The sequence below is a fragment of the Archocentrus centrarchus genome, chromosome 16, assembly GCF_007364275.1.
Source record: "Archocentrus centrarchus isolate MPI-CPG fArcCen1 chromosome 16, fArcCen1, whole genome shotgun sequence".
Classification (NCBI taxonomy): Eukaryota; Metazoa; Chordata; class Actinopteri; order Cichliformes; family Cichlidae; genus Archocentrus; species Archocentrus centrarchus.
In genome coordinates, this window is record NC_044361.1 from 7,649,544 (window position 1) to 7,718,148 (window position 68,605).

General features: G+C 40.5%; 3 protein-coding genes and 2 pseudogenes across 3 annotated transcripts; 1 reads left to right on the forward strand and 4 right to left on the reverse strand.

The window, feature by feature from the left end:
* LOC115795005 (B-cell receptor CD22-like) overlaps positions 1-1,224 on the forward strand; it is an 8,186-nt pseudogene extending 6,962 nt beyond the window's left edge.
* A 419-nt stretch (positions 1,225-1,643) lies between these two features.
* Positions 1,644-7,054, reverse strand: LOC115795006 (myelin-associated glycoprotein-like; annotated as a pseudogene).
* Positions 7,055-9,396: 2,342 nt separating this feature from the next.
* On the reverse strand, positions 9,397-24,011 carry LOC115794657 (pleckstrin homology-like domain family B member 3). The gene is given in 15 exon segments (XM_030750271.1): positions 9,397-10,082; positions 10,925-11,010; positions 11,281-11,491; positions 11,790-11,939; positions 12,304-12,385; positions 13,586-13,787; positions 14,305-14,392; positions 14,582-14,686; positions 18,127-18,199; positions 18,201-18,232; positions 20,581-20,763; positions 22,555-22,683; positions 23,128-23,265; positions 23,598-23,708; positions 23,865-24,011. Coding segments are annotated over 15 exon segments (1,872 nt in total). The 3' UTR covers positions 9,397-9,947.
* Positions 24,012-37,712: 13,701 nt separating this feature from the next.
* Positions 37,713-47,500, reverse strand: LOC115793973 (persulfide dioxygenase ETHE1, mitochondrial-like). The gene is made up of 8 exons (XM_030749196.1): positions 47,485-47,500; positions 46,968-47,017; positions 41,483-41,627; positions 38,824-38,972; positions 38,560-38,689; positions 38,336-38,425; positions 37,913-38,029; positions 37,713-37,759 (listed from the first exon to the last, which is right to left on the reverse strand). The coding sequence occupies exons 1-8, from the start codon at positions 47,498-47,500 to the stop codon at positions 37,713-37,715; spliced, it is 744 nt and encodes a 247-aa protein (XP_030605056.1).
* Positions 47,501-48,952: 1,452 nt separating this feature from the next.
* LOC115794537 (persulfide dioxygenase ETHE1, mitochondrial-like) lies at positions 48,953-52,132 on the reverse strand. Its single transcript, XM_030750098.1, has 7 exons — positions 52,024-52,132; positions 51,068-51,212; positions 50,343-50,491; positions 50,067-50,196; positions 49,847-49,936; positions 49,492-49,608; positions 48,953-49,397 (listed from the first exon to the last, which is right to left on the reverse strand). Exons 1-7 carry the CDS (start codon positions 52,054-52,056, stop codon positions 49,351-49,353), a joined length of 711 nt encoding a protein of 236 aa, XP_030605958.1. The 5' UTR covers positions 52,057-52,132; the 3' UTR covers positions 48,953-49,350.
* Positions 52,133-68,605: the final 16,473 nt, after the last annotated feature.

Sequence of the window (68,605 nt, forward strand, 5' to 3'; positions counted from 1 at the left end):
AAACATGTTTCTGCCTTTTAAATGTTAAATTTAAATTGATTTAAAATAATGTTCTAGTGAATAAATATCCTGTTTTATGTTTTATGGAGTCACTTAACTGTAAATGTATCGTTTGAAGTACTGCTGTTAAACCCTAAAACAAAAAGTAGCAAAATTCTGAACAGTTCAACAAAATTTCTCATTAACTAACTTTCTAATTTTTGTAATTGCCAAAAGACCCGGATTTATTTATTTATTTTTTGCACAGTAGATGCAGAAAGTCAAGAACTATTATGCATTCAAAAACATGTTTCAGGGTTAACATGTTCACATTTTTTAAAGCCATAATTCATACGTTTTATAGAAGCCCTACTGATCCAGCTGTTGTGTGCTGTCCTCACTGTTTATCCTGTCGGTATAGTTCTTGCTCATGCTTCCTTTTAAAGCATGAATGAACTGATTCAGTTGCTCCTGCACATTCATTGGTGTCTCCCGTTTGCATCTGCTCAGGCTGCCTCTGCACAAAAAAACCCAACCAGAGCACATGGTGGGCACATGGAAAATGATTCCCTCAACTACGCGTCTCTGGACTTTGTGAAAAAAAAAAAGTGAGATTTCATATTTTGCATATAAAAAGCACCTAAGCATTATTACATGGCTTATTGTATGACTGTATGCTTTTCCAGGGATCCAGCAGAGGATGCTGAGTACTCTGTGGTGTCAAAGCCAAAGAAGTCAAAAGAGGTCAGAAACTTCAGAATCGCAGTTTACATGTATCACATTCAGTTTATTACCTAATCGCACTGTATTTGTATATCATATGTGTTTACAAATCATTCTTATAACAAGCAACATTAAGTTATGGAAAAGAAAAGAATTAAAATGATCTTTTACACAGATTTTGTTTTGCATGAAATCCAGATACTGTCAGAAATGATGACACAGTTTTGTCACTCTTTATCCTCTAGAACGAACAAGAAAGGCTGCAGGACTATGAGAACATCAGTACAGTAGCAGCCTCCAAACCTCCATATACATATGACTTTGACACAGACACAGATACCAGCGAAGATGACGTTGAGATCAACTATACTCAGGTGAACTTTAAGCCAAAGTCTGGACACCAGAAAGCAAGGAACGACTCCAGCAGCAGCAGCAGCAGCAGCAGCAGCTCTGAAGACAGGACTCAGTACTCTGAGGTCAAAATCTGACTTAAAATAATTTCATCCTACTCAGATATCTCTGCCACTTGCATTAGGCATCCTGAAATATATTTGTCAGGTTAAGTACATTAAACAAGGTTTTTGTCACTCTTTCCTTTTCTCACTCCAAGGATATTATTTTGGCTTTGATTTCTGTGCAGCAAAAAATCCCCAAACCCATATTCTTGACAGATGTAACATTGCTTGGGGTGGACAGATAATAAAATGACATGACTGCAGCGTTGTAAAGCTGTGCTGCCATCCTGCTGTTCAGGCTTCTGATGTGTGTCTGTGTTTTGAAAATAATGTACTTTACTGTATGCATAGTTCCATTTCATAACCTGCTTTAGCATTAGTCGTTGTTCGCCAGCTTGACTGCAGGAACAATTACTTGTGTATTTTATTGTTTATTTTTCTAAATAATAGCAAACACACATATGCATCACAAAGTTATCAATAAAAATAAGTGCTGAACAAATATCAGACTGTACCTGTTTCTTATACTCTGCACAAACTTTTAAAAACTAGAAGAACTCTAAGACAAAGGTTAGTCTTCAAAGATTAAATAGAAGCAGTAGCGTTATAAACATTGTAAGAAGGTTAAAGATTCAGCCTCAGCACCCAGATTTCTTCTGATATCTGTGTCAGGTTACCACCTACTGTGTGTACTTAATTCATGTGATGTATTTCTTTCTGTCATGCAGTTTTTAGTGATAAGACAGGAGAAGAATTGACAGAAGAGATTTACAGAGATGAGGATAAAGATCAGGGTGGGAAACCACAAGCTTGTGGCATTACTACCGGGTAAGATGTTGCCTGCAGGGCAGTTCTTACCTCCGTTACTGAAGGATTTAAGATGTTTTCCTGTTCATCTGCTGACAGCCAAATACTGATGACGTCCAAACTCCTGAGCTTCTTCTAAAGCTAAGCAACCGCTTTTTCATTAACCCCTCCCGTAAGACCTTTAACATCTTTCTCTTTTCCCAAATGAGCATCCGCAAGTATTTCTCCTTCCTTTGCAACTCGTCCATTGCTTGGTGGATCTCGGAGGATCTCAGAATTCATGGCAGTCTTGGAGGCCAGGCCTCTGATCTCACCCTCTCCGAGCTTACCCTCCGATCTGGCCTGGAGTTCAGCAAAGTCCACATTAACGTCTTCCTTGCATTCTCCTGCTTCCTCCTCAAGAATTGCTTTGTTGACATGAATCACATCCACTTTTGAAGGATTAGTCTACAGAGAAACCACAATGGTGTGCTTCAGTAACAGAGTTTTGGGAGAAAAAAATGTTTACCATGCCAGAATTTTTCAAACAAAACCCACCATTACCAGAATCACAATATGTTATTTTTGTTTTTTTGTCATTTACGATTACTTTTATCATGTTTAGCACCACCAACCCATATGTTTTCAAGGACATGAACTCACCTCACTGGTGGCCAAACAATCTGAAGTGTCCACAAGCCCCTGGTGAAGTGAAATATTTCCCTTCCTTTTCCTAAAACCATCACAGAAAGGCTTAGTTAAATGTCTACTCGTTTAGTGTTCTCATTAAAGATGAAACATGCAGACATTTTTTTAAGGAAATTTATTGCCACAAGGTTAAGATTCAGAAAACTTTACTCTCAGAATATGTGTACACTACAGGTTTTAGATTCCACATAGCATGGGTTTCATACTGAATCCTGCTGTGGTGCTCTATCCTTTATATGTTGTTCATTATTTATGGGCGAGACTTCTCTTACATGTGGGTGTGAGATGTGTGTATGATGCTGACACATTTGGGGCCCTGTGATTGGTTAATTTGAAGAGTTCACAATCTCTTGATTCTACCACTGCAGCCTTTTTTTTTAAACTCCAGCTGACATTCACCTCTTCCCCTGCCTAAGTCAACAATGACCCAGCATTTTAGCTTTTATATTGTCTTGAGAGACCAAGACTTTGTCCCCTAAACCAAAGACGCAGCACAAATTCAGGGTTCATCTAGGATTTGAACCCAGGATCTCTTACACTCCAAAGAGGAGTCGTACCCATAGAATAGCTTCTATACTAGTTTTGATTTTGTCATAAATCATGCATTACATGTGCATGTCCAACTTTAAGACATTACATTAGGACGTTGTGTCTTATTAGCAATGATGTGTGGTAGCCATGCTTGCTCAAAATCGGTCAACAAATGTCTCCATCGTGTGCATTTTCTATTCTATATGTTATTTCTAGCCTACTTTGAAAATGTCTGTTACAAGCAGAGTTAGCAACCTTTTCAGTTGTGTTTCCATGTTCTCTCACCTGTAAATGGATATCAGCAGTGGTGCGCACACCAGCAGCATCCCCAGCGCTCCTGCTCCAGAGCCGATCAGCAGAGAAACAGTATGGAGGACTGAAAAACCCCCAGAAAATGCATCAATCAGTAAAAAAAGGCAAATAATGCAACACAAAAGCCAAATATAAAGTGAAGCCTCCTACAGATTTCTCTACCTAGCTGAGTTTCACTAGAAGACACATTGAAAGCCAAATTATCAGAGCCCAGGGAGTTGTTACTGAGGCAGACTAGAGAGGGCATGTCCTGGCCCAGGTGGTACAGAGTGATGACACTCCTCATGATCGTGCTGTCCAGGGTTACTTCCCGGATTGGGATGTCAGCAGAGTGACTGACAGGTTCACCAGCCAGCTTCCAAATCAAGGAGGGAAGCGGGTTCCCCTGAGTGTCGCAGGTACATCGGATCTGGGACAAAATCTTGACGCCGCGTGAAGAAGACAGGATCTCTGGAGGAACTGAGACAAAGAAGGTAATGGGTTCATAGTATAGGGAAACAGGGGCTTCAAAGGAATGAAAAGATGAATAAGTCTTACATGTGACATCAATGCTGGCGGGCAACGAGCATTCAGCTCCATGGACATTCAGAGCTTTACAGTAATATTGATCTTCTGAGAGTTTGGTCACATTGAAGGTGAAGTCTTGCTCAAAGCCGACCGCCTCCTTTTTTTTCCCCGCCACCCCGAAACCATGTGAAGTTCACCGCTGCTGGATTGGCGATGCTCGTGCAAGTCAGAGTCACAGAGCTGCCGTCCAGCACGGGACCAGAAGGATCGACGGACAGCGAAGTGTTTTTAGGAGGATCTGAAAGAAATAATGTCTCCTGTTACTAATGCATCCAAAAATGTCTTTTACTTTTGTGGGAATGCATACTCAGAATTTCAGAAAATATGCAACTTAGGATTCTTCATGGCAAGTTTTAGGACTGAAAATGAATAATAAGTATGCATAATTTTTTTTTTTTGTCATTCTTATTCATTTATTTCATTTTTGATGGGATTAAGGTTTTGTTTTTCGATTTAGGACAGCAAACATGAAGGTAAAAAGGAGCAGTGGTGATTTTCCAAGTAAACTAAGAGGACACAAACAAAACAAAACATCCACTGTACACATGAAGACACTGGCACACATGTGGACACAGTGGAGCTCAGTCATGATGGACCCCTGACACAGAAGGATTTTGAGGTTGTCACGCAATTTGACAATGTGTTACTGTCCATAACTCAGACACTAGTGCTGCCCTGTGAACAAGTCTTGGCCCCAGATCATGTTTGGCTGAGCACAGCTGAATATATAGTAGAGCCATATTCAGGATGTGAGCACACTGGAGACATACAGTTCTGTTTTTTTTCAGTATAAATGTCTTTTCTGTGTTAAATTAACTCACACTCAATGTCCAGCTGAATTGCTTCCGACATTTCCTCTCCCAGATCATTTTTTGCTGTGCAGCAGTAATCACCACTGTGGCTGGTGTCGGCACTGCCTATAACCAAGATTGGTCCGAGCTCTTCATCCACTTCATTGTCTCTGTACCAGGTGTAGTTGCTCGCTGGTGGGTTCGAGCGGCTCTTACAGAGCAGGGAAACAGAGCTGCCTTCCAGAATTGGACCAGAGGGGTCAACGATTACTGTCGTTTCCCTGGGAGAAACTGGAAAAACAAACAAGCGTGGGTTCAGTCTATGCTGTGGCCCAACATGTTACTATGTGTTTATGTTTCAGCGTGACTTACACTGTACGTCTATCTGAGCGATGGAAGAGTTTTGTGTCCCATATCTGTTAGTGACTGCGCAAAAAAACTGACTGTCAACTTCTGAGATTGTGGCTGAAAACCTCTTCTTTGATCCCACCACTGCCACCTGATCTCCATTCACTTTGTACCAGGTGTAAGTGTCCACAGCTGGATTTGCATTGGTGTTGCAAGTCATGGTCACCAAGCTGCCCTCTTTACAGGACCAGAGTAACTGACTGATGTATTATTTGGAGGATCTGAAAGACAAATATGAAAATCTAAATAATAATATGTTTGCATATGTCAGATTTTGTTGGCCACTCATAACCAGTGCAACATATTAAAAAAATATAGGAGGCGTGCCTTGGACCGGTCACCAGGGCTATCACAGAGAGTAAAACTATTCACTCGCTCTCATATTCAGGCTGAAAAAAATGCTAAACAGCAGCTGAGACAAACAAGTAGTAATCATCTGCATGTTAAAGCATGAAAATTCCAGAAAAATACTCACAAAGAACACTTAGAGTCAAACTTTTTTCGTACAGGTCACTCTTCCCAACTTGTCGGTTATAGAAAGCAGTACAAGAAACCTTTTGTCCATTGTGAAGGTAAGACGCTGTGAAGTTCATCACAGAGGTTGCAGGATTAGCTTCCACATCCTCCTCTGTATCACCTATGCTGGGCAACCATGTCAGAAGGGGAGGAAGAACAGGACAGGGAGCAACAGCTGAGCAGGTCAATGTAACGGGAGTCCCTTCTTCTACCTCCAGGCTGGATGGAGTCATTGTAGGTTTAGGCAGTGAAACTGAAAAGTGGAATAATAATAAAATGACAAGAAGAACTAAAATACAGCAAATGCACAGGAGCAAGAGGAGGTGACAAACTTTGAGTGGTGATGAGGACACTTGAAGGAAAGTTAAACTTTAGCTCATTGTCACACTGCAGTCTGAAGTAATAGTTGTCATAATGGCTCGATGGCATGCTGTTGAAGATGGTGGTGCAGTCTTTATCACGCAGGATCCCAGTCAGATTTCCTTGCTGGATGTTTAAGCTTCCACTTGCAGCGGTGAGGCTGGAATCAAACACCTCAGTTCTGCTCCAGCCTCTCTTCCAGATGGCTTTGCAGGAATCATCCAGGAATTTTTCCCATTCTGGGGGCAAGCTGAATCTGCAGCGGATCACCACACAGGATCCACTCAATCCCTCTACTTTCTGAGGCAAGAAGACAGCCCAGTTTTGGCATAGGCTACCTGAGGTGAAACAGTAATCAGCCAAGCTAAGGTCAATATTCTAATAACTGCCAGTGTCAAAGTTCAGCATATGAGGAAGGATTGATAACATGACTGAAATTTAAATAACATACCTTGAAGTAGACAGCATATGAAGAAAACTTTTATAGCACCTGCCATGTTTATCTGATGATCCTAGAGAGGTACTGGATACAGAAAGGACTACAATATGTTTTATTTCATGGTTTATGATCAGACTGAAAAAAGCAATTTAATCACTGGGACAAACTGAGAGTCTCACAATTTCCATTCTGCAAACTATTAATTTTATTGCTGAAGCAAATTAATATTGTATTAAGCTTTTGAGAGCCTTAGCTCATAATTTCGAGCACTTGCTAGTATTTCAAAAATTATTCTCACATAGAGCACTTGAATTCATGTATATACGCGTAAGTTTAAAACTTTAAAACTGAAATAGTTTTTTTTCTAAATATATCAGAGTTATGTTAAAAAAAAAATTACAGCTAGTGGTCATTAAAAAAATTCTTACCTTAAAAGCCAACAGTGGTGTTCAGCATACAGCGTCTCTCCCTTCTGGGGGAAAACAAGTTTAATCGAGATCCCAAATCTGAGATAATTTTAAAGTATACAGTGATAATGTAAATATTAATAAAGTTCAAATTAAAGCTTTGCTGGTGTTAAAGGGTCAGTGGTAATAATCCAACAAGTGAGTCATGTCAGACTGGCAGTGTGTTTGGATGGCACACTCAGCTGCTGTCAGATGTGTGTGGGGAGTGGCACTTAGCACAAGAAGAGGGTTTTTGATACTCTCTATTTCTTGCTGTCTCAACCCCAATGCAGAATTTTATAACAAAATTTAAATCTTAATTAATAATTTTGTGAGAAATATAAAACACCTTACTGAAAAAAAAGCACTGGTGCAGTGTGAAAGAAGCTATTGAACAGGAACTGAGGCTGCAGTTCCACAGGCTCACCAAAATTGGACGACAGAAGATGAAAAAACGTTGCCTGTACTGATGAGTGTCGGTTTCTGCTGCGACATGTGGATGGTAGGGTCAGACTTTGGAGTAGATCTATCCTGCCTTCTATCCCTGGGTCAGGCTGGTGATGGTGCATTGATGTGGGGAATATTTTCCTTGGCATACTTTGGGCCCCTCAGTACCAGCTGAGCATCATTTATATCCTGATTGCTTCCATCAGGAAAGTACCTACAACATCCTGTTGTGTATCAATAAAAGTGTGCATTGAAAGTAGTATATTCCAATAAAGAAATAAAGTCCTGTTACAGCGATGGAAATTATAATGAAATAATAATCTAAATGAGATAAGAGAGAGAGGAGGATGGATAGAAGAAAGTTAAAGAATCATGAAGTGCAGAGGATTAATAAGGAAGAAGTGAGGGCAGCTGTGAAGAGGATGAAGAGTGGAAAGGCAGCTGGTCCAGATGGGACACCTGTGGAGATGTTCAGGAGAGAGGGCAGTGAAGTTTCTGACGAGATTAACACAATCTTGAAGACTGTGAGGAAGCCTGAGGAATGGAGAATAACTGTTACTCATACTGATTTTCAAGAACAAGGGTGATGTACAGAGCTGTAGTAACTACAGAGGGATAAAGCTAATGAGCCATACCATGAAACTACAGGAATACTTGCTAAAGCTAGGTTAAGGAGAGAGGTGATTATCAGTGAGCAGCAGTATGGCTTAATGCTGAGAAAGAGAACTACAAATGTGATGTTTGCTTTGAGAGTGCTGATGGAGAAGAACAGAGAAGTTACACTGTCTTTGTATATCTAGAAAAAGGTCCCAAGAGAGGAACTGTGGTACTACATGAGGAAGGAGTGGCAGAGAAGTATGTGAAAGTGGTGCAGGACCTGTGTGAGGACAGTGAGACAGTGGTGAGATGTGCAGTAGGAGTGACGGATGAGTTCAAGGTGGGGTTGGGAATACAACAGGGATTGTTCCCTTCTTGTTTGCAACAGTGATGGACAGGCTGACAGATGAGGTTAGGCAGGAGTCTCTGTGGACTATGATGCAGATGACATTGTGATCTGGAATGAAACTAGGGAGCACATGGAAAACAGCCTGGAGAGGTGGAGGTATGCTCTGGAGAGAAAGTCAGCAGAAACAAGACAGAAAACATATTTGTAAATGAGAGACAGGTGGAAAGGTGAATATAATAGGAGGTATAGGAATAGGTATATAGGAGGTAGTGAAGGTGGATGAGTTTAAGTATCTAGGGAAAATCATCCCAGGCAACTGACAGTGCACAAGAGAAGTGAAGAAGAGAGTGCAGGTAGGGTGGAGTGGATGGAGATGCATGTCTTGGGTGATTTGCAACAGAAGGATAGCAAGAGTGAAGGGAAGGTTTACAGTATGGTAATGAGGCATACTATGATGTATGGTCTGAGAGGTGGTACTGATGAAAGGGGTGAGCTGAGCTGGAGGTGCCAAGCTGAAAATATTAAGATTTTCATTGGGAAGTGATCAGATGGACAAGAAGTAGAGTGAGTATGTCAGAGGACAGCTCAGGTTGAAGCAAGTTGGAGAGGCAAGGCTCAGATGGTCTGGACACGTGGCAGAGGATATATCTGGACAAAGGATATTGATTATGGAGACCACAGAGAAATTCATGTCGTGAAGAGGACATGCAGAGGCTTGATGTGACAGAGGAGGATGCTAGGGATATGGCGGGAAGGAGGCTATTCTCCCTATGGCGACCCCTACAGGGAGCAGCCAAAAGATGAGTCGGATTAAATCTGTAATTTCCACACTGATCTGACAAAGTTATTTATTATTAAAACTTTTTTTTTCCAATAAAGATTTATGATGAATAAAGGAGAGAAAACTGTAGAATTTTATGAATAAACTTTTAATAGTGCATTCATAACAGTGTATGTCTTCATTTATTGCATATTAAACCCCTATAAATTTCTGAATAAATAATCTTAAAAATGTTATTTACAATGTGTCTTAAATGAAAACAGAGGATGATGTGGCCATATTAATGGGAACACCTGGCAATATAAAGCAATCCAACACAAATTACAGCAGTCACAGTGTTTAACCTCAACAGTCTAATTTAAGTACACTTATTGCTGGGCTGTTACACTGGAATGCATAGTAGTGTAAAGTGTATGTCCACCACCTGTTGTAGTGTATTTTAGCTTAGTGTACATCAGTCTTGTAATGCAGGACTGTGACCAGCAGGGGGAGGTCAAGCTCAGCGAGTATCACCTCCCCAGTAACAGACACCCACAGTGTGCAGGCTGTTTGTGGTTTGCAGCTGGTGACCCTCATCCGCCATCGCTCTGTCAGTAACAGCTTCCACCACTTTATTCACATATTCATGAGTCCAGGTACAGAATGAGCTCCTGAGGCGGATCTGCAGCAAAAACCAGGCCCTTAAGCAGGAGAGAGGGAAAAATAACTCCCGGCACTGCTCGCTCAGTAGCGACGATTTTACAGTCAGAAAGTCAATAACGACTGTGTTCGTCTGTTGCCGTGACAATAACATCCATCCACATCCGCATGGACACTGCACTGGACGCCACCAGAAAGAAAAGACGGTCATACGTCTTCACACAGAAGGTCAGACTGGGCCGAGGAGACTGAAAGAAGGCACACACAGTGATGATGTCATAAACTGTGATGAAGAAGCAGCCTTTTTTTTTTTTTTTTTAGTTATTTTTCATTGAAAAATCGATTTTAGAAACAAACCGCATCATATTTCTTGGTTTAAAAATCAGCTCGTTGTGTAAGCGCAAACTGATAATTACCTGTTTCACACAACTTAGAAAAGTGTGTAATGTTCAGACTGCAAACTATTTCCCTGAAGGAATTTTTGCTGATTTACACCAACATGTTGAATGAAGTCACTTTAAGTGAGAGGCTTGATATTTATTTTAGAAGATGTGATGTCTGTGAGCAGCAATAAACCTTAATGAGTGGTACGAGTGTTATCTGTGACCTACCTTTGATTTCTTTTCTAAGCAAACGTTCCAGACCTATGAGCTGGTTAAAGGACATAAACTGGACAATTTGGAAAAACTTAAAGCAGAAACAAATCGTGTGCCACGTGTAAACACCACATTAGACACACACACAGGGTGCGTGTCTGTAACACTCATCTTAATTCCACTTGAGTTGTGTGTTGTGTTAAATGTCTGTTTCAGGAGAAATTTAACATGCATTTGTGTGTTACTGTAAGATGTTTAATAATGTTGAGAAATATCTGAAATACATTTTGGGATTTATAACTGGGTTACATGTCAAGAGAAGACTTCAAGCTTCAGAACCTATATGATACGATAACGGGTTTGCAGCCTTACGTCTAGTTTAAATTACATTTACAAATTGTTGCCCAGCGGATCCAAAGCCCAGGCTCTGGACTGCATGAAAAACGCCACAGATTTTTTTTTAAAGCCCGGTTGTGTAAAATGTGAGAACTCACAGAGGTGGCTGTTCGTAGATGGTCATAGTAAAATTCCTCTATAGCTTGGAAATAGATGACTCCCTTCAGCTTCCTTTCATCACAGTCTGCAACAAAAGGAGAGATAAGTGAGGAAAAAAAGGACTCATCAGGACTGGAACGCTTAAGTTCTGACATTTTAATCTAAAACATTTAAATCCTCATTCTTTCTACAAACTACAATGATCAGTTAAAAACAAAAAAAAAAAAAAAGTGTTTTGACAACATTGATTTAATCTTGCAACAAGCCTGACCTAGCGTGACACAGAGAAAGGTTCATTCAAACAAAGACAAACATTCAGTCAGTGAGCACATGCCACCCCTCCAACCAGTCTAACTTGTATAGTAGGCCAGTCGTCTGTGGTCCATGTCAAACAGGAACCACCTCCTCTTCCAGGTTTTGACCCTCCCCCCTTGTTTGGTGAGGAAGCCCGCACAGCGTCGAGGCGTCAGCCGCAGATCCGTACAGCCGGTAACCCCGTGACCCAGAGACTCCACGTGGGCCCTCAGGTCAAAGTTTGGAGAGAGGAAGAGGGGCAGGCTACGCCGCTGGAAGACAAACAGACTTTAAAGATGCTTGAAAAAAAGAGCCAGTGCTTATTGGTGTTTATAATGGTTACACTTGCTTTAGGTCAACAAACCCCTATGATCTGATATAAAAATGTAAATGTATGGAATTAAAATACTAGAATTCAGTTATAAGATCTGAAGAGTGAAAGATAATATTGCCTTTTGGTAAAGTCCAAGCAGTATTTTGTATAACTGAGTCTGTTGCATCTGGTTTGATCGTTTTATCACAATAATAAAATGTGTTTTCACTAACTTACAGTTTCAATTTCATTCATACCTCAGAGGAGTTTGGGGAGGAGATGACCCTTTGTTGCTCTTCTGGCTTTGGCTCTGGTCTTTGTGGGGTCTCTGATTCTGGTGGTTCTGCTCTGGAAGAGGTTAGCTCCTTTTGTCTTCTCTCCTCCAACAGCAACCGCTGCCGCTCTTCCTGGGTTCACACAAAACAAATTATTACTCTAACCATTTCCAAGGAAGCACAATCAGATAGACATGATCCCAATTTAACTGAGCATGTACAATAATAAAGGGAGAAAAAAAAAAAAAAAAAGGGAAACTGAAATCGATGTGCACCCCTGAATGCTTCCCTTCCTAGTCTGAAATTCTCATATGGCTGCACATTTTTTAGTCTCTGCGACTGCCAGTGCTACAAACATGCATTACAAAAACCCAAACATCTGCTGTCCACTTTCTTGCAGCTGAGTGGGTGCCAGTAATCAGACAGGCGTAACCAATTCGGTGTGTCGCTGATGATTAGAGGTGTCAGCGAGTGTTTCCCACAGCAGGTGACTCACCCGCTCTCTGAGCAGCCTCTCTCTCTCTGCCTTGGCTTCCCTCAGTTTCTTCTCAATCTCCATGAGATCCAAAAGGCATGGACTACGAGGAAAAAAACAAAAAGCACTATTCATTACATAAGCCTTACACAGTTGGTTTAAATAAAAGAAAAAGGATAATCTGTTAATTACACTGATATTTGTTATTTAGAAAATAAACCCATTAGCTGCTCTTACTTAAATTATGGAAGGAAGTAAGTGGAAAGATTAAGTATAATTAACCAGTTGTGGATGCTAAGAATGAACAGAATGGGCTCATTTGAATGGAAATCCAGACTTAAGCTTGTCATCAGTAAATGTTGAGCTGGTGTTGAGCAGGATGTGATGATGCAAAAGAGGCCAAATCAAACACCATTAATTACTCCTGAGATCCAGCATACAGTATGTCCAATACTGTTCAGTACAAAGAATTATAACCCCAAAACAATTACCTCAACCAACACCTAACCTTATCTTATGCTGCTGTGCCAGCCCCATGTTCATTTGCAAATGTTTTATCATTAACTGACAGCTCGACACCCTGTTTACCCCCAGTAACACAATACAGTGCACCTGCACCTGTTGATACTGCTGTGTGCAGGTCCACAGTCAAAGTCCATTATAAGTTTGTAAGTAGGCCAAAAAAAATAAAAAATACAGGTCATTTTGGCCCAATTTTTGGCCATTATTCCAAATGGTAAAACAGTATTACATTTAAAATAAAACTACTTAACCAGTTACTGAATCTAATATAGAAGGAAAACATAAAACGAACACCATGGGAACACAGTTAATAGCAAATTTGGGTGCTCTCGTTTTCACACACAAAGTGGTTTAGAGTGTTCAAGCAATTGTGGCTGTTTACAGCCTGATTAAGATGGTTTCTCACCAGACTTTGTTGCCACAGTGTGCCTGAAAGTATTCTCATTGTTCAGAAATGATTTTATCTGCTACAGTGAAGTCATAACCAATAGAAACTGTGGTCATGGAGCAACTCGACGCCAAGTGGTTGAGGTGCAAGGCACATGGACCGGAGTGCTTTCTGCAGTAAAAATGTATCTGTAATGTATCTGAAAATATACTTAATTATTTGGTATTGTAAAGAAAAAAAACCCTTCACATGCTACATTTCTCCATTAAGTGGGCCAAGGGGCAAGCAATTAAAATCCATTCTGGCTACATGTAAATATAATTAACAAGTGCATGAACTCTGAAAAGTGCATTAAAAAGCCAAATTTACTTTCTAAAAAGGGAAGCAACTGACCTGGCCGCACGAGAACTTGTTGCACTGTTACATGGAGTGAGGAGCCCACCACCATTGCTAGGTCCAGGTCTGTGCCCACTGTTGTGCCCAGGGCTGTGCCCGTTGCTGTGCCCACTGCTGTGCCCATTGCTCAGTCTATGGGAGAGGACGGGGGATGTGAAAGTCTCTGGGGTCTGGCTGTCAGGATGCATCCTCACCAACCCTGAAAGTGGAAGGAAATTAAAAAAAAAAAAAGACATGTGAGAACAACATGCATCAGTCAGCACAAATAGCTTTATAAGATGTGGTGGGAGAGAAATGTGTCATGTGGTATCAAAATACTAACTTACTCATTTTACATCAAGAAGTTTCAGTTATGACATTCAGAAAATGACTTAGAGGATTAAGGAGAAGGGCAAACACCTGACAAGACATGACACGACCTGGAAGATCCGGCTACTATTTGATGACAGATAGATGGGCATGTGAAAAACAGATACTACTGAAGAGATTTTAGGCTTAAGTATACGGGTGCTTCTCAGGCTCATGTGGTCCGTAATAACGATCTGCTAACTCTACTGACACACCTTTGATTTGACTAAAAAGGGAGGGCACTGAGCAAACAGCCCAGGCAAAATGAGGACATGGGTGCAGAAAGAGCATGTTCATTGTCCTATATCACAAACATCTCAGTTTGAGCAATCAAGAGGACAATGGGAGACAGAAAAAAGTGGACTCACCCTGTGCTGACATTGGCCTGTCGTTCAGTCTGTTGTTGCGATGCGAGCTCCGTCGTCTGGGCAGATTGGCACCTTCTTTGCTTGGATCCTACAAAATAAAAGACAACAGCGTACCTAAAGTACATTCAAACTCAATCGCTGCCATCTCAAATCTAGCTAATTATTAGCTTTCAGCACATGTTTTGGAAATCAATAATCAATTACTGTTAAAAACACTTTATTATAATGAATGCATCTGTTAGCTGCAGCTTAATTTAAACATGTGGTAAACCCTCACAAACCTGGGAGGCTTGTGAACAGTCAGAGGAGAAAGTGACATCATGCAGGGAGCTGAGCCGGTGATGTCTGACCAATCAGTGAGCGACTTCTTCTCTTTGCAAACCTGTTTGAAAACCAGGTTAAATCTTCAAGGTCAGTAAAGCATCTGTTATCAACACTGGCTACAAGGCACATATCTGTTCATGTTCACTAACCGTAGCCATGGGGCAAACACAAATTTTAAAAAAAAGAAAGCCGCTGTTCAACATACCGCATCTGCACGAGAATTAAAACTTCCAACAGGGATGTAATGAGTTAAAAATTATCACAGCCCCACTATTTTCCCCTCTAACCCTCCCTCCCAGCTTGACTCACAACACATGAGCAATTCAGTCACTACATGCAGACCACTGTTTAACCCTTTCCGTCTCTTTCACTACTCAACAACAGCACATGCTATTATTTTTTTTTTTTTAAATACAGCTGTTATGGGTACCTGGGTGTTGTTTTCTCAAAGATTTGACAATTAAATGTGCCTAAAAAGCTTTCTTGACACAACATGATCCAACTACATTCATCCTTATACGACCAAATAAAACCCCACAACCAGCTCTCGGCATTAAAGCTCACTACATATCTGTGAGACGTAAACCACATCCTGTATGCAGTCATATTACAGTCATACACACTTGGTCATGTTGTCTGACACTACAATTCCCTCTCTCCTCCTCTGTACTGCCACTCCCTCCTGCCCTCCCCCTTTTTCAGTCTCCTCTCTTACAAAAGCTGATGAACTAAATGTTAAGTCAGTTTCACGACAGATCAAATCAACTTGAGGGCATTCATTTACTTACCACTCGCTGCAAGGATATGAAACCTCTCCCAGCTTGCCTTCTCTCCCCTCAGACATCCACACATTCACAACCGCAGCACCCTCCCACCATGTTGCTTACTCCCCCCCCCCCCTTTCCCTCCCTCTTCTAGCCTGAGTTAATCTCTCTCTCTCTCTCGCTCTCACTCAGACTCTCGCTTCCTCACTTTTTTCGTCTCATTTTCCTTTTTTACTCATCCAGATCTTGTCTCCTGCTCATTTTACTGGGGCAATCATAACTCCAATTAAATGAAAGCCACTGGCTATGTAAAAAATCACAGCATATTTAAAGGGTCGCTGTGTAAATCACGCACTTACGAGACAGAACGTATTAACAATAAACAGCGTGGACTATACCAAAGCTGGACAGCAGTTTATGAAACTGAACTGAAAAAAGAAAGAAGCAGAGGACACAGTGATGTTCATACTGTCTGAAATCCTTCACTTCTCACTCACCACAAGTGATTTGGAGATACAGATCCTGCTTTATTTTCCACTTTAAGTTGTGCTCATAGATTATTAATATATACGCTGTAGTCTGTGGTTGTGCTTGAGGGACACAGCTGATCCAGGGACTCTAACCAGTAACTGAGCTTGTTTAATTTGCTTCAGGTTTTTTTAATATCTATTTTAATACAAGTTTACATGCCACAGCAATGCCAGCATTTATTTGGAGTCATTCTTCTATCTACCTTTCAAATGTAAATCCAATAATATTGGCTCTTGTGGAAGTTTGCTTTGGTCTTTATCACCTTATGGAGTAAATATTTTTTCTTTAATCGGCTAAATGCCCTACTATGATCATTAACTACCAACTCTCTCTGCTGTTTGGTTCTAAGGAGCTAATCCATAGTTGGATTACCCAGGCTTTATTTTCAAGCCTGCTGTGGCTTGAAATAAGGCTGGAGAGTGGCCCAAAAACTGCCTAAAAAGTGTGGCCTTAGTCTGTAAGCAGTGAAAGCACAACTGTTAAGCTGAATCTGTAGAAACTGCCAGGAGTAGATACGGGTTTGAATTTCTGCCAGTTTTGCAAGTCTGGGAGGTTTGGCAGTTGGCCCATCGGGCCCTGAGTCTAGTAGAGCAGTCGCATGTGAATAACAATGTGGTAACCTATACAAATGCTATACAAATTCAGGATGACAGCGGGACTCCTGCCCAGAGGTTATACCTTTATTCCCAAGAAGATTTTAAAGCCATCTCAAGATATTTCAGATACAGACAAGTATGCTTATAATGAATAACTTTATACACCACCTTCAACTGTGTTCAGTTAAAAATGTTTGTACATGTTTGCAGAAGCTGAAAGACATTAAGGTCCTACTCAGCAATAAAGGGATCTGCAGTGTCATGTGACAGCTTTCTGTGGGTTTGTCACTATGAACTTAGAACTATGTGCACTGTAATTGGCTGCAAAATTGATTTTTTTATGTTGCCATTTATGCAGTTTGTGAACTTTCACACTATTAAAATCTGCAGACTGATTCAGCAGTGCTTTAGAAAAAGTATAACTCATATCTGAAATCACTCCATTGTTTATTTATTACTATCCTTTATTTAACATGTATTTTTGTAAGGTCTTTACAGTAACACAAATACCTAATCAGCCAATCACATGGCAGCAACTCCGTGCTTTGAGGCATTAGGCACCGACATGGTCAAGATGACCTGCTAAAAAGCTGAGCATCAGAATGGGCAAGCAGAGTGATTTAAGTGACGTGAAATGGAAAAGCTGGACTGAATATTTCAGAAACTGTTGATCTCCTGGTATTTTCCCACACAACCATCTCTATTGTTTACAGAGACTGGTCTGAAAAAGAGAAAATATCAGGAGAGCAGCAGTTCTCTGGGCAAAAACGCTCGTCTGAGTCTCGATTTCTACGGTGACAGCTGGATGGTAGGGTCAGAAATCATGGATCCGTCTGCTGCTGGTGGTGTAAATAATGTGGGGGATATTTTCTTGGCATACTTTGGGACCCTTAGTACCAGCTGAGCATTGTTTAAATGCCACAGCCTACCTGAGTATTGCTGCTGGCTATGTCCGTCTCAACCACAGTGTACCCATCTAATGACATAGTGCGTTATGAGAAGGCTAACACGCCATGTCACAAAGCTCAGATCATCTCAAACTGCTGTCTTTAACATGACAATGAGTTCACTTTCCTGAAGTCTCAGCAGATTTCTGGACAAATCACCTTTGGGATGTGGTGGAATGGGAGATTTACGTCATGAATGTGCAGCTGACAATTCTGTAGCAACTATGTGAGACTATCATGTGAATTTGGATCAAAATCCCTGAGGAATGTTTCCAAGACCTCTGAGCCACTGAGAATTAAGGAAGCTCTGAAGGCAGAAGGAGCCCAACCCATGTGCCTAATAAAGTATCCAGTAAGTTTATCTGCGGTAAACTCGCATAATTCTTTTAGGCCAGTAAAGAGCGACTACATTTAATAAAATATTAAAACAGGACGACTGATGTCAAATACAGTCACCATCATTAATAGGAGCTGGTTGCCTACTGTTCCTTAAATAACTAGTCAAATACTACTTACAGCATATGGACAGACAAGAACCAATAAAGTAGAAAACTAATAGAACTAATAATGTGACCATGCCAAGAAAGCTACACAAGTTAAATGAAGAGTAAAATCAAACATAAAATGAGTAAAATCGAGAGTATGACAAATCCAACATACCATTTGACTGTGTATGAGCTCCCTCTTCTCTTTCCTCAGGGCATTCATCCCTCTCTCCTTCTCCTTCTCCATCCCTCAGTTTTTGTGCTAACCGGTGGACTTGCTCCTGAAAGTTCAGACAATTCCCATCAGTGTGGACTGCCATATGGCTTCCTCTCCTCCGAGGAAATGTCACGTGCTGTAGCTGATTCATCTGGCTGGCCTGAGTTTGCTTAATCTTTTCATTATACTGTGTGTAATATTGAATAACTCTCCCAGACGTGATGGTGCATATGTCAGTGTAAATAAAAAATGCAGGTCCCCGAGCTGAGCAGCTCTCTTCAGCCGAGACACAATGCAAATCAATTGGCCATTTTGCAAGTTAATGAGAGGCACGAGAAAGAGAAAGACTGTCATAGGAGAAGGAAGAGAGGAGTAACTCAAATCAGCATATTAGGTCAACACATGTGTCAAAGTAAGAGAGAGTGAGAGATGGAGACTTTAGGGATGAGTTGTCATGTGCAGCTGAGGCAACGAACATCCCTCTCACACAATCCCGGCCTTCATCTCTCAGGCCGCACTCCTCCTCCTACATTCTACAGCTAATTGAGGAACAACTGAACATTATTTTACATTTGTGTTTATGGAATCCTACATGTCGGAGGAAGAGCAGCTTTTTGGAAAAGCCAACATGAGAATATAAGGCAAGACTCCACAAAAACTATGGAGTACCTCTTTGCTCATCTACCTCATCGTTTTAAGGCAGTTAAACTAGTGAGAAATCATTTTCTGCACATTTTTAGTTATCCTAGCATGTATTGTTTGGTTGATTCACTTTGAAATATCTCAGCAATTACTGACATGCAATAATGTGTATTAAATGCTAAATGACTATTCAGACTATAAAGAGCCTCTAACTGGGGTGAAGACAAGTATATTAACTTCAGCCTGCCACAAAATTTGACTCCTTAAGATGACTTTTTAAAATCTGTCATCATTAGGTCATGGCCAAATTTAATTTGTCCAACTCTTTGACTTCTGACTGTTTAAATACCTGCAAAAGTAAAAATCCTCCCCAATAGCCTAAACTGTGCTTTGCTTAGTAACAATTAAACACACAATGCCTGCTAAACATCAGCATGAGATCATTATTAGGGTCTGCACACAGATTTGAACACGTGGCTCAGAATAAGCAGCATCCACCCATGATAGCTTTAGAAAAATGACAGCATAGACTATTGCACCAAGAAAGTAAGGTGAAGTCCAGAATTCTTATCTACCCAAATCTCACGTGCGAGTACAAATGGCAAATAAAGTCTTTTGAATCTTGAGGTCCAGACTTGGTTTCCAAAGCTCAGTTACTGAATCAGAAAATAAAATACTTCATAAATCACAGAGTACACGCTGCCAACATGTCAGTTGCACAGTTGGTGGCTCATTGCCATCATATTGTTCATTTAGGATTTAAATACAACCGCCAACATGTTACAGAGGTTTTGAAATTTCCATGGGAATCCTGATCTGAAGAGTTGTGTTGTTTTAATGTGGCTCAATGGCAGTATAGCTAATCTCCTGAAAAATACCCTCATAAATAAGCATTTGAACCATGATTACTGAACATGATTTTCTTTCAGTCATGATTATGCTACACTTCTTAACATTTTCCTCATCCTTTCATCAGTTTTGTCTCCAAGTCATCTGTCCTATCTATCTTTTGCTTTCTGTGCTGGATGATTTTTCACTATTGTGGCCTAAGTTTTCTGTATAGAGCAGTGTGACAGAATCAGGGGGATGTTTTTGGTAAAGAGTTGTGTCACCAGCTTGTGTCACCATTTCAGGGCCCAAAGGAAGGCGAGCGAGTCTTAAATATGCAATGAGAAGCATGAACTGGAACTCCAACAGAGAGCTTGTGTGTGCGCAGCCGAGCAAGCCATCAGTGTGGTGAATGATTAATTTCACTTTTTAATGCGCAACAGCCCCAAAATACTATCCGAGTCAGATTTATCGCTTTGTTGCTTGATGCCAACAACTCTGTGATTATTGAAGGAGGAGCCCAACTTTGTGGTTCTTCAGTTCACTTTCTGGTCTGCCTTCTCCTCATTTTAGATCTCAAAAAACAGATTTCAGTAAACGCTGGAGGATGGTGCAACAGGTTTCAGAATAAAAAAAAACACCAAGTTGCTTTTTCCTCCAGTCACCAAAAGAAACAAGTTGCTTCAGTTGTGTTGTTCTCTTCACATTAATGAAAATATGGCTGTACTCTGCACAACACTGTTGTATTGGTTTATATTAAAATGCTGGGTGTTCCTGATATTCTATCTACTTAGTCTATGCACAAGTATGACATAGCGTGTCTGGACTAAAGGGGAATTTATGTGAGGGTAAACAATGACACAAAGCACGTGACGTGCTGATAACACTTCAGGGAGCAACTGTTTAACTATCCAAAAAAAAACTCTAAGACACACTGTTTACCTGCGCAGTGTCGACCACAAGCTGCTGGCATGAGATTTCCTTCTCCAGCTCTCCTTCACTCCTTCTCTCCTTACATTCACCCGCCGTGCTTTCATCCTCTTCATCGATGCCAGTCTCTCGCTCCAGAAAACTAAACTCCCAGTCCTCAAAGGCCCGAACAGCTGCCTCCATCACCTCTTTCTCCTGCAATGAAAACAAAAATATAGTGTCGTAAATGTGTTTTATGAGGCGGCAATGATCTTTGACAACTGTCATGCCCCAAAGAAATTTCTGTGATATAGCAATCAAGAACGGATTGATGGAGGGGTGGTACAAAACATAATGCCTCTGGCACTCTAGTACAGCTACTGATTATTAAATAAATTGACTGGTTGATGGAGACGTTACATGGTTCTGTGTTGTGCTGTCAAATTATAGGTTGTCCAACTTAAACACATTTTAATTTTATTGGCCAACAGAACAAAATTTTATCTGCAAAATACTCCAGTAAATCTGCAGCTAAGTATTTATTAGCATCATGATTAAATGCACTAATCAAGACTATACTCTCTTGTATTGTGTTTATAACCTGGGGTATAACATTTAATCCAGGTTTTTTTTGTGTAGATATATTGTGTGATACATTATTGAGTTATCATTATTCTTTTACAGAGGTCTTTTTAACTTTGTGCAAACATTTCTGAAGTTTTGCATGCAGCATTTCATTGTGTTTTTATATGACAATTGACTGATTTCTAGCAACCTCCATCTACAATGCTACACCTTCCTCTGAGAAGTGATTTAACCCTTTTTATTATGCAACCAGCGTTGCTGCCAATTCCCAGCACAACATTTTGTTACTTAAAGACAAAAAGCTAGCTTATTTACAACATAATTCTCCAGTTTATTTTTACTATTAATTTTTATGATCTCATGATCCTTTCAACATCTGTAGCACACAATCAAAAGGCTCAAGTAGTACACACTTATGTACACAAAAGAAAACTGAACCTAAGAGCCTTATTATTCTCAAGGTTTGGCAACCGGAGGCACATTTCCAGTACAAGCACAAAATTCATGCTTCACTGAAACAGTCAACAGTCTCATAACTGGAATACCTGCTCTCTCGCTGCTGTGCAACATGCACTTAAGTCCTGTTTGTGTTTACGCATGCAGCTTTTTCTGTGAAGCACCTTGTGCACAACCTGTTTCTAGAAGCTTTTTCCAAATAAATCTAACAAGTTGCCACAGAAAGGATCCGGCTACCGGACAGCACCAACCCAGTCATTAAACAATGCAATTTAAACAAAGGTTTCTCGTCTTGTTCTGTCACATTCCCAGGAAAAAAAAAAAAACACACATCCTGTGTTGTGTTTAGGTGTGGGTAAACTCCTGAAACATTAGCATTTCAGGTTTAGCAGGTGCTGAACAATCACACAGTGTGTACTTAAGATGGTATTATGTGGAAGAGTCAGCACTGTCAACACACCTCGTATCTTTGACACTGCGATATGTCAAAACAGCACACCGAGTATTAGTTGCAGTCTTGTTTTGTCTGGAAAGCCGCCGTGAAGACAGTAATTAACATGTTTTTAGTATCCTCAATAAAACAGCTGGGATTAGATACTTAAAAACAGGACATCACTTAACTAAAGACTAATGCTTTTTTTTTTTTTGGGGGTGGTACTGGAAATCTTGAGTATGCAGTTTTTAAAATATGATTTAAAACCCACACCCTCTCAAAGTAGGATACAGGCATTTGATTACCACAACTTCAAGGAATCTTATCTGGCTCCGGCCCCACTGGTCAGTTTTGTGTTTGTGTTCAACATATTTTGAGGAACGATCATTGCAGATGTAATGATAATGTAGCTGGCTCTGGTGGTTTTACAGATGTTTTGATAGACAGTTAAAAAAAAAAAAAAAAAAAAACTGAACCCAAATGAGTAACTGTAACTGTCATCCCCCACCCATTACTGAAAATGCTCTACTCGCCTGCTGCAGCTGCAGTGTTAGCTGTTTTTTCTGACTTTCTGGCTGACTGGGGATCAGCTTCTCTTTCTCCTTGCACCTCCTCTTCAGTTCCTCCACCCTGCGTCTCTCACCTTCCAGACTCTCTCGCTCCTGCATTGACAGACAGTTAGAAAAGAGTGACGAAAGAGTAAAATAAAAACAAAAATTCTACTCAAAGAGAAACAAGAGGATGTGAGCAACAGGTCTGAGGACTGGACATATTTATCTTTAAAACAGTATTTGACATCTAACAGTCATTGCATGGTAGCCAACTTATCACAGACATAATCTTGTGTTGACGTTAGTGGGACACTACTGAACCCACTCGGCAGTTTCTAGTGTCGTAAGGCCTACACAAAGACACATTAGTCTTCACTGTCCCCCTAAAAGAAATGCAGCTGGTCATGAACTACGAAGGCATGGCACTGTGTGTGTGTGTGTGTGTGTGAAGCACTGAGAAGAGGGGAAAAAAAAAAAAAAAAAAAATACTAAAAAAACTAAAATACTAAAAAAAGGAAAATACTAAAACTGTATTAGAAAATATGTGTCTTTTACCTTTTGTCTGTCTGTGTGTTTGTGTTTCTCTCTTTGTCTGGCCTCCTGCTGTAGAGCCTGCAGCTTCCGTGTGTGTCTGTGCAGCTTGTCCTTCTCTGTCTGCAGCTCTCCTTGTAGCAGTGCAATCTCCAGCTGCAGCTAAGAGCGGGCAGGAGACACAACTGAGGTGAATCATATTGACCAGATCTTGTGCAAGTCACAGTTACGCATTCCTTTACTGTGACTGTGTTTGGAAATGGCACCGCAATTTAAATGTGCATGCTTCAGCAGAAACATCAACCACTTTTCCAAGTTTTGCAATTGATCTGATAATTGCGTGTCAATTTTCCCCAAACGACTGGAATAACCTTTTAATCGTTTCAGCTCTTCGGTGACTTCATCCAGCACTCTAACAAACTTTTCGCACTAAAAATAACAAAAACGTTTGGCGATGAGATAATGTTTTTGTCCAGATCATGTGACATGCTTACCTCGATCTTAAGTTCTTCCTTCTGCTGGTCAATCTCTGTGATTCGCTGTTGGAGCATGGAAGGTGAAGGCAGGACCCTCAGAGAGCCCACCTCCAGCTTGTTAATACAGGTCTGACAGGAGGAAGAGTAGACGCAGTCACCACATGCAAGCCGTTAAGCAGTGAAGGCTTAAGACCCTGAATCATTGTTTTAAGTGAATGTAAAAATACTCTTAAAAGGCCTGACAAATTTCAACATCACCACTATCAGCAGCTTCATCTCGCTCACCTTTTCACTCTCTGTGCTGCTACTTTCTGTATCTGACTCAGCCCCTGAGGAGGCGGGACTCTGACCTTCAGCAGCTCTGCTGATCCCCGGAGGCCCCAGACCCTGCTGCCACTGGCTCCTGGAGTTTTCCATGTGGTGTTGAGGCATCGCTATAGTCTGAAACAAAGGAGGCAGTTAATGAGAGCTGAAAAGCGTGGGGGGGGGGGGGGGGGGGGGGGGGTCTGGTTGACTTTAGTGAATATTGTAGTAATCTAATCTGCTGCATGGCTGAAGGTGTATGAGGGATCAGGTGACAGTTTGCTGCGGGGTGAGCACAGCTGAGTAAAGCAGCATAAGCAGAGAAACCCCCTCTGGCTTCCAGATAACTGCCTGTGAAAACACCTTGCTTTGAAGAACTGAAGTGAAAGAGAGGAGTTAATATACTGTACATGTGGTGGTTTGTGGTTGGGTTTCAGGGTCTCTCTCTTAGCAAAGGACTGTCAGGGTGTGTGGACACAAGCATGATAAAGAGTAGTTTGTGCTGTTGGAAGCTTTAATGCTCATCAATATGAAAGAAGCAAGATCAGAACCAGCTTTGAAGTACTGTGACATTGTACTTCATTGTTTGGTCTGTCACATTCATGTGGATTCACTAAAGAAAGTATGTATATGTACAGAGTTTACAATGTTCTACATCAAAGTGCTTAGGAACATGCCAACCTAAAGGCCTATAATATCTTAATCTCTTTATTATGTTTTGCCCTTTCACCCTCATCTATGTGGTCTCTCTCTACACAAAAAACATACATACTAGCAGAAACACCCATGTGTGCACAAGCCAAAACCAATTTCTGGGAAAATACTTTTGATTCTTATTGTCCAACCTTTTCCCATCATCTTCTCTCGCCCTCCGTTCCCTCTTCCTTTCCCTCCATGCAGACCTTATTAGGCTACAGGGATTGCAGGCTGAGCAAAAGTAGAAATAAATTTAAGCCAAGATATGAGTGAGGGCTTCCAAATGACGACTGGCACACTGACATCAAGAGGGGGGGTAAAAAGCACAGGGAAGAGACAAAAAGGCACAGAGAGAAGAATTAGAGAACAGCAGGGGGTAGAATCTCTTATTTCTAGTGATAAAACAGATGGCAAAAGGCTGATGTGTCCATGGCTATAGAATACAATAATGTTCACAGATCACACACTTTTCTTCTTAGGGAGAAAAGTGAAATCTGCACCTTTGAAATAAGCACTAGGTAAGTGTTTGAGACTCATCTACCTTTCTGAGAACATCATGTGGTCTGTGACGGAAACAGGAATAAATGTCTTGCAGTGTTATCTTTTGATGAGGGTTGTTTACAGGGTATTTCCCTGCAAACCAAGAAAACGCGAAAACTGAAACTGCACTTTCTGCTTAAGGACTGATATTTTTCCACTTCCGGTATCTGAAGGAGAAACGTCACTGATGTCAAATGAAGTGGGAAGAAGACGATTAATGGGCCGTGATTCTCCCACGCAGCCAGAGTTTACAGTGTGACACTGATATACAGGCTCCCAGTGATAGGAACTAAAAAACATTCAAAAAATACTTTTACATAGATTAGTGTAGAAAGTTAATATTTTGTTATATTATGCCATATACTTTATTACAAACATGGTGTTAACATACATTCAGTTGCTGCTTTATTTAGGCACACCTTTAGAACAGGAAATCCAGAAATTCTACAAAGTTTATAATATTAAATCTTAGGAAAAAATGTTGGGGTTTCCTTTATTCATCTTTTTGTTCACTACTGAAGTCATACATAAAAAGGCAGTAATGCTGCTGTAAGGCATTATCCTGGGAGATGTTTCCAGTTTTTTCCTCACAGGGTTAGAGTACGACAAACACCCAGGGATCCTCCGATATGGCTGCCTGTTTGGCCGACACTGGCAGCATTCACTTAATTTACTTATTTCAGTGGCTGATATTTATCTATTATCGATAGTGAAGAGCTAAAATAATTTAAAACACTTCAGTTATTTGCATTGTTATCTTAAACATCTGTAGTATGCCTACAAACATTTATCACCATAATGCAGTCTAGTGCAACAGCCCATGTAAGACCTGGGTGCTGAAACTTTTATGAATAAAAACCTCTGTTAAAAAAATAAATAAATAAAAATGAACATTAGAGGCACCAGTTGGATCAACAGTACAAGTGTCCACACTCTCTGACCTTCTAATGTCCAGTAAAAGCTGTCAACTGTCAGGGAAAACAAGACAGGGAGAGCTTCACAGTGAGTTACATCATAATCTAAACAAACATCAGTGCAAGTGTTTGACCTCTAACTAAAGTCCAGCTAGATACCCTATCAACGCCAGAGCCGAGGCACACGGGGGTAAAGTCCAGGCCTCCATGTTAAACACAGCACTTTGTACAAATGCAACAAACAAAAAGGCAAAACAAACACTAAAGAGACGGAATAAGACAGTAAGAAGAGAAGCAGCTAACAGATTCAGGAAAAAGATGAAAAAAGAAAAGGGTAAAGTTCAGCCTGAAAGGCAGATTAAAGAACAAAACAGAGTTTTGTGCCCAAAATAACTGGACTTGATTGTGGGGAGGGGAGCGCCTCTGGAGAATAAGATGGCAGAGCGAGAGGGAATGACCGGAGATGCAGTTCAGGATCAAGGCTGATTTGTGTGTGTGTGTGTGTGTGTGTGTGTGTGTGTTATGTAAGGAATCCCTGGAGGGAGCACAAAACGAAACCCTCAGTTCTCAACCTGATCATATAAGACAAAAAGGCCGACTGTATCGGTGCCAATTATCAGCCGCAGATCGGTTATAACCAACATCAGATTCACTACAACACAAACAGTGTGGGGGGGTTATGCCCGTTCAACAACGTAACCAGCAGGGAGGAGAAAAAGGCTAATTATGTCACATTATCTCACACGGCATGTGCTCACTTCAGCAAAGCTTTATCTTGCTCTTTTACTGTGACGTATCACTGAAGCTTTTACTCCTATCAGCTGTGCATTTGACTCCAACTAATCCAAACTGCAGTCAGTCAGTGTGTAGGTTTGTGACCTGCTTCATGAGAACAGTGACTAACCAGTAAATCGTTTTTTTTTTTCCTGGAATATTTCATTTGCTGCCAATTTCTGTCATTTGAAGAACTTGTACCATTTATGCTATTGCTGTGTTCCTGTATGCTAGGAGCAGCTAACATAGCTTTGAGCTGCAAACCTTAAGCAGAGGTAGGATGCCACAGAAATCTGGTGAGCTCACATCTCTCTAACCCTGCACTCCTTCTTCCATCTCAACCATTGCTGACTCATAGGACATTACTTGAAGATATTTAGCAGACTTTGCACAGCTCCCTCTGGAGCCACAAAAGCTTTTATACAGCTTATGTATGCAGAAGCACTCCCAGCAAGCTGTAAAAGGCCTTGATGTGTAAAACTAGTGGAGTTTCACATCAAGTCTGAAGCCTGAGCTGAGATGATGATGTCATAAGTGTTGCTGTTAATCTAACTTTAAATGAGTCACAAATAACATTGCAAAATGTTAAAAATCAACAGCACTCCTTGTGATGTGTAAACTGAAGAGTGAAATGTATGCCTCTGACCCACTGGTGCCACAGCTTAAGGGTAACCATATCTAAAGTTTAACTAATCTGTTCTTCAAACACAAAATGTTTTTCTGTGTTGTGTTCCCTTCAATTCAACCAAGGCAGGAGGCCACCCAGGGTTCTGCTTGAGGTTTCTTCCTGTAAACGTCAAGCAGAACTCCGACTGTCTCCTGGTAATTACTAAAGTCCTGCTAGATGTAAGTGTCCTCAGTCAGGAGCCACATTGAAACAAATCCAGGCTTGAAATAAATTATTAGTATTTTGAGGACCCTGTCTGAGACAAACAACATTAATGGTCAGTCGGACATAACTGCATGCACAGACCAGTCACCAGTCAAATCTAGTTAAATTAAAATAAAAAATAAAAAAAAACTTCAAAGGTTTCAAAGGTTGACTTTGCCCTAAAATCGTGTTTAGAAAGATTTTTTCCCTTTGCAAGTTATACTTCCACCACACATGCACAGAGTTTACACAAAATTACCACTTTATTAAAGACTCAGTGCTGACCTGAACTGGATATCTGCTCACCACACATGAGCACAGAAAATGCAATGCAAACTCACTTCATATATTTAGTGAACAAACATTTTAGAAAGTGCAATACCCTCCATCTTATTGAAACTGGCGGAGATTTGCCTGCAGTAATGAACCTCTACTGTGTTCATGTGTCAGTGCAGCAAAATGACTGAAGTATATTTTTCTATTTCAGCTGTTGAGAATTTTTAGCATTTCTCCTTCTTATTTAATGTCTCTGGTATTTACTCAAACAGGATTGTTGGTTTTGCTCCATAATAATGTACCAAGCCAGCTGAGAGACATAATCTCTCCAGTGTGTCCTGGGTCTGTCTCAGGTCCATCTCCTGGTAGGATATTCCCAAAACACCTCATCTTGGAGGCATCCTAGTCAGATGCCCTGAGTGCCTTAACTGGCTCCTTTTGATGTGGAGGAGTAGGATCTCTACTCTAAACCCTTCCAAATGACCAAGCTCCTCACCCTATCCACGAATCACTACTGTGGTGTGATGGAGGGATTTGTGCACTCACAAGATCCCAGGAGCAATGTTTTCTGGGGCAACCTGGTAGGTTGCAAATTCAGCAAAAAAAAAAAAAAAAACACAATGAGGTAGAAGAAGTCAAGGTAAATGGCAACCTGGCTGGGACAGGGTTACCAGTGCCCCCCCTGGAGCCCTGCAGACCTGGCTCCAGGGTGGGCTGCTTGCAGGAGAGCACCTGGTGGGCAGCCCCTAGCCAGTGGGTCCTGGCCAAAAACAATACATGGGCCCTCCCTTCTGTGGGCACACCATTCACAGGAAGAGCCATAGGAGTTCAGTGCTTTATGGTTGCCAAATCTGGCTTTAGGAAATTGAATACAGTGTGGCTATATTGTAATGCGTAGGTGTAGTTTCAATCTGTCCTCATGTGTTTGTGACAAGTTGACAATTCTTTCTGATATCATGCAAACACTACACAGTAACACTCTGCAATGGCCTTGTCCTCATCCGGACCCCTCATTCGTGAGTGGCTAACGAAAAGTGTGGGGATAACCACTGTGTACACAAAACCATAAAGTCAACACAGAGAACAGCAATATTCCGCAAGCTGTTCGGGACAAGAGACCTATGACCATGGATACCCTGTGTGGGTGTGAATGCTGATTACAGTCTGTCATTGTGTGTTCAATCCAGGAGAGCTATAGGGAAAACTTGTCACATGTGCAGCATGTGATCAAAAGTGACCTGCATGGAGCAGGGTAGCTTACAATGCCAAATTAATCCATGTAGATCAGGCTTAGAGACGAACTCAGTTCACTTGAAATAATAGAACAATGTGGGTCTGAGTGGTTAAAGTGCAATTCATAATTACTTTACAGATACGATTTTAATCTTTTGTGAGAAACTAGGTGCTTTTAAATAGAAAGGGACTAAATTCAGAGTTAATTCAAATAACAAATTCAAACAATTATTGTTTGAATTTGGCACAATGTGAGGATGACTGCACACGTAAAAACAGGTCTTATGTGTCAATTTAATCCTGTACACTTTTGCCCCCCACAGTCTGATTTTCAGCAGGTAATATTTGTCCAGGCAAACGACACCCTTAAAGATTTTATATGATGAAGACAAATGAGAGACCTGTTGGCCACCAACAAATGTTTCACTTATACAGTATGTAACATATAGGACAGAAAGCAATTTAGCTGTAGATCGACCATCACTGAGCTGATACTTACTTTATGTTTTACAAAGTTTGAAAAGGTGTAAAAAAAAAAAAAAAAATGCATTGAAAATCTCCAACATTTTGTAGACCTTTGCCCAGTGAATAATCATACTAGGTTTCAGAAGAATTTGCCAATAAATAAGGAAGGAGTAACATTTGACATTAAATTTTTTCTTTAAAAAATGTTTAAATTTGTGGAGAAAAAAAAGTGAATATTTATGACAAGTTTCAGAAGAATAATACAATAAATAAGGGAAGAGTAGTGACTGAAGTTAAATATAAATGTGTAATAATTCTTGAAAATTTGTTAAAAAAAATTGAAAATCTGTCTGGAATATTCTGTAAACCCTTGCCTAATGAATACTCATACCGAGTTTCAAAAGAGTGAGCCAAGGAATAAGGGAGGTGTAGAAATTAAAGATTAAATATCAGCTTTTTAGAGCAGAAGAACTTCAAAACACATGTTCCAATTAAATATAACGTGCTCTGACTGAAAACAGGTCCTCTTTGCTCATGGTGGCTTTTAAAGGATTAAAATATAAACTGGATAGCTTCATTGTTTCTATTTAAAAGATGAGTAAGTTATGAAATCGGTCCTGCTTTCCAAAACATACATACAACCTTAAATTGCACGGTACTGTCCTCTAAAGTGGCACGACACAAACCAGAGGTACATGTTCAATGCTGATGATGATAAACGGCTTCTTTGGTTACTTACTGTCTCATCTGGTGAACAAATAACACCAAAACCAGCCATTAAGCCTTGTGACCGAGTACGACAAGTCACATTCTTTTTATTGACCACAATTACAGGCAATCCAAATCACCAGGCCTAAAGGTTTCTGCCCAATCGTACGCCTGACATCATCACTATCTTATTCATAAAAGGTTTCCAGACAGCATAAGTAAATTTCCTATTTTATTGTCAGAAAGTCCCACTTTTTACCACTTCCTTACTCTGGCCTTGCTACTCTCTCTCTGGCTCTCACCAAAGGAAAAACAACACATAAAGCCCCAGTTTCATTTTAGAAGAATCAATTTTGGTTGGAAAATTTTTTTGTTCAGTGCTACAGTGCACTAACCAGCTTCAACCAGAGTGTAATAGGCACCGCACGCTAATTTCTCCTCCATGAAGAGTAAAGAGGGAAAAAAGTATTTATGGACATTTGGGTCTTTTAACAGACTGAGTGCTGTGGATGGCTCTGCAGCAATCTCTGGGTCTGCTGGATGTGGCTCCTGCTCGCTCGGCACAGAAAGCTGTCATCGCACTACAAGTTTGTGAGCAGGAAGAGCAGGTGAGAGTAGTCCTGGCTGTTACCCAGCTGTTGGTGTGGAGCGGTCTGTCCCGCCTGACACCTGGGTGGCAACGCATATGACAAAAGCAGTGATGCAGCTAGAAAAGAACAGCAGCAATTATACATTTCACTTACTGAAAACAGGCCAACTAGAAAAGAAAAACAACAACAACAACCTGAAAACACTGAAAAGCTAAAGTTACTGGACATTTTATTCCAGGCCCGTTGTGTTGTTTCTACATTCCAGTGGACAATTTGCTGACCAGCTAACATCAGTTTTAGACATTTTTCAGTGGCTGCGACCTCATCAGTTCAGTTGGCTGTGGCAGGTATCCAAATGTGAGACTCTTCTCCAGAACTCGGCTTACACATCAGGAGAAACTCAAAGCAGAAAAAGCAGATATTCCAGTTTCTGTAGCCAAGCATGGGCATAATTTTAAATGTTTTAATCCAATGCCAACACCATGACGAAATGCTGTGTTTGAGGGATATAAAATATGTATTCATTTTAAAATCATGTCCATATTTCACTTATGTGAAAATCTGTTTAAAAACATGACTGAATCAATCTAATAAGAGAAATAAACAGATAACATTATGACCTTAAATTCAGCGTCTTTAGTCAGATTTAGTCTATATCAGAAAAGGACTGGCACTTCTGAATGACCAGAATCAGACCAACACTTTAATGCAGATACTGATGAAATAGTGAAATAGTCGTTTTACCTTCAGCCAGACCAAAAAGAACAAACTGTCTTTGCAACAACCAAAAGCATACAAAAAAAGAGAGCTGACTTTCTCTAAGCAACACATCCATCTAACTGCTGCCTTAAACAGGACCCACACATTAGAAAATCTCACCAAAGTGTAAAGCAAATTCAGGCATTAAGGTTTACTGTGAGAAAATCTCCCAAGACACTTATGATTTTTCTGCTACTGTGTGTGAGCTCCTGGCATCAGATCAGGTTCAGCTCTGTTCACAGCAATTCCTTTAGCCTGAGTAAACCTGTGGGAACGGTGATGCAAGAAGGAGTTATCCTTTAATGACAACACAGGACACCGAGCTCAGACACAGATTTGTAAGCTGGGCGTCCAAAAGAAGCATGTGTGACTGAGAGAGGGGGGAAAAGCCAAAGGCAGAAGGTCCCCAGACAGCAAATCCTCACAATCTCCCCTCACGATCCTACCTCAGCCCGCACTCCCACCCACCCTGTTTACCCTCCGAGTGCTGATGGAAGGATAAAAGGGGAGGCATCCGTGGGTCGTTGTAAACAACAAGAGGAAATTGATACAAACTTTGAGAAATGTATCTCAGAAGATACTGCTGTGAATATTTGCGAAGATAAGACGTGAGTCAAAGCGTGGGATGAAACATGATAATTTTTTTTATCACAGCCTTTCAAGCAAGAGGACAGATTTGTTTTTTTAAATGCACATCCATCATGAGGAAGCTGTATTAATTCCTCTTTTGTTGTGAGGGGAGAGATCATATACTCTAGAGTAGAAGGACCCCCCTCCCCAAGTTTTCCATGTAGCCAGCACCACAATAATGTCAGGATTTCAGCCCGTTTCTGGGGCGCTTTTTGCCAAGTGCAAACACGAAGTTCTGCGGACTCGTTGGGAAACTATTCAAAATAACGCAAACGGTTCTTACCTGATAAACGTGGTCCTGCTTCAACAAGACATGCGGGTCCTCTGATTCACAGCACAGTGACGAAGCCGTTCAAAGTCAGAGGGGAAAGCACGGACGGAAAAAAAACGAAGCGTCACTTCAGCAAACTTTTTTTTCTTTTTTTTTTTTTGTAGCCGTTTCACTTTCAGAAACCGTCAGCGTTACTTTGACCTCGTCACTTGTTGTCTGCTTGAAGGTGTCGGTCACTTTTTCCTGGTGTTTTATCTTCACCTGGTCTGACTCAGTCCCTTCCCAGCAAAAAGAAAACTGACAGTTGAGTGTGAGCGGCTTGTTGGCACCAACAGGTGAAAACGTGTGAAGGAGAACGACGGAGAAGGCGGATACCGACTAATTAAAGTTTCGGGTACCGGTAGTCACACAGTCACAAAACAATAAGAATCCCTTTTGTCTCGATAAACCTCCCGCACGGTTTCTGCGCCGTAGAGACCTCAGAGAGAGTTTCGTTCAAGTCTGGCACTGAAATGGGATTTCTATTCTGGGAACTGACGCGGTTTCACATTGTGGAGCACACTGCCACTCACTGCAACGCAAGACACTACTTAAATGCCTCTGGTGACATGCTCCTGTGGGAATAATAGAATAATATACGGATACAGAAGAGGCTGAAGTTACCGCATATGGTCAAACTTACTTCTGAGAATCATGGCCGGATTAACTTCCAAGGGTCCTCTGGGCATAAAGTTTTAATGGACACCTTCAGGACCCCTCACTGAAGTTCATGAAATTTTGATCTGGACACAAATTTTCCAAGTTTTCCCTCCTTATTTTCACTTCACTCGACACAAGTCGCGCATCTGTTGACTTATATCAAGGTACACAGAGTGAAGATTTTCCGGCATGTAACTGATTTTTTTACACTTTCTTAATAACTTGCTTTGGTTATGTGCAGTTAAAGAACTTGTGGTTTGGGTTAAAATGCAACAGTTGCGGGGGGGGTTGTTTTTGCAAAGCTTTTGTTTCTGGTTGCCATGGTAATGCTTCCCTGCCGTGCTGCAGACTGCTGCAAAGTTGTGCTTAATGTAATTAAAATAATAAAAAAAAATGATACAGCTCATGTGCACGTACATGACTGATTCACGGTTTTGCCATGAGACTGTGCTGGACCCTCACACTTACACATTTTATTAGTAGGACAAACGTGCAATCTAATGCAATTTAATAGAACAATTCTGCCTTAAATTCCACTTTTAAACATGTTAGGTTTTGCTGACAATATCCAATATTTTGGCCGCCCCAGTAAAATAGATGACATTCACTGTGAACTGAAAGGAAACTGTATGGCAGAGCTGTAGCATAGAACTGCACTTAGATGTAAAGGTGTTCCTAACCAAGTGCTATATAATTTTTTTTGTTGCGCCACCCAGACAACATCAAGTGAACTGTTGGTAAAATAATTACGCAATTAGTTCTTTAGTTAATTATAAAGCAATTCTTTTTTTTCAAAGAAAACAAGGCTTACAGCACATCATCACAGCAAGAAGGTTCTGAGACATACATGCAGATGACATGCATGTTAGATTAATTCACTACTCTAAATTGACTATAGGTGTGAATGTGAGCATAAATGATTGTCTCTCATTGTTAGCCCTGTCACAGACCAGTGACCTGCTCAGGTTGTAAAGTCAGCCGGGATAGGGTCCATGTCTATAACACAAGGCCACAAGACAGATGATACATGGGCTAATAGTTCTGCTTCATTTGATGAATGTTCCAGCAAATTTACCATTAATCAGATTATTTAAACCCAAATCATATTGAGGGGCCTTGCGACATCCCTACATTTTGGTAGTCCACCCTTCCAGGCTAGTAAAGGGAGGCCTTGTAGTTGTAATATACAACAAAGACAAAACCTTCATAAAGTGTCATCAGAGGGATGTCAGTGAACCACCAGATTCTAAATGATCACATGGAAGAAATCTAATGAGAAGGGCCTCAGAGATGCCAATATGAATTTGCCACTGAGCACCACAGCAGTATGAATCTCTGAAATCTTAATGATACAGTATGCTACTTGGTGAGCAGAAACTACTAAAAGGTTACTGTAAACACACTACTTACAGAACAAAAATACCACACTGGACCTACACACCACAGATTCACTTCAGCATGTTATATACTGACTTTTCTTTGAGGTCCCAAAGGCAAAATCCGCTCTGTTCACCCCGAGGGCTTTATCACCCTGACTGGCCTCTTTACAGCTCTCCCTGTGAATGAGCTGATAGTGTAATAGATTCTTTCCAGTGACATGTGGCTGTGTGAGAGAGAATGGGCAGCAGGTTAATAGTGACACAGTGTAAATGGGTTGAGAGAGTGAATAAAAAAAAAGTGGCTGGCAGATGGGCGACAAAAAGTGGGTGAAAAGACAGCTGGCACATTGCTTCCAAGCAGCAAAACAGCAAAAAGAACATTTTACGTGGAAAAGTAACATATCTTCAGCTTGATGGCAACAATGGTCACATGCACCTCCTGTTCTGAACAAAGAACAATGCAGGTGTCTGTCAGCAAGTAGACTAGGTGAGGCAGAATAATAATTCTATTTGTCTCAAAGGCTGACAGAAGCAGGCTGACAGCTGGCAGATGGCGTGTGTATGAGCTAACAGTATTAACTTGCATGAGATAAGGCAACACCCAGCAAAAAGTTAACTTTTTCTTAAAATATCAGTAGGATCATCAATAGGAAGTTCAACTAAAGAGAACTGGATCAGATATACATCAAACCAACATACAGTGTAACAGGATCATTTTAGACGCTTATCACTAGAGATACAACCAGTCTTCCAATACTGTTTTAATAGAATGTAAGGGTTATGTGTGCTCAATAAAAGCAGAAAATTTCTTTATATATAATAAACCATTTGCTGTTGTGAGGACCCTCCCACTGGCCTGTTGTTTCTAATGATTGGCTGGCATGGGAGGGTGAGCAGCTAATGCAGCTCATCTGTGTCTTCCAGGCTATAAATTACAGCCCAGATAAACTGCTCAGTCTCTCTCCCTTCCACACCAGCTTGCATCAACCCATTGGTGAAGTCTATCTCTTGGTCAGGTTATGTTTAATAAATGACTTTTTATTTAAGTAAACTTCTTGTGTGACTCCCTCCTTGCCACCTACTCTGAGCCACTTTGTGACACTGTTTAGATACTTCAGCGTCCTGCTGATAGGAGCACACTCTCATCCTCACATTTTAAACCTGTACAGTTCACAGCGTAAAACCAAAATCCTTCCAGGTCTACACTTGCCCCTTTGCAGCTATCTTGGTCACTAGTCATCATGAAAACTGCATGTATAAAAGTGGAAGCTCTAGGTTTCACTTCAAGATTCATTGAATGCCATGTCACCTATAATGTCTCTGGTTTAACTCAGTTTTTACTGTATTATTAACTCAACGTAACAGATTATTGTGGCGCCGCATTTTATCTGATCACACCATCACAAATACCACATCTGCTTCATAACACTCATATCAGTGCATCTTGTTTAGGTTGTCTCTTAGTAAACAGATCTGGAAAATCGTACCTGACCTTGACTACAAATAGTGTTCTTTGGAGCATAATTCTTGTATTATTAATACAAGTTTAATGGCTATACATATGATTGAACTGCACTTCCATAAAGTAGAGGTACTGAAAAAATGGCAAGGCAGAAACATGACTTTTAGTCTCTTATGGTCATGCAGACATAATCCTGGTTACTAAATTTTCCATAATGCTACTCAAAAATATTGCACAGAAAGTTAGATAGCAAGGGTATCTTTGCAGAGTGGGCCTTTGAGGATTAGACTACAACACCATATTCATTCAACTTGATTTTTAAAAAAATTTAATAATAGTCTTTGGTGAATATGAAGCATTCATATTCATATTTCAGGCAACAGCAAATTATAAGTGTCAAACCATTTATAAATGCTAGATCTAATCAAAAACAAATAATCCACAAACTTCACATGGATTTTCTGTTAAACAGTTACAGACTTCAAACCATCATCATCACAGTTGATTTTCATATGCACCTTAAAGGACCCCATCCATAACATCCATAACTGCAGAAGGCATAATAACCTAAATCTGATGGCGGGTTCTCTTAAATCCAGTGAACAGAAAAAAAAATGAGTATGCACTTGAAAACATTTTGACTCAGGCCCCGAGAAGCTCAGGATCAATCCTCATATGATCACACAGCCTACTCCCACATGTGCGAGTGTCTGTGGCTGAGTCAGAGGCCAACACTCCCAAATAAACCTGTCTCACTGGTTGATGACCTGCTAAATACAAGAACAGCATGCACAGGTCACTGGGAAATCTGGAAGTAGATCTGATTCCAGCCATGGGCTCACTTTTTTTTTTTATATATCTTACGTAGATAATATTAAACATTTAAACACACCCATTTCTGTTTGACATCAAAAGGAACTTATGAGATCATGAACAGAAGGCCATGACATGTTGTTCCCTTAATGACTGTGAATGCAAATAGTGTAGTTTTATTTCCCTGCTATGCAAAAAAGCCATCGCCTGAACAAGAGTGTGTGTGTGTGTGTGTGTGTGTGTGTGTGTGTGTGGTGTGTGTGTGTGTGTGTGTGTGTGTGTGTGTGTGTGTCCTTGGCTAGGGGAGTCTGGAATCACTGAAAAGGCCATGTGGAAGAACTCATTTGTCCCAGTTAAGCATTCATGAATACTAAACCAAACCTTGAATGGAACATTCCTATCTGAGTTTCCTACTCATAAATTTCCTCCCCAATTCTGCAATTCATAACACATCTGAATAAAGAATACCTTAACATGTAAACAATTTTAAACTATTACAAAACATACTATTAGTGTTTTTTAATCATACACAGATGTTTAAAACATTTCCAACATCTAAAATAGACAAATGCAAATTTAATCAATGTCAGTAGCTTAAATTATAACAGCATAGTATAAACTTTTACATTTACACAGAAAACAACAATAAAGCAGGCTATATGGTAAGCAGTTTTGATATTGGCTAAGATGTAATCATCAATCACTTAGCAGCGGTGTAGCTTGATCTATTAGAAGTCTTTTTCTTGCATTTCAAACTTGATGCAATCCACAAACCAGATTAGCAGGCACTGAAATATCTGCAGAGGTGGAAAGAAATGTGTTTTTAGTAAATGTGACACAGCTTGTAAAACCTGCACAGTGACATCTTTTTCAGCACAGGAATTAAGAATTGTGTTTACTAACAGAGGCGGCTGGTAGCTGAAGTGTTGATGCCATTGTTTTTTTCATACCTATTTTTTTCGGCTTGGGGAGGTTCAGGTTGTTCATGATCTCCACGAACCCCTCTATGCCTTTAGTCAAGCGTGGGTTAAACTTGCGCTCCTCACCAACTGTAGAAGCCGTCTGACCTGAAACACAAAGCCCAGTGTGACAGCTTTAGTTTTTTGGTCCTGATTTTTGCCAGATGTTAAATCTGATAATTAAAACATTTATAGAGTAATTACTTGGTTATGACACACAACAGATGCAATGCAAAAATTTAAAAACAGAAGATGTATACAGCATATGCACAGGTAGAAAAATAATGGCTTTAATTTTGCAATACTACGACAGAGGTTAAAATGTATAAAACAATTTGCACCAGAGACTCTGTAAGATATGTAATACACATGTATAATCATTTGCGCGTGTGTGTTGTGTTTTTTTCAGCCAACCTAAGTAGTCATGTGCTGGGTAGATGAGGCACTCATCAGGCAGGGTGAAGATTTTCCCGTGGATTGACTGGTAAAGCTTTTTGGGACAACCTTAAGAAATGAGACAAATACAACACAAAGCAGATGAAACACTGCCCCCTTGTGTTCACTTAGAAGAACCATGAAAGTAAATGAATTTGTAAGATATTTTTAAAAAAACGACAGGAACAATAAAGTATTTCTACCCTGCTGGAAGTCTGTCCTGCCACAGCCTCTGATGAGGAGAGCGTCACCAGTGAAAGCCATGCTCTGATCCCCAGTTACCAGCGTTATACACCCATCGGTGTGTCCTGGTGTCTCTCTCACAGTCAGACACTAAAGGACAGGAAAGATAACTATCAAATGACAGCAGTTTCATGAAGCAAATGTAACAAAAAGGTTTCAGGTATTTACAAAATAACTGTACAAGCACACACAATATTGTAAACAAAAAATATTTTTCATCTTACGTGTCTTCCAAAGGTGATCTTGTCTCCCTCTTTTAAATGGATATCAGCACAGGCACCACTGAATTTGGAGATGGCACTCTTCAGCCCAGCCACTCTTTGCTTCATCAGTCCAGTGCTTGTTATGTGGTCTGCGTGGCAGTGGGTGTTAACTATCAGAGAAGGAAACATAATGTAGGTCAATATAAAGCTGGGGTATAATTCACTATTACTGTATTTGTTATGCATGTGAAAACATAGATCACTGCATTTAGCATCGTCTTCATTATTTAACATTTACTCTTGGTGTAAGCATATGAAACAGGTGAGACAGTCAATGCCCACTTTAACCATGACACCGGTTTGATCGCTTGATATTTCAAATATCTAATCTGCTGATCACAAGGCAGAAATGCAATGCATTTAGCCCTGTAGACAACCTACTGGAGTTCAAACCGGGCATCAGAATGAGGAAGGAAAGTGACCTGAGTCAAGGTTGTGGCACGGTTGTTGGTGCCACAGGCCAGTCTGAGTGTTTCAGAAACTGCTGATCTGGGATTTTTCCATAAAACCATCTATAGTGTTTACAGAGAATAGTCTGGAAAAAAAGAAATATCCAGTGAGCGTCAGTTCTCTGGGGGAACATGCCTTATTGATCGCAGATGTCAGAGAAGCCAGACTGCTTTAAGCTAAGAGGAAGGCAAGAGCAACTCAAATAACCACTAGTTACAACTAAGTTATGCAGAAGAGCATCTGTGAACACAGAACTCATCAAACCCTGAAGCAGATGTGCTACAGCAGGAGTGCCACTCCAAGTGCCACTTCTATTAGCTAAGAACAGGAAACCAAGGCTACAGTTTACACAGGCTTGCCAAAATTGGCCAACAGAAGATTGGAAAAGTCTCAGTTTCTGCTGTAATATCTGAATGGTAGAGTAAGAATTTGGGATAAACAGCATGAAATGAAAGCATGGCTCCACCCTGCTTTACATCAATAGTTCAGGCTGGTAGTGGTGTAATGGAGTGGGGGGATATTTTCTTGGTACACACTGAGCCCCATAGTAAGAACTGAGCATTATTTATAATCCACAGCCTACCTGAGTAGTTTATTATTATACTTTACTACCACAGTGCACCCATCATCTGATGGCTGCTTTCAGCAGGATAACGCACCATGTCACAAAGCTCAAAATCATCTCAAACTGGTTTCTTGAACATGACAGTGAGTTCACTGTACTCAAATGGCCTCCACAGTCACCAGATCACCTTTGGGATGTACTGGAACAGGAGATTCACACCATGAATGTGCAGCTGACAAATCTGCAGCAACTGCATGATGCTTTCATATCACCATGGACCAAAATCTCAGACCAATGTTTCCAGCACCTTGTTAAATCAGTGCCATGAAGAACTAAGAGGGTACAGAGAGCTAAAGGGAGTCCAACATTAACTTATTATAGCATCATTATTAATCTCTGGCTCTGTTCCACGTGTGTTTTCTGTCCTGTCTCTCTCCCCTCTCAGCCCCAACTGGTCGCAGCAGATGACTGCCCCTCCCTGAGCCTGGATCTGCTGGAGGTTTCTTCCTGTTAAATGGGAGTTTTTCCTTCCCACTGTTGCCAAGTGCTTGCTCACAGGAGGTTATTGTTTTGACTGTTGGGTTCTACCTGTAATTAATGTAGGGTCTTTACTTTACAGTGTAAAGTGCCTTGAGGTGACTGTTTGTTGTGATTTGGTGCTATTTAGTTAAAATTGAATTGAACTAGCCCAGTATACCTAATAAAGTGCCCAATGAGTATATTTTAAATTTGGACTTGTTTTATTATTAGTTTTAGTTTTCATTTTGCAGGAGTCTTTTCATTCCATTGTCTACACAAAACAACTGTCTCTGGTCCAGGAACAGACAGACATTATTCCTGACCCAGAGACATAATACAGATTAGTCCAGTACTTGTCAGGTTTGGGCTGTGGCAAGCGAGGCAGAGGACCCCAATGCAGGACTCAGACAAGGGGGTTAACAATAACTTAAAGCTTTAATCCAAAATACTGGAACGTAGCAGCAACACGAACATGGCATAAAGCACACAGCAGGGAAAACCCAACAACGACGCAACAAGGAACTAAACAACACAGAGACCTTAAATACACAAAGGGATAACGAGGGAAAGGAAAACAGGTGACAACACAGGTGAACAAAATACACTGACGAGACAAGGGGACGTAAACCTAAATACAAAGCACAATGAACACAAGATCGTCAAAATAAAACAGGAAGTGACCTAACCAAATACATACAGACTTAACACAGAGGGAATGAGAACATGACCAACTAAACACAAGACATGAGACAAGGGAGAGACACTAAGAGAAACACAGGGAGAACTAAACCAGAGCTAAGGGAAAGGGAACCTAAACACAGAAGGGCCAAGACTTAAACACATACAGGAGAACAGGGAAGACCAGAATGTGGAAAACTAAACAGAAAACAAAGACAGACTAAAATCCTAAAAATCCTGTACAACCAGAAAACAACAGAACTTCACAAAAACTCAAAACACTGGGCCACCGGCCCAGGATCATGACAGTACTACGCTTATTTTGCTCCTAATAGTGAGAAAATGGGACACAGATTCTCTAAAAGTGTTTTAATTTAGCCTTTACCTCTACCCTGGGAAGGTATATACCTGCCACTGTTAGATTGAGTCCAAGCTCCTTTATGAGCTTCAGATCTCGCTCAATGGTCTCCAGCACAGGATCAATGAGGACAGCCTCCTTGGTCTCAGTATCTGCCAGCAGGTAGGTGTACGTGCAGCTCTCTGACTCAAACAGCTAAGTGAAAAGAAAAGAAAAACAAAAGGTGAGGAGCACACAGGTGTGACTCAGCAATAAATAACAGGGAAGGCATAGTAAACAATGTGTCCTCATCATTCTAAGAGGTGTGTCTGAGACAGCGAGAAAGAGCGATACAGAACAGATAACAGATTAGGATATGAAACTACACTCACAAGAATACTTTATTAGGTACACCTTGCTAGTGCCAGGTTAAACCCCTTTTACTTTCAGAACTGCCTTCCTTTGAGACATAGATTCAACAAGGTGCTGGAACCATACAGCCCATACTGACATGATCGCATGACACAGCTGCTGCAGATTTGCACACCCATGATGCTAATCTCCCGTTTCACCACATCCCAGAGCTACTCTATCAGATTGAGATCTGGTGACTGTGGATGGCTTCTGAATACAGAACTCATTGCCATGCTCGAGAAACCAGTTTGAGATGAGCTGTGTGACACAGTGCATTATCCTGCTGTGATTAGAAAGGGATGGATATGGTCAGCGACTATACTCAGGTGGGCTGTGGCATTTAAACAGTGCTTCTGAGCATTCTGTGTAAAACCTAGAGATGGCTATATGGGAAAATCCCATTAGATCATCAGTTTCTCAAACTCTCACACAAGCTTGTCTGGCTTGTGTGAGATGTCATGCTCAAAATCACTTAAATCACCTTTCTTCCCCATTCTGATGCTTGTTTTGAATGTAAGCAGGCCATCTTGCACATCTACATGCCTAAATGCACTGAGTTGCTAAAATGTGATAGGCTGATTATACATCTGTGTTACTATGCAGCTGAACAGGTAAAGTGGCTTATGACTGTACTCGTTTTAGTTTCAAAGAGACATGAGGGGTACTTCTCCAAGTCTGACCTGCAGGCCCATCCACTCAGTGTCCTCCTCTATCAAGCTGGCAGAAGCACTAAACCACTGTGAACTGAATAATTAAACTGAGCTCACACTGCAATAACCTATCGGTGACATGGGTGTTTACTTTTTTTTATTACCAAATTGCATGAATTAGCATAGCTTAGAGTTTATCAGCAGAATTCAGCTGAGGTGGCACAGTGACTTTACTGGGTGGGCTTACACCCGCTATATTTATTTTATAGCTGGACTAGTACTAGTAATAGTGTAACTAATATAAACTATAAATCTGCTAATTTATTAATTAATTTAGTGTCCGGCATTAAGGAGTCCTGAAAACGCTGTCCAAAGATGAAGTCTGATACACCTCCATCTAAATATTCCACAGGACAAAAACACAGCATTACATTTACTGAGACAGCCACATCATTACCTTACAGTATCCAAACCAGCGTCTGTATTCCCTCAGAAAAATGTCAACTCTAAATAAAGCACTGCGACCCAGTTTTATCGTGCTTTTATTGAATGGGTTTCATCCTTTTGCTTGGTGGCTTGGTTTGGTAATCTGTAAAAACAGGAATTACCTGAACTAAACAGTGAAGTGGTCCAGCTGACAGGAGAGCTGCAGTTAAATCCAGAGTCTCTTTACTCCAGGCAGGTACAGAGGATTTCTAGATCACTCTTAAAGGACACTTCTCATCACATTACAAATGTGGATACACTGACACACAAATCAGTACAAGAACAAGTTTCTTAAAATGAATTTCACTAATTTTATACATTTGTTTTGGTTGGATGTATCTGTTATTGCTATGTCCCACACGCTTGTCTGCTCCTTTCAAGCAGTGTAATAAGGTATTAGATGGCACAAAATGAAAATACTTTTTAAATGTTCAAATTCCTCTTACCAAATTCTTGGGTAAATTCTTGGGTTTATTATTTTATTTAACATTTTGTGCACGTCCCTAAAACTACTGTCCACCCTGTCATCATGGAGTAATTGCCCCTTTAAGAAACCAACTAATGAAATCAGTAACATCAACACCCTGAATCTGTCTTTCTTCAATGGAGGTTGAAACAAATGCTGCAGCTACAGTGAGTAGCTACACTTATATTTCCAAATTTTCATGTCATTATGTTTGTAGCTAGATGTTGTCAACCTTAACATGTCCACCCTGTCAGAGGAAAAGCTGATTAATAGAAAAGGTTTTCAAAAAGTTTAAATATATTTTGAAAACAGCATGCGGTCTTCTTCAATAACCAATAACTTTGGTAGCTGATGGTCCACTGTGTGCTTCTTAGATACTAACTTAATCCAAAAATGTCCACCCTATCACCAAACTCTGCATGACAGGGTGGACTTTGTGTTGTATAGTTGGGATTTTATTTATTTTTTTCTTGCATATTTTGATGAGATGGTGATAATTTAAGAGTTCCTTGAACTTTTTTTCTGGAGCCTAGGCCAGCTGTCATAAGGCGAGAGGCAGGGTACACCTGTACAGGTCGCCAGCCTGTCGCAGGGCCAACACAGAGAGACAGGCAACCATTCACACTCACATTCACACCTATGGGCAATTTAGAGTGACCAGTTAACCTAACCCCAGTAACTGCATGTCTTTGGACTGTGGGAGGAAACCCAAGCAGACACGGGGAGAACATGCAAACTCTACACAGAGAGGCCCGGGTCAAGGTGGAATCAAACCCAGAGCTTCTAGATGTCATGCTAACCACCAGGCTACCGTGCTGCCCTCTAAAAGATTATGTTAGTCAAATGGCAGCTGGACACAAGCAAACAGTCACACAAATTAAGAAAAAAATGCAGGATAGTTTGCGTACAATACAATGAAGAACTTAGGAAGTGACTCCCAGACAAGCAATTTGTCATACACTTCCTTTTGCAACCTTAGACCCTATTATATATCTTATCTTATTGAGATGCAAAAAGCTTATGAATGTTCATAATTATATTTTGTAATGTTCACCTTTGTTGAGAAAGCTCTTAATAAATCTACTCATGTCAGTAGTTAACACATTTTTGTCCACCCTGTCATCTCACTGCCCACCCTGTAATTTTTTCAGTTTTTTTGAAAATAATCAAGTTATCGTCACAAGTTGGTAAAAGTTTTTCACGTTTTCTTAATAAACTAATCTCTGCCAAATAATATTGTTTGAAAAACTGATCAAATCGCAGTTTTTAGAGATTTTATTTAAAAAGGAAAACACAACTATCACAGATTTTTTGACGACATAAGCAATTTGCAATTATTTAACTATTTTCAAAAGCCTTATTTTACCAAACAAATATTATTATTGAGCAAGGGACAAACTATCTGTCTAAAAAAGGTGCATTGTATAATCACGTTGTTATGAAAATGTATTTATTTTAATCTGACATTGTCCTTGACAGGGTGGACATATTTTACAATGTGCTCATTCTTTATCCGCTTGCAGTAAATTCATAAAAAGTGTGGGAGCTTGACCAACATGCATTTACAACAGCCCAAGGTCAACTTGATAAAATGGATATGAAATTAGCAGGGAAACTGTAACTTTATTTGGGACGAATTATGATGTCCCAAAGGCACTTTTGTGGTGAAATTGACACGTTTACCTTGTACATCTCAGATTTCCAGTGAAAACAGTGAAAAAATGCCACCTGCAGAAGTTCACTGATGACACTGCAGTGGCTTGGCACATTCACCGGCTGCATGGACAATAAAGTTCAATCTAATCTAAATCTAATCCAGTCTAATATTAAGTGTGGGCAGAAGTCGGAGTACAGGGCTGTGAGGAACCTTGTGGAGGTCCAGCAGAATCACCTCAGGCTGATTCAACCCTCGCTGCCATAAAGAAGGCTTCAAGAAATCATTCCTACCATTTTCCGAAAAACTCAGGTGACGTGCAGTCAGGAGAGGTGTGTGAGGCAAGCGCCTCACCTGTCATCATGCCAAACACATGGAAGAAATGCGGGGTGAGGCAGTGCAGTGCTGTGTCTCACCTCTGTTGGCGCTGTGTCGCAAACAATAAATGAGGCAGGCGCTCAGCGCATGCCCATTGCTGTCTCTCTTTATAACGCCAGTATACATTTTGATACACATGTGCTACACATGCTGATGTTCCACAGTCTGTCTAATATGAATGAATATGTGTGACATGTTTATTCCTCGGTCATAAATGCACGGTGAAAATACACTAGAGCCCACCTAATTCACACCGTGAAATCGCTTCGCTTTTTCTCATGTAATACACATGTAATATGGTAGAAAAGTTGATGTTGAGTCGCAGAGTCACGCCCCTCTGCCGCTATCGGCACGGGTTCCTGGTTCCAGACCAGCTAGTTTGCGGGGGCCGGAATTGAACCCGTTTGTCGGCCGAGCACCGAGTGCTTCGGCGGTGGAAAAACTCGCCTAACGGTTCAATTCACGGCTCCGGCTCCGGAACCCTGTTGGTGGGAAAGAGGCTAGAGTGAGGCAGAAAGTACCGTGCTGCACCCCTATCGGTGCAACAGAGTAACGGAGATATTCATGGATACGTGCACATTAAACACATTAAAGAGACCCCCATCATTGTTGAACTGTAAGGAGTTGATTAAAGCATAATTAATCATTAGCATAATTAAAATTGAAATTTAATAAGTTTCTATTTTGGGTTCATATATGTGAACTGTATAAAACTGTATAGTGGCTCTTCTTTCTGTGAACACACCTGATCCCACACACAAATTTTATATTATATCCTCTCGCCTCTGTCTTTGAATACATATTCTGATTCATAGTGTATATATTACATATTATATTATTTATCAATTTGCACTAATCTCCTGTACAATTTCAGCCTTAATATAACTCTTCCTTAGCTACGTTTTTATATTTTATCAGATTTTGTTTCTATATGTATAGTTTTGCACTCATTGTTGGCACTTTTGATGGTTACTGTAGATTGTATTTTTTCTTGCTGCTGTAACACAATAATTTCCCTTCTGAGATCAATAAAGTATCTATTTATCTCATCATATTTAGTTTTTTATTAGATTTGTTCTTATCATGTGTTTGTTTTAAACATGTTTCTTAACTTTTTAAATCATGTTTTTCTTTTTATGAGCTGACGCACTACACTGTACAACAAATTTACCTTTCGGGTACAAATGAAGTAACTTGAACTTGAACAAACTCATTGTATTGCGAGTAACTGCAAAACACTTAGTAGATTGAGCAAAGCAGGGGTTTGCTTGGGTGTAGAGTTTGAGCACAAAACACATGTAAGAATCCAATAACCTGATCTGGCTCGACTTTAAAGAACTAACCTTAAACGCAAATTAGAAATAATTCACAACGGCTAACGCCACCTCGCCATTTTCTACAATCGTTGGTACAAAAAAAAAAAAAAAAAAAAGCTACAACATTGTTGCCTTCTTCGTCAGGACAGATGGTTGTAAACAGGTGAAAATCAAAATACAACGAGTAGCTACCTGTCTGAAGAGGAGTCTGCCGTCAGTGCATCCTGGAGCAGTACGATCAGCTAGTAACCGGCACCGGTTGGAAATCAGAGCTTAAACCGGAACAAGCATCTGTTTCGTTTGCTGATCGAGCCCTCCCTGTTTGTCCCGACTCGTCCGAAGAATGTCAACAACCACACCCAGCAACGATGGAAAATTCTGATCGGACCCACTCACCTACCCTACCTTAGGCCTATAAGTTAAGTGGTCATCGGGATAAAAAACCTGCAAGTATAGATCAAAAGATGCAAATAAAACTAGAGGTTTGTTTTGACCGCGGTCCAGTGAGCCGTTATTTCTTTTGGCAGCTTTCTTATTCACACTAAAATCACAGGTGGCCGCTGCGGGAGCTCAGTCATGTACACTTTCAAAGCTACAGGCTTACATAGCTACACTGCTATTTAACAGCTTTACTTTTTTTTTTTTTTTAAGTTTTTATTCTGACAGTCAAATATGATTTGGCTAAAAATTATTTTAAAGGCGAAACAACATGTAGCTTCTACCATACTAGTCAATAAGCAGAGGCGATTGCTCTAAGACTGCAAGGGAAGCTCAGCTCCCCTAAAATGTCAAAAAAAAAAGTGGTCAAATATATACTGTTGTGTGTACATGTCATTGACTAAATGTGCGCTACAACGCGCTCAACTTTTGTTCAGAATCAGCTTCTTATCACTGGTAACGACGCGGCTTTCCTCTCACTCATTCCCGCAGCTTCCCAGTGCTTTAAACAGTGTGGACGCTGAGCGTCTACAGAGTTCAATAGCGAAGCTAAGACTGCAGCGAAACGAGACGAGTCATTGGATAAATGCTGGGCTTTGTCCCGCCCATCGGACGCTCAGCGTCTCTGGGGGTCTATGGGGCAGTGGGCTGGCCTCGGCTGGCCCGGACGCTCAGCTTCTGCATGATGATTGGATGATCTGTCTGAGGCTGAATCCCTTTTTGATTGACAGCGAAATGAGCGAATCAGCGATCTTTTGGTGTAAACATCCGTGGGAGCATTTTTAAATTTTCGTTCTGTTCTGAGTTGAACCGGAGACTTTCCTAATCCTCTTAGCAGCATTTTCTTTGTTAAAACGACTAGAGACAAATCGAGCTTCTATTTCTGGTGGGGTTTTTTTTGTAGCTGCTTCTGTTTGGAGACTGACTTCTATCACTCTTTCTGACTTCTATCGCAGTTTCTGTCCAGCGGGTGCTGCTGTATAAATAAAGCGACACATTTCATGATGTAGGCCGAAATTGAGCTTCCCCTCCTTGAAAGACCAGCATCCGCCACTGTCACTAAGTGTTTTGAGTATGAAAGGCACAAGGTATTTTAAAAAGTCAGTAAAATTACTCAGATCCTAGTAGTCATAACAGGAACCATTACCTTTTATTAGCCCAGATAAGTGCATTTAACATTTGTGAGCTTTTATTTTGAAGGGTATACTACTTTAAAAGTAGAATAAGTTAAGGCGTTTGTCTATCACCAAGTCTGCGTGTAAGAGACAGTTTAAACATTTGTTAAATGGTTATTTTAATATTTATGTGATTTTAATTTGAAGGTCCATAAACTCCAGCATGATTCAGAGCTCCTGATAAGCAGCATTACATTTTAAGGACCTTTAAACTATTGAAAGTGTGGCTCAGGCCCTATCTGTCAGTGATTTGAACTTTGAATGACAGTCATATAATAAAGTGAGGCTGTTTGAAGCCGGGTTGTTCATACAGTGAATATCAGTTGTGCTTTAAAAGATGCCGTTTGAGTCCTAATAAAAATCCTAATAAAAGCAGGACATGCTAACCGCCATGCACACCCACAGGATCAGCCACGATGAGTATAAACTGAAAAACTGTGACATCACCATTAAAATTAAACACACCTGTGGGATCAGGTTGCTAAAGCCCCCCGGAGAAGAAGGAGAATAAGAACAGGAACTCTGATAAATAATTATAGTGTGCTTTAATCCTATTGCACTGGTAAACTCATATAATCTCACATGAACAACAACACACAACACATTACACCACACCAAGATGCACATTTTTTAGAGGACAGTGTTATTTTCTGCTGAATACTAAACCACTCAAGGATACTAAACCAAACCATAGGTGGGACATTCTTATACAAATGTTTCCTTCCCAATTCTGTAATTCATAACACCACGCCTGAATAAAGTTCGCTTCCATATAAATAATTAACCAAACACACTAATAGTGTTTTTCCTCACAAAAACAGCAATTGCATTTTTACCTTTAGATTTACACACAGAACCACAATAAAGCACTTAATGCTTTCATCAGTTTTGCTATAACATATGTAAATTCAATCACTGCACAATGATGTACTTTCATTGTTATCCTTTTTTTTGCAGCACATTCAAACGTCATGGACTCCACAAACCAGATTAGCGGGCACGGCAATACCTGCAGAGGTAGAAGAAAAATGTGTTTACTATGAGCGTGTTTGCAAGCAGAGATGGCAGGTGACAGGACTGGAGACACTCTAGCTTTTTTATACCCATTTTTTTGGGGCTGGAGAGATTCAGGTTGTTCATGATGTCCACAAATCCCTCTATGCTCTTAGTCAAGCGGGGGTTAAACTTGCGCTCTTCACCAACTGTAGAAACTGTCTGACCTGAACACAAGAACAGACAGAGCCCAGTGTGGCAGCCAGGTGCTAAACCTGCCAGATTGTGGCAGATGCTACACCTTATATCCTCTTATCCAAGTCAGGGGTGGGACTGGAGCCAATAAATAGGAAGTTTTTGGATTTGATTTTGTAATGCTTTTGTAAAATTTGTACTACATAAAAAATGCACAAAAGTGACTCTGTAACATTTATAACAATTTGCACGTGTATGTTTTCAGCCAACCTAAGTAGTCATGTGCTGGGTAGATGAGGCACTCTTCAGGCAGGGTGAAGATTTTCTTGTGGATTGACTGGTAAAGCTTTTTGGCACAACCTTAAGAAAAGAAACAAAGGTTAGAAAACTAAGGAAAATAGAATTAATACTGCTCCCTTGTGTTTCTCATGAAGCACTATAAAGTAGCATGAAAAAAAATCTGGAAACACAAGGAAAAGTGGATGCCTACCCTGCTGGAAGTCTGTCCTGCCACAGCCTCTGATGAGGAGAGCGTCACCAGTGAAAGCCATGCTCTGATCCCCAGTTACCAGTGTTATACATCCATTAGTGTGTCCTGGTGTCTCTCTCACAGACAGAAACTAAAGGAGAGGAAAGAAAGAACTTCCTATTGCAGCTATCAAAGCACGTTAAACCAGTTTCATGAAGCAAATGTAACTACAAGATACAAAACAACTGCATACAACACTAACACAATATTGTAAACAAAGAATATTTTCCATCTTACATGTCTTCCAAAGGTGATCTTGTCTCCCTCTTTTAAGTGGATATCAGCAGAGGCACCACTGAATTTGGAGATGGCACTCTTCAGCCCAGCCACTCTTTGCTTCATTCGTCCAGTGCTTGTTATGTGGTCTGCGTGGCAGTGGGTGTTTACTGTCAGAAAAAGAAACAATGTAGGTCAATTCTCCAAGATGACAACACTTGCCCCCACAGAGCAGGGTTTATCAGAGACTGCCTCCAGAATTTGGGAGTGGAGAGCATGGAATGGTCTGCCTTCAGTCCTGACCACAACCCCATTAAGCACTTGTGGGATCAGCTTGAGCATGCTGATTGTGGCAGAGTGCTCAACACAACCGCACTTGTGAAAGATACTGGTTAAAGAATAAGATGCCATCCCACAGCAGTGTGCAACCAAAGTAGTGACCAACATGAGGAGGTGGTGCCACCTCCTCATGAGGAGGTGGTGCCACAACAGTATAAGATTTATTGCCAAAGATGCATTATTACAAGAAAGGAATAATCAACCAAACACAAATTTCCTTTCTTTTTGTGCTCAGCTTAGAACGATCAGCATTAAATGACAGTTTGTGATCCAAGAATAAGCACTTGTTCCTGGCTGACACAATACAGATGAGTCCAGGAAAAAAAATTAAGTTGCTCATAGTATAAATGCATTTACAGGATGAGAAAGATGGAACACAGATTTCCTGTCTGAATTTATGTAGATACCTGCAACTGTTAGATTAAGTCCGAGCTCCTTTATGAGCTTCAGGTCCCTGTCAATGGTCTCCAGCACAGGATCAATGATGACAGCCTCCTTGGTGTCTGTGTCTGCCAGCAGGTAGGTGTACGTGCAGCTCTCTGTTTCAAACAGCTAAAGAAGGTGGGGGGGGGGGGGGGGACAGAGGTGTGACTCAGCAAAAAGGGTGTGGCAGTAAGGTTCACATCATCCTCATTGGTCCTCATTTGTGTTTTTAGATAGACAGATAAGCACATACTAAGTTTGCAAAAAAGGAAAGGTTTTGATATGAAGCTACTGATCAGCAGTAATTAACTAATCTTTGGTGCTTACATTTAAAACATTTTCAAAACTTAAAAGCCGCTCAAAATGAGCCTTTTAGTTATGATCATCTTAAATAGGAAAATTTAAGATGATCACCAAAATTTCATTAAGCATCTCCATCTAATGCCATTTCTACTTTCTAATCTGCTGTGTTTTGAAGACAATAATTGCAAATATAAATCAATAAAAATTATAAAAATGACTCTCATAGATTAGGATACCAAGCAGTGCACAAAGTAATTACATTTTTCTCCCGCTTCAACTTAAAAGTGATGTACGCATAAATGAACCAGTGAACTCAAACAATATAATAAATAGTTCTGAAGGGGGTCATATGAGCATCCCTCGAGGTACTTACTAACGATGATAGAACTTTTAGGAAAAAAATAGGTTACTTGTACCAGACTTTTCGTATGCTGTAGCAACTTTCACTTTAGTACAGGGTCTTAATATTTTTTCCGTCACTATGCAAAACTGTTATTCAAAACTTTAAACTTCTCACGTGATTTACTTTAAGGACACTTTCTGCTTTCGGTAGTACAAAAAATGCACTGTGCTTCTTCGTCGTCAGAACAGACTGTTTTAAACCGGGGCAAAACATCAAAATATTAATTGAAGCTACCTGTCTGAAGAGGAGTCCTTTCGTCACTGCCATCCTGGTGATCTGTTGGTAATTCGCAGCGGTTGTTTAAACCGGTCCAGAAGCGCCCGTTCTGGGTTACTGCGTAAAGTCTGACGTTTAAAACACTGACCACACCCACCCAGCTTGATAACGCCTCCAAATTAAGTTTATTTTCATTAGTCATCATGACTAAACTTTTCACGTACTTCACAAATAATAAATTAGATAATAATAATAATAATAAAAAACTTTAAAAGGTCGCTGACTTTGCTGTAAAATAAGGCTTCAAAAAGCCCCACTGAATCTTTGTTGTTTCATCTTTTTCCTCTTATAATGTCTCTCTGATTGAACATATATATATATACATATATATATATATATATATATATATATATATATATATATATATGATTTGCCCCCCCCCCCCCCCCATACCACTTCATTGTCCCCTAAGCCTGACCATTATTAATGCTGCAAGGTTGATGTTGAGTATTTTTGGGGATGCATCGCTGTTTCAGTTTCAGCCCATTGAAGAACAATGTATTTCGGTATGACACATTGTAAAACTTTGTCCATGACATTGAGGAGGGTGGGATAAGTATCAATGCATGCCATAGCCAGTCTAGAGGCTTTTTAGGAAATATGTGATTTAGGGTGTTTGACCTGCTCTTGGACATTTTGGGCTGTTTTCATTCAAAAGATTTATAGTTTTGCATAACTGTGCAAATACACCTAATTACAGACTAGTAAATAAGCCATTTGAAATTATATAAATAATAATTATGGTCAACAATTGGGCCCAGTACTGTAAACGTTACTACACTACTATACCACAAAATGGCATGGTGGCAGTACCCCAAGAGCACAAATGGGGTATAAAAGTGAGGTCCACTAGTCTGTCCATGCAACCTGACCACAGTGTGAGAGCAACAAAATGCTGTCACCACAGGAACAGTGATTAAACCAGTTGGATTAAACCACCACAGCTCACAAATGCAGTTATGTCTGAACATGCATGAATAAAACCAAGATATGATAATGATAATGCAGTTAGCCCCAATACAAATAAACAGGAAAAGCAGAAAATAGAAACACAGTTTTATGAAATATAATAATGAAGATATCAGGATAAAGAGAAAACAAAAAATGTGTCTAAATGATCGAGACTTTGCTGTTACTACTAAACGGTATTATTTGAAATTACTTAACACTTGAGAAGATTTGTTGGTGGCGTGATAGTGCGGAAAGCCAGTCACGTGACACCGGCAAATTTTGCGGTCCTCGTGTTGCCTTCATGCTAGTTGAAAGTATTTGTATTTCCAAAAGTATTTTGTATTTTTTTTTTAAATGCGAAATGCAAGACCTAGTAATAACACATTTAAATCAGTAATCGCTGGGTTACAAGTTGCTAATATTACCTCTATGACATTGCACGGTCCTGTTTTGTAAGTTGAGGTTACAAATTTACGAGGAGTCAATAAACGCAACATGCTACGCATATAACTGACGTCCAAGCCGACCAGTGCGGCGTCGGCGGAGTAGAGTAGCAGCGCACCCGAGGCTGAGGGATCCTTCATTTGGATCCTACGTTTGGATCCTTCTTTTGCTTTTGTAACGTTAGCAATGTGCGAAAACGCAGATAAAATACGAGCGAATTGCAAACTGGTAACTAGTAACTACGAGAAATGTCACTTTACGGTCCGTGCAGTCACACGGGCATTGCAGGTCCAATGGGTTTTCGTTTAATTTTTGTAATGGGAGAGACTGTTTGAGGAAAAGACTGTTGCTTTTAATTGGCGTTGTCAGCTTGGCATTTGTCAACAGTGTGTTGAGTTGCATCAGCCTCATTCATTCATGTGGAAATGTGCTCCTTTGTGGTTCAGTGGCGGCAGCAGAGAGAACCTCTAGATGGCAGTAAAAACATGCTCAGATAAGAACAAATCACAGCTGACGCCTCCAAAACTACAACACCTACATACTTCAAATTTGGACTAAATTATTCTAAACTGATAGCAGAACAATTTAAACCAAGTTTGTGATTTGTGAAACCTTTATCTGATTTGTGAAACTTCAACAAAAGGCGATTTCAGCACTTTTTTCCCATCTGGATCACACTAGAACTGATCCACCTCCTTTGTAAGAAATGTCACCACGTGTTCCCATTTCAAACATAAAAACAACAGTATCATATGTACATAAAACAACTTATAGAAAATATACAAACAGAAGATATGATAATTTATAATAAACAGAATGGAATTTATACCATAACTCCAACAAGTCATAAACAGAACCCCCAGTACACCACCAACCCGTCATCAAGGGGCAGTCATCTGCTGTGACCGGCTGGGGCTGAGGGGAGAGACAGGATTGGATTTATTTAATCATTAGTTATTATTAATGATTAAATGAAGAGTTGGGTTATAAACAGAGTAAGAAGAGGTGAATGAAGAAGAAATATTTTTTGTCTGCCCCAGCAGCCTAGGTCTATTGTAGCATAACTAAGAGATGGTTCAGGGTCACCTGATCTAGCCCTAACTATAAGCTTTATCATAAAGAAAAGTTTTAAGCCTAATCTTAAAAACAGAGAGGGTGTCTGTCTCCTGAATCCAAACCTGGGAGCTGGTTCTACAGAAGAGGGGCCTTAAAGCTTAGATGGCTCTGGATAGGTATAAACACACTATGTACACACGCACAGCCACATGGGAGATGGTAGGGAGGAAGATCTCCCTTTGTCCAGGAAGAGAGGTCTGGGCCCAGGGACCGGCAGCCATCTGCCCCAGTCAGTCAGTGTAGGCTAAAGTGATTCTTTTTATAACTGTCCCTAAAGTTTTGAGAAAACTACAATTCACAAGTTTGGTTGTGCCATTAAAGTTTGTCATTGTGAAAACAGCTATGCATGTCTTACTCCAACTCTTCTGCAGACCCGTTTGCGTATGCTTTCATGGGCAACGCCTTCAGAAAGGCTTTCAAGCATGCCTTTCCTGCCATTTTCCTGTGGTGCTCAAGAGGGAGAGTCAGAGTGGGAAACATGGATGCAGAGGACACGGGTGGAGACGGATCACCGGGCACCCACAGGAGAAATGCACTTTCTTTCATCTGGCTCCTAAAGGCCACGCTGGGCATTTGGACATGGTGCACTCAATGTTTATTTATGTTTTTTCTTGAGATGATAGCAGTCTGCTCAGCGTGGTTTGTGTTTGCTTGGACACACATGCACAGACAGAGACACATACACACATTGTACAATTCCATGTGATCTCTATAAAAGGACAAACCAGTCAGGTGAGTCTTGTGTGTGTCACGAGCTGCTGAAACACAATTATCTCTGTCATGCTTTTCTAAGAGTTACTGATGCTGTCAATCTGAGTGCAAGAGCCTCTGGTTTTACCTTTGTTGCAACTCCTCAAAGAGGTGGAGAAAACTGTGCCGACAGCAGCTGCAACCGACTGTAACCACTTTATAGAAAATTGCCTTGCTCAATCTTTGTTAGCATACCAACCTGTGCTAAATACTCAAACTGAATAAATTTGCTCTGTTTTGTTCTTGTTTTCAGGCCAGAAATTAGCAATGAAATGTCATATAATACTATAAAAAAGGCAACGTAATTGTGGAAGCATGCTATCATTTAAGTACTGTGAGATTTTACTTTTTACTAGTTTGGTTTGCTAGTTAGTGGAATTTATTATTTATAATTATAATTTATTTATATACTTAATATGTGCAATACTTAATACGTGCAATATATATATATATATATATATGATGTGCTCCAACGATATGCTCCTTTGCATCAAAAGTAGCCAGTTGAGGTGGTTTGGGCATTTGACTAGGATGCCACCTGGATGAGCGGTTCTTGACATGCTCTACTGGGAAGAGTCAAGTCAAGTCAAGTCAAGTTTATTTATAAAGCATGTTTAAAAACAACAGCAGTTGACCAAAGTGCTGTACATTTAAGATAAATAAAATAACTTAAAACACAATGTAAAAGAGATAGTTAAAACAGGAAGCATAAAATTATAAAAACAAAAATAAAAATAAAAGAAAACAACATCAGTAATGTATCCAGTACTCATTTTGATTTAAAAGCCAAAGAATAAAAATGGGTTTTCAAACGAGATTTAAAGATGTCAACTGTAGGGGAGGTCCTGATGTGAAGGGGCAGCTTGTTCCATAATTTCGGAGCAACGACTGCAAAAGCCCGATCACCTCTATGTTTTAATCTTGACCTCGGTACAGTTAAGAGCATTTGCTCAGCAGACCTCAGTGATCTGATGGGAGTGTGCAGGCTTATAAGATCAGAGAGGTAGGTAGGTGCTAACCCATGCAACGCCTTAAAAACAAATAATAAAACCTTAAAATCAATTCTAAAACTGACTGGTAACCAGTGTAAGGATGCAAGTATGGGGGATATATGGTCTCGTTTATGAGTGCCGGTTAGTAATCGTGCTGCTGCATTTTGAATCAGTTGCAGACGACGAAGTAGCGACAGACTGACACCTGAATAGAGACTGTTACAGTAATCGAGTCGAGATGAAATGAAAGCATGGATAGCTTTCTCAAAATCCGTGGAACAGAGAAATGGCTTCACCTTTGCAAGCAGACGAAGATGGAAGAAGCTAGATTTGATGACGGTATTAATGTGCTTGTCAAAACTAAGATTTGTGTCAAGGATCACCCCCAAGTTCCTTGCACAGGGTTTATTATATATCTTTAAGGGGCCAAGGTCATAGAGGTCAGGGGTACCAAACACAATGACCTCGGTTTTCTGCTCATTTAATTTAAGAAAGTTTTGAGCCATCCATGTTTTAACTTCCTCCAGACAGTCCAGTAAGGCCTTCAAAGGACTCACTGAGTTTTTTTTCAGTGGCAGATAGATCTGCGAGTCATCTGCATAACAGTGGAAGGGGATGCAGTGTTTTTTAAAGACTGAACCCAAGGGGAGCATATAAATTGAAAAGAGGGCTGGGCCAAGAATGGACCCCTGGGGCACCCCACATGAGAGCAGGCTTTCAGAGGAAGAAATCTCTCCCAGCCTAACTGTAAAACTTCTGTTCTGCAGACTTCTCCATCAACTCCCCACGCTGCCATCTGCAGAAGTTCTCTGACAACTCTGCCATAGTTGGCCTCATCACAGGTGAGGATGACTCAGAGTACAGACAGTGGACTCAGGACTTTGTGGACTGGTGCCAGCGGAACCACCTCCTGATCAACGCCGCTAAAACCAAGGAGCTGGTGGTGGATTTCCGCAGGCGCAGACCCACCACACGGACACCGGTGAACATCCAGGGAGTGGACATTGAGATAGTGGACTCTTATAAGTACCTGGGTGTTCACCTAAACAATAAACTGGACTGGACTCATAACACTGATGCGCTCTACAGGAAGGGTCAGAGCAGACTCTACCTGCTGAGAAGGCTGAGGTCTTTTGGAGTGCAGGGGACACTCCTGAAGACCTTCTATGACTCTGTGGTGGCATCAGCCATCTTCTATGCAGCAGTATGTTGGAGCAGCAGCTTGTCTACAGCTGAGAGGAAGAGGATAGACAAGCTCATCAGGAAAGCCAGCTCTGTCCTAGGATGTCCTCTCGACTCAGTGCAGGTGGTGGGAGACAGAAGGACTCTGACCAAAATAACATCACTGATGGACAAGGTCTCCCATCCCATGCATGAAACTGTTGCTGAGCTGGAGAGCTCCTTCAGTGACAGACTGCTGCATCCTAAATGCACAAAGGAGCGTTACCGTAGATCCTTCCTCCCAGCAGCTGTAAGACTTTATAATCATCACTGCTCCCAACAAAAACCACAATAACCTACACAATGTAGGATTATATATAATATACTGTAAATAGTCCGGCCTGTTAAGGTTCAACACACAGGCACATCATGTACATTGTATATAGTGTTATTATTAGTAGTATTAAGGTTAATATTGTTTGTTGATTTTATATATATTTATATTCTTTTCTTAGTGTGAATTATTATATTTTTACTTATATTTATAATAACTGCGGCTGCTGTTACACCCAAATTTCCCCTCTGTGGGACAATAAAGGCTGTTTCTTCTTTCTTCTTCTTCTTCTTCTTCTTCGTTAAATAGGATTTGAACCATTTAAGTGCAGTCCCTTTAATACCAACAAAGTGCTCCAGTCGAGATAAAAGGATACCATGATCTATGGTATCAAAGGCAGCACTAAGGTCTAAGAGTACTAAAATGGCAGAGTCCCCCAAATCAGTAATAGTTAAAAGGTCATTTAAAACTTTTAAAAGTGCGGTTTCAGTACTGTGATATGCTTTAAACCCAGACTGGAATACTTCAATAACACCATTTTGGTCTAAGAAGGTCTGGAGCTGAAGGAGGACAACTTTCTCCAAGACTTTTGAAAGAAATGGCAGTTTAGAAATTGGTCTGAAGTTGGATAAAATGGTTGGGTCAAGGTTTTGTTTTTTAAGAATAGGTTCTACCACAGCGTGTTTAAAATCAGCAGGCCCCAGGACATGCTGGAGAGATTATTTCTCAGCTGGTCTGGGAATGCCTTGGGGCCTCCCCGGATGAGATGACAAGGGAGAGAGAGGTGTGGGCTTCTCTGCTTAGGCTGCATGGATGGATTAACTCATCAAATGATTTTAACCAGGAAGTCAAGTTATAAACCACTGGCGCTCTGCATTGAATGTGGACTGATCATACCTAATGCTTATATCAGTGCATCATATTTAAGTTATTTGTGTACAGTCAGCTCTGACTGTGACCATGACTACGAATAGCGAGCTTTGGGATCTTATTCTTGGAATAATGATAAAAAGAAAAGACATTTTGACTTTGATTTTATTTGAAGTCACACAGACACAATGCTGGATCCTAGGTTTTACATGCAACTCAAAACCACACAACATCAGTGCACTTTGAATGGACCACAGAGTGCTAAGTAGGGTGTTAGAGTATTAAAATTAAACATTCAGGATCCATTAAAGTCCCTCAAAAATGTCATATCAAACTATGACATTTCATAAATTTGGCTAGAGGCCCTCTTTGATCAGCGAATGTCCAATTTCCAAAATTACTTTATTGAGGCTTTCTGTTCCGTACTTGCAGAATTCAGACCATCAACACCGTAGCACTTCATTCATAGCAGCAAAAGACAGAATAGCCTAATTTGTGCATTAAACTGATGTGGTGCTTGCTTAAACACAGTCAATAGTAAAAAGTTATACACACATGAAAACAGTTCTGAACATTTTGATTCTGTCCAGCAAAACAACAGGATCAAACTATCACAAAGGCAAGCACTCCAAAGCAAATCTTAATGAGCATCTGTTAAATACAAGAGCAGCATGCTCAGCTCATTGCACTATGCAATGCACATTTAATTCTTGCCATGGCCTCTCTTTTTAAAATTTTATATTATATATATATATATATATATATATTTGATTTGCCCCCCCCCCCCCCCCTCATACCACTTCATTGTCCCCTAAGCCTGACCGTTATTAATGCTGCAAGGTCTAGAGGCTTTTTAGGAAATATGTGATTTAGGGTGTTTGACCTGCTCTTGGACATGTTGGGCTGTTTTCATTCAAAAGATTTATAGTTTTGCATAACTACAACACCTACACACTTCAAACCTGGATTAGATTATTCTGCACTAATAGCAGAGTATTTAAAACCAAGTTTGTGATTTGTGAAACCTTTATCTGATTTGTGAAACTTCAATAAAGGGCCATTTCAGCACTTTTTTCCCATCTGGATCACACTAGAACTGATCCAGCTCCAAAACTACAACACCTAAACCCAAAAATGGAAGCTCCGCTCTTTGTTTACTTGTTGCCATGGTGAAACATGGTGTCGGCGCTCCATTGATGATGGCTTTCTTTCTTTCTTTACTCACACACGCGCTAACTCAGGGCGAACATAGTCAGACTTGATTGAACTGACTCTGATCAGTTGCCGATCTCAGAGTTGGTCAACTCAGAGTTTGTTTTTAAACTCACAGTTTGTTGAACATGCTTCCTGGAATAGGGCCCAGACCTTCTGTTTGCTGCTGTCTGCTCATCACTCTGCTCATTAATAATACAGTTAATTTATAACGCACTTCACAGCTGAGAAGCTCTCGGAACGGATCGCTATCGTAACAGTTAGCTAGCGAAAGCCCCCCCGGTCGTACGTTCGGGACCGAGAGGGGACAAAACCGTGACAGAAAGATAGGAATTGCTGCTTCGCGCGTGTGTGTGCGCGCGCGCTAGTGGCTTTCATTCATGCGTGTTCGCATTCTGCGCGCGTGCTCGATAGTGACGTGTCTGCGATCAAAACCGCCGGAATTCTTTGATGACGTCATGCTTGGCTCAGACCGAATTAGTAAGTACCCTCGCGACTGTCTTCATTGCCCAGAGTGCGTTTGTAAACAGAGGTCCAACAAAACAACGAAAATCCAGCATTTGTGAACGTCATAAACAAAGAAAATCAAACTTGTTACAATGACAGAACCCAAAGATGAAGTTCCAATCTTGGTCACACCAGAGGACCTGTTACCAGTTATTAATAGCTACTTTGAGAAGCTCTCTGAATTACAGTGGAGCATGATAGAAGATGGTGCTTTGGATTCAGATGTCCAAGCACTTCTGGCTGACATGATTTCTGAAATAATTCAGATAGCTTCTGCCAGAATCCTGAGACTTGCTCTGCCTCAAATTCAAAACCAGACACTCAGGGGAGAAAGTTCAGAGGATATAACACAAAAAATAAAGTCAGCATTTCGAGACTCTCTTTCAGCCAGCATCGCGAGTGCTCTGAAATCGACGGGTAAGCGCGCTTGGAAGCTTTCACAGATGATTGTGAGGGAGGTCGAGGATAAGATATCCCTGGCTGTCTCTCTGATCACAGGTAGCTCCAATTTGCCTTCAGACCCTGCAATCTATGTGAGTGGAAGATTGAAAAACATAAAAAACCTGAGTCGCATGGTCTCTTACATTGCCTCATGCCTAAAGAGCTGTGCAGGTCAGCTGAAGCAGTGCTGCACGAGAAGGGGAGATGATTCTAGCTCCGGTCATTCCAGTGATCAAAGCAAAGCATCCATCATCGAAACAGAATCAGCGACCAATGAGATTTGTTCAATTCTCACAAAATGGCATGGAGACGCAGATATCACAGAGGAGCACGCAAAAGATGATGAGGAGGAAGATGAAGAACGTGAAGAAACCCAGGACTTAACAGAAACTGAGGGAAAAGCTGAAAACAGCCCAGCTCCACTCCCAGTAGAAAAAGTCGCAGGGGACGTTATCACCATAATATTAGACAACCAGAATCGTGACTCTGATGAGCCCAGTGAGGCACCTAGCTCACCTATACCTGCCTGTAACATGAGGTTACTCATCAAGAAATTGAGAGATTTTTTCAGCTCAAGTTTACCATCAACAGACTGCGCCAAGCGAAATGTACGCAAACAGCTGTTTTACATGTTTGTCGAGAAACAGTTTACAAAGATGAGAAAAGAGCTGAAGGTAACAGTTAGAAAAAGCAGGAAATATATAGTTTGTCTGCCCAAACTCCCTCAAGATGAGAGACAAAGCAGCCCTGAGAGTATCAATATCAGCCTCCCAAGATCAATGCCTGGAACTCCTTGTCCTGAGTCTTCTACATCCTCCCATGCGCCTCCTCAAGAGGCACCAACCCCGAAGAGCACAGTTAAATCATCTTCTCCAGTCAGCTTTGACAGCATCAAGTCATCTGTTAATAACTTGTATAACAAACTGACAAAGGAGGGAGAATCGTGCATTTCCCAATTCTGAAAAACAGCGAGGAGGTCAGGGATCTTTCAAGACAACTGACAAACAACATACTTGATCTTGTAATAGACAGTTACCTTTATAAAATCCCAGTTCCTGTGATGAGGAGGTCTCTATCAGAGTCAGTCATCTCCAGGACGCCACATGCAGTAGGGAGTTCAGAGCGTCCATTTTCTGTTGAGGTCCTCTATGTTCTCATAGAGGACTTGGTGGAAAAGTTTGTGCAGAAGCTTGTTCTCTGGCTGGAGAGTCAAGAGTTAAAGCAAACCATTCAAAACGACAAGGTTTCTGGGGCCATAGCAGACATCCAGAACTTTATTGCTTCAGCCCAGACCCCAACACAGGAGAAAGACACAGAGTCAGATGGTTTGGAACAAAGTGGCAGAGGATCTACATCATCCTCTCCTTCAAGTCCACCATCAGTAGACATTCAGAACTTTATTGCTTCAGCCCAGACCCCAACACCGGAGAAAGACACAGAGTCAGATGGTTTGGAACAAAGTGGCAGAGGATCTACATCATCCTCTCCTTCAAGTCCACCATCAGTAGACATTCAGAAGTTTTTTGTTTCAGCCCAGACCCCAACACCGGAGAAAGACACAGAGTCAGATGAAGTGAGTACAACAAAGAAGAGCATCTTTCTGGAAAAAAGCTCTGCTACATCCAGTCACTCTGTGCCAATATCAAGGCAGCCGTCACCCTCTGAGAAACCCGAGCAGGGACTCTCACAAGTGTCTGTGTCATCGTTTGATGCTGAGAGATTATCTGAAAACCTCACGTCCTTTCTATTAATCCGGATCATCATAAAAACCAAGAAGCAACAGCTTCTGTCTAGCCAGGAAATAAACATGGTCCTGGACCGTCTGAAAGAGCTGGCGAACAAGGAAATCAGCAACATAGAGTCTGCCGGAAATCTCGAGGACTCCATGTACCAGGTCACCAAATCGTTATCTAAAACACTCATCAAGGAGTTTGGATCCCCAGGCAAGGTGTTGAAGGCTGCTATGGCATACGATTCTTCTTTTGACGAAGCTCTGCTGAGGAACCTGAAATTCGAACTCGGTGTCTTCCCCAGTCCTCCTCCAAAGAAGTCTAAATTTGCCAGATTCTTTTCAGCTTTTCTTAAGCCCTTTAGATGCTGCCGTAAGGGCAGCGATGATTAAATTAACCTTTAGACTTTTCCCCACTGCCCTGCTGCTTTTAAAATCCTGCAGTAGATCATTTATTAAAAAATTAGAATGTGCCAAATCAAAAAAAAGGTAAAAAGTGTACTTCAGCATTTTAAAAACTCCAAAAAGTGTAGTACACTTCCGCTCGTCTCCTTTTTAGTCCCATTATCCCCAACCAGTCGTGACAGATGGCCGCCCCTCCCTGATCCAGGGAGTTTTTCCTCCCCACTGTTGCCAAGTGATTGCTGGGATTTCTTTCTAGTACTGTAGCATCTTTTACCCTACAGGACTAAACATCTCAAGGAGACGATTTCTTTCTGTTTGGCGCTTTTTATCTTCATTTGAACAAGTCAACTGAAGTACAGTCCCAGTCAAAACCTTTGACTGTTTCTAATGTTAAAATTGAACATCAATAAAAAAAATGTAAAAAAAAAATTCATCTTTTTGTTATTTTTTCCTGTGTTGTCAAATATGAAGGAAGTGTTGCATATGTGCAGTAGTCATAGGTTCCAGTATTTTAAGGTATTACAGCATTAAAATAGATTTATGGGCTTTTCAATAGAATAGAATAGAATATTTATCAGCACGCTCAGCAAGACCACATGCTGAGTTTGGTGGTGTTTTTCTGTGTTGTCAAATATAAAGTGTTGCATGTTACGATTATGCTAAAACTTCTCTAAGTGAGCTATTTTTTATTCATGAAAATTATAAAAATGTGTAAATCTCGACCTACAGTGCTTAACAAATTTATTAGACCACCTGTTAAAAAACAAAACAAAAAACAATAAAACAAAAATATTTTAGAAATCTCCCAGGAACATATTTAAAACTAAAAAATCACCTCAGTGCTTTTTAGACAAAGTAAATTCATGTTTTACAGAAATAATCATTACAGAAATAAATTAAAAAAAAATCTCTGTTTTGGTAATGACTGTTATTTGTTAAGCACTGTAGTTATGAACTGTAGTTATGAGTACATGAGCAAAATCTGCATTCAGATCCAAAGGTGTAAATTTGGTTTCAGAAGCATTATGGGATCTGTAGTTGAAAAAGTATATAAAATCCAAATTAACGCAAACCACGTGGGTCTGTACAAAGTCCTATTTATATTATTTAGAACAGTTTGAAATTTAAGTAGATGACAGACTCATGGTGTGAGGGGTTTATTTTAATTTCATTGGTAACTATAAATCTCCATAGATTTATCTTAATATCCAGCAGGTCGGCTGGGTGACTGTGAGGAGGAAGCATAGTCATAAACAGAACCCCCAGTACACCACCAACCCGTCATCAAGGGGCAGTCATCTGCTGTGACCGGCTGGGGCTGAGGGGAGAGACAGGATTGGATTTATTTAATCATTAGTTATTATTAATGATTAAATGAAGAGTGGGGTTATAAACAGAGTAAGAAGAGGTTTTTTTTAATTTTTTTTAATTTTTATTTATTTGGGACAATGCACATTAATAAAACAATCAATACTTAGTACAGATTGTAAATGAGCCAGATTATAGCATATTTGCTAATTTGCATCTGTAGTCCCTAGGCAGAAGGACAAACAACAGAAAACATCATGAATATACAATAGTAGTAAAAGACAACACATTGACAAACATTAAAACAATATACAAATGGAAAAAGAAAAAAGGAGAAAAAAAAATAAAATAAAATAAAATAAAAATAAAAATTAGTGAAAGTGCGAACATGTCTGGGAACTTTTAATGAAATGCTTAAGGTGCTTTTTAAAAGTACTGTAAGTGGAGCATTCTCTGATGTTAGTCGGTACAGTATTCCAGAAATGACCCCCTCTGACTGACAGAACCGTTTGTCCAAAGGTTGTTTTTCTACGGGGGATCTCAAGGTCTCCTCTGGAAGAGGCTCTGGTGCCAAAACCTCGGTCAGTTCTTGATTTAATGTATGTTGAAAGTGGAACTGGAGCTAGTCCATGAAGAACTTTATAGATCAAGCAGCTATTTTTAAATTTAATAAAATTTTCAAAATTGAGCATATTGTATTTTTCCAAAATATTACACTGATGATATGATAAGGGCTTTTGATCAAGGATTTTTATAGCCTTTTTAAATAATATTTCTATTGGTTTTAAGAACGTATCTCCAGTGAGTGACCAAGATGTAATGCAATAATCTATATGTGATAATATCATTGAATGTAGAAAAACCTTAGCTGAAACAATTGTCATTGATGGTCTAATTTGTTTGAAGTTATTTAAATTAAATTTAATTATGCTTGCTGTAAGTTTTATATGTTTTTTAAAAGACAGTGTGGGATCCAGTGTGACCCCAAGGTACCTGAAATCCTGCACAAGATCAAGCTCTTCGCCCCCCAGGAACACACTAGACCGCTCCAGTTTTATAGGTTTTTTTGTAAACATCATTGTAACTGTTTTTTTCTTATTCAGCAGTAAGGAGGACTGAAGGAGCCAGTGTTGTATATTCTCCAAGGCTAATGTGAGGATTGAAGATGCTTCCTGAGGACTTTTTGCAGGTGTAAAAATAACAGCATCATCAGCATACATTTGGAAGTGGACACTTTGACACACATTTGGCAAATCATTTATATACAAAGAAAACAGGACTGGTCCCAAAATAGAGCCCTGGGGAACCCCTGCTGGACAGTCAGGGTATGACGACATTGTGCCCCTGACAGACACAGACTGTCTCCTGTTGGATAAATAAGATTGAAACCAAGCTAATGCATCTTCGGCAAAGTTAAAATAAGTCAGTTTGGACAGAAGGACCTGATGGTCCACTGTATCAAATGCCTTCTTTAAATCTAGAAAGACTGCACCAACACAGGTGGTTTTATCGAGCAGGGATTTCACTGTTTCTATAAGGACACAATTTGCCGTCTCTGTGGAATGATGCTGGCGAAACCCGAACTGCATGGGGTGCAGAAGAGAATGGTGGCTGAGATGTTTGTTCAGCAGCTTGGCAATCCATTTTTCTGCAACCTTAGAAACAACAGGGAGGATGCTAATGGGACGATAGTTAGAAATATTTGATTTGTCTCCTGATTTAAAAATTGGTGAGACTATGGCAGCCTTCCAACTTTCTGGGACTGTTGCCATTCTGATGGATAAATTTATCAGATGTGTTATTGGACAAACCAGTGCATCTTTGTGTGTTTTTAAAAAGTGTGTGTCAAGCCCGTATGCATCTTTAGTTTTTGAAGCCCTCATTGATTGAATTATACTAGCGACTTCCATATCTGTAATTTGATCTAATCTAAAAAGAGGCTGTCCAGAGTCATTAGAATTGCAAACTGTCTCTGACTGACTAAACATATGTCTTATTTCATCAATAGACTTAATGAAAAAGTTATTGAACTCAGTTGCTAATTCTTTTGGATTAATCAACAACTTGTTATTAACTTTTATTTCCAATCTATCATTGATCATTTTATGTTCCTTACCTATCAGTTTATTTATGTTTTGCCATATGATTTTGACGTTTCCATTAGCACCTTTGATTACATCCAGAAAGAAATTTGCTTTGGCTTTACGTAGTGCATTAGTAGTTTTATTCCTCATGGAAGTAAATCTTTGCCTATCAACAGTCAACCCAGTTTTCAAAGAGGTTTTAAGCAAAATGTCTCTTTCTTTCATAAGTTTTTTACAGTAGTTATTTAGCCATGGCAGTTGTTTTTTCCTTATATTTTCTTTTCCCCTTTTAAGAAAAGGTTCCATAAGTTCTGTGATTTTTGAATTAAATATTTGAGAGTTGAGTTCAATATTATCTTCCAAAAACAATTCGGGCCAATTTACTTCGTTTATAATATCTTCAAGATTTGAATGTGAATGTTTTGGAATAAATTTATGATGATTATTAAAATTAGCGGTATTGAATCGTTTTTTACTTAATTTGCGGGAGAAAAGTACAATATTATGATCAGAAAGACCTGTAATGAGATTATATGTTTTAAGAATCCTCTCAGCATGATTTGTAAATAAAAGATCTATGAGAGTTTCAGAATGATTTGTTAATCTAGTTGGGTTTTCTATTATTTGTGTTAAATTAAAATAATCAGTAATTCGTTTAAGATTTGTTCGTTCTTTCTTTACATTCCAATTAATATTAAAATCACCCAGTAAAATAATTTCTTTAAATTTATCACAATGATCAAGAAGAATCCTAAGTTGATCATAGAAATCATTTTTTGCTGTGGGCTTTCTATACATACATACTATTATAAAAGACATTGTTTCAGAAAGTGATATCTCTACACCAACACATTCCAAAACTATTTCACTTGGCCATTCAATCATTGTACACTTAAGAGTATTTCTAACATATATTAATACTCCCCCACCTTTCCCACTTTCTCTGTCCTTCCTAAATACATTATAACCGGGCATATTTACTACAGCCTCTGGGGAAGAGTGGGACAGCCACGTCTCTGAAAGTCCTAAAAAGTCAATGTTGGAATTACAGAGCAGGTGTTCCAGCTGTTCACGTTTTGGCCTCATACTGCGGATATTCAAGTGCCCGCCAAATAATCCCTTTATTTTTGATAACGGGTCCCAGACAACCTTAGCCTGGTTTAATGTCCGGAATATTTTAGTAGATCTATGCCGTTTAAGAACTGGATTCCTGTACCTTTTTGGATGGGACTGCTGGAGATCATCAGAACAGTCAACAAGCCCGGGGAGCAGCAAAGGCAACCCAGGAGCTGGCACAGGTCGCAACGGTGAAAGTTCAGGAGCAAACCCGGGGAGCAGCGGTGTCAGCCCAGATACCAGACCAGGGAGCGGCGGAGTCAGCCCAGGAGCCAGACCGGGAAGCAGCGATGATAAACCGGAAGCCGGCCCGGCGCAAACCGGCGCAAACCCAGAAGCAGGCCCGGGAAGCAGCGGCGCCAGCCCCGAAACAGGCCCGGGGAGCAGCGGCGCCAGCCCCGAAACAGGCCCGCGGAGCAGCGGTGCCAGCCCCGAAACAGGCCCGGGGAGCAGCGGCAAAAGACCAGGAACAGGCCCGGGGAGCAGCAAGGGAAGACCAGGAACAGGCCCGGGGAGCAGCAAGGGAAGACCAGAAACAGGCCCGGGGAGCAGCGGCCGAAATCCAGCAACAGGCCCAGGGAGCAGCGGCGGAAGACCAGAAACAGGCCCGGGGAGCAGCAGAGGAAACGGACGAGGCACAGGAACAGACCAAGGCAGTTTCGATGGCAGCCCAAATAGCAACGTTGGTAATCCAAACAGCAGCGGCCGCGGGCCAGCTGGCTGTGGCCCCGGATTTACTTCAATGTCTCCAGCCAAAAGAAGTATTATTAAAACATGAACTAGTTTAGTATCATCCAACTGTCCATGTTTACCTGAGGGTGAGGTGAGTCTGGCATGACCATTATCCAATAATATTGTGAAAAGGACATGCTGACTCGCCTGTGCTGGGCACAGGATTTGGTTATCCCTTTTTTCCAGACCAGTATGACATACAGATAAAGAAAAACACAAAAAAGAAAAGAAAAGACCAGTTAAAGGCAAAAGCCGATTCCTTTCGATGTTATTAAAGGATTTTTGAGGCATCCACACAGAGCCAGCCACATTGCGTGTCATCCCGGCAGCCATTTTTCTCATCCCGGCAGCCATCTTGTGAGGGTGCGGTGGTGGTGCTGGGCGAGGC

Bases quoted from the DNA above. Each gene is read 5' to 3' on its own strand.
- LOC115793973 (XM_030749196.1), bottom strand. The intron at 38,030-38,335 runs GTTGGCTGAAAA...TTTGTGTTTCAG, and splicing joins CCCAGCACATGACTACTTAG to GTCAGACGGCTTCTACAGTT. The intron at 37,760-37,912 runs GTATGAAAAAAA...CCACCTCTGCAG, and splicing joins CCCCAAGCCGAAAAAAATAG to ATATTTCAGTGCCTGCTAAT.
- LOC115794537 (XM_030750098.1), bottom strand. From the start codon at position 52,056: ATGGCAGTGACGAAAGGACTCCTCTTCAGACAG. The intron at 49,937-50,066 runs GTAGGCATCCAC...TCTTTTCTTAAG, and splicing joins CAGGACAGACTTCCAGCAGG to GTTGTGCCAAAAAGCTTTAC. The intron at 49,609-49,846 runs GTTGGCTGAAAA...TCTTGTGTTCAG, and splicing joins CCCAGCACATGACTACTTAG to GTCAGACAGTTTCTACAGTT.